Source organism: Rana temporaria, chromosome 1, assembly GCF_905171775.1.
Source record: "Rana temporaria chromosome 1, aRanTem1.1, whole genome shotgun sequence".
NCBI lineage: Eukaryota > Metazoa > Chordata > Amphibia > Anura > Ranidae > Rana > Rana temporaria.
Genome location: NC_053489.1, coordinates 7,705,263 through 7,777,351, shown reverse-complemented (window position 1 = coordinate 7,777,351; position 72,089 = coordinate 7,705,263). Strand labels below are relative to the sequence as shown.

General features: G+C 46.2%; 3 protein-coding genes across 3 annotated transcripts; all 3 read right to left on the bottom strand.

The window, feature by feature from the left end:
* Positions 1-16,100: 16,100 nt before the first annotated feature.
* Positions 16,101-21,758, bottom strand: LOC120924389. The gene is made up of 2 exons (XM_040335325.1): positions 21,339-21,758; positions 16,101-19,108 (listed from the first exon to the last, which is right to left on the bottom strand). The coding sequence occupies exon 2, from the start codon at positions 18,880-18,882 to the stop codon at positions 16,381-16,383; it is 2,502 nt and encodes an 833-aa protein (XP_040191259.1). The 5' UTR covers positions 18,883-19,108; positions 21,339-21,758; the 3' UTR covers positions 16,101-16,380.
* Positions 21,759-43,635: 21,877 nt separating this feature from the next.
* Positions 43,636-46,419, bottom strand: LOC120924382 (nuclear factor 7, ovary-like). Its single transcript, XM_040335314.1, has one exon. It carries the CDS (start codon positions 46,363-46,365, stop codon positions 44,788-44,790), a length of 1,578 nt encoding a protein of 525 aa, XP_040191248.1. The 5' UTR covers positions 46,366-46,419; the 3' UTR covers positions 43,636-44,787.
* Positions 46,420-69,608: 23,189 nt separating this feature from the next.
* Positions 69,609-71,726, bottom strand: LOC120924376 (E3 ubiquitin-protein ligase TRIM11-like). The gene has a single exon (XM_040335301.1). The coding sequence runs from the start codon at positions 71,494-71,496 to the stop codon at positions 69,919-69,921; it is 1,578 nt and encodes a 525-aa protein (XP_040191235.1). The 5' UTR covers positions 71,497-71,726; the 3' UTR covers positions 69,609-69,918.
* Between the last annotated feature and the right edge of the window lie 363 nt (positions 71,727-72,089).

Genomic DNA, 72,089 nt, shown 5'->3' with positions numbered 1-72,089 from the left:
TGTATAGTATGCAAATTGCATACTAACACCGATTCACAATGTTGCGCGAGCCCTGCGTACGCAATTTACGTCGTTTCCATACGGCGTGTTTAGCGTAAGGCTGCCCCTTCTAATAGCAGGGGCAGCCAATGCTAAAGTATACCCGTCGTTCCCGCGTCGCGATGTTCGAATTTTACGTCATTTGCGTAAGTGATTCGTGAATGGCGCTGGACGCCATTCACGTGCACTTTGAAGCAAATGACGTCCTTGCGACGTCATTTGCCGCAATGCACGTCAGGAAAGTTTCCCGACGGAGCATGCGCTCTACGCTCGGCGCGGGAGTGCGCCTAATTAAAATGATTCCCGCCCCCTACGGGATCATTTACATTAGGCGCCCTTACGCAGGGCAAGTTTACACAGCGCACACGCAATTTACGGAGCTACTGCTCCGTGAATCGCAGGTAGCACAGTAAATTTACGGGGGCGCAGGGCAAAAACGCTGCCCTGCGCCTCCGTAAATAAGGGGCAAATCTACCTGAATCCGGGCCATTGTTTGATGGGTTGGTGGGAAGGAACTCGGCTGTCCTGCACAGAGCCCTGGCCTCAACCCTACTGAACACCTTTGGAATGAAGTGGAATGCCGATTGTGAGGCAGGTTTACTCATCCTACATCAGTACACCTGGCCTCAAAAATGTTCTATTGGCTGAATGAGCATAAATTTCCGCAGACAAAGATCAAAATCTTGAGGAAAGCCTTCCCAGATGAGTGGAGGCTGTTATAGCTACAAAGGTACTGTAGGCCAGCTTCATATTAAAGTCCATCATGTTGGAATGAGTTGTCCAACAAGCCCATATAGCTGTAATGGTCAGGTGCCCACATATACAGTAGTGTAGACAATAATCACACTTGGGTACCAATCTCATCTGTAGAAGCTACACGTGCCACTGTACAACCATTAGAGCAGTGGTCTCCAAACTGCGGCCTGGGGGCCAGATGTGGCCCTTTGCTTGATTGTATCCGGCCCTTGGGGTGATTTTGTATTCATTGGCACTAGAGGTCGACCGATATGGGTTTTTCTCTGGCCGATGCCGATGCCGATATTTAGAAATCGGGGCAGCCGATGGCCGATATATGAGGCCGATTTTTGCGGCCGATATTTTGGGCCGATTTTTGGATTGGGATGCATTGTGGAGGAGGATGGATGGTGCTGGGCGTGGGTGGGAGATGCGTTGTGGAGGGGGAAAGATGGTGCTGGCTGTGCCTGGGGGATGCATTGTGGAAGGGGATGGCTGGATGTTGCTGGCCTTGGAGGGGGGATGCTTTGTGGAGGGGAAGAGATGGATGGTGCTGGCTGTGGATGGAGGGAGGGGGTGGATGGATGCAGCTGGCCGTGGGTGGGGGATGCATTGTGAAGGGGGATAGATGGATGGAGCGAGCTGGCCGTGGGTGGGGGATAAATTGTGAAGGGGGATGGATGGATGCAGCTGGCCGTGGGTGGGGGATGCATTGTGAAGGGGGGTGGATGGATGGAGCTGGCCATGGGTGGGGGATGTATTGTGAAGGGGGATGGATGGAGCTGGCCGTGGGTGGGGGATGTATTGTGAAGGGGGATGGATGGAGCTGGCCGTGGGTGGGGGATGCATTGTGAAGATGGATGGAGCTGGCCGTGGGTGAGGGATGCATTGTAGAGGGGGGATGGATGGATGCAGCTGGCCGTGGGTGGGGGATGCATTGTGAAAGGGGATGGATGGATGGAGCTGGCCGTTGGTGGGGGATGGATGGATGGAGCTGGCCGTGGGTGGGGGATGCATTGTGAAGGGGGATGGATGGATGGAGCGAGCTGGCCGTGGGTGGGGGATGTATTGTGAAGGGTGATGAATGGAGCTGGCTGTGGGTGGGGGATGTATTGTGAAGGGGGATGGATGGATGGAGCTGGCCGTGGGTGGGGGATGTATTGTGAAGATGGATGGAGCTGGCCGTGGGTGAGGGATGCATTGTAGAGGGGGGATGGATGGATGCAGCTGGCCGTGGGTGGGGGATGCATTGTGAAAGGGGATGGATGGATGGAGCTGGCCGTTGGTGGGGGATGGATGGATGGAGCTGGCCGTGGGTGGGGGATGCATTGTGAAGGGGGATGGATGGATGGAGCGAGCTGGCCGTGGGTGGGGGATGTATTGTGAAGGGTGATGAATGGAGCTGGCTGTGGGTGGGGGATGTATTGTGAAGGGGGATGGATGGATGGAGCTGGCCGTGGGTGGGGGATGTATTGTGAAGGGGGATGGATGGATGGAGCTGGCCGTGGGTGGGGGATGTATTGTGAAGGGGGATGGATGGATGGAGCTGGCCGTGGGTGGGGGATGTATTGTGAAGGGGGATGGATGGATGGAGCTGGCCGTGGGTGGGAGATGCTTTGTAGAGGGGGGTGGATGGATGGAGCTGGCCGTGGGTGGGGATGGATAAAATGAGTGTGTATACAGGAGAGGGGTGTGCTCTAACATGTACACACTGTTCCCTCCAGCACTGTCCATTGGATGACACCTGTGAGCTCCCACGTGAGTTGGAGTACAATCACTAGAGAGCCGAGGCACCTATCAGAGATGATAGGAATACTGTACATTACCCCAGTCTCCAGCAGCACGAGAAATGAATCCTTCAGCCACGCTGCTGGTAGCCTGCGCGCCGGCCCCGCCCCCCCTACCTCGACGGGCTGTAGCAGAAAGCAAACTTGTCACAAGCCCGAGCAGCTGCAGTAGTTGCTTGTCTGCGCGAAGAGATCACAAAAGCTTCCTGCATGCTGGGACGGTGGCGGGATTACTTAACATGGGCTCTAGGCTACGGCAGCCGTAGCCTAGAGCCCATGTTAAGTAATCCCGCCACCGTCCCAGCATGCAGGAAGCTTTTGTGATCTCTTCGCGCAGACAAGCAACTACTGCAGCTGCTCGGGCTTGTGACAAGTTTGCTTTCTGCTACAGCCCGTCGAGGTAGGGGGGGGAGGGGCCGGCGCGCAGGCTACCAGCAGCGTGGCTGAAGGATTCATTTCTCGTGGAGCGGGGTTTAGCGCGGCAGCCGAAAATCGGCCGATTTTTTTACAATAATCGGCCGATGCCGATTTCTTAAAAACTGCCAAATATCGGCCGATATATCGGCCGACCGATATATCGGTCGACCTCTAATTGGCACCAATGATGGGGCAGAATTCCTCCCAATGACCCCAATGATGGGGCAGAATTCCTCCCAATGATGGGGCAGAATTCCTCCCGATGATGGGGCAGAATGTCCTCCCAATGACACCAATGATAGGGCAGAATTCCTCACAATTACACCAATGATGGGGCAGAATTCCTCCCAATGATAGGGCAGAATTCCTCCCAATGACACCAATGATATGGCAGAATTCCTCCCAATGATAGGGCAGAATTTCTCCCAATGACACCAATGATGGGGCAGAATTCCTCCCAATGATAGGGCAGAATTCCTCCCAATGACACCAATGATGGGGCAAAATTCCTCCCAATGATAGGGCAGAATTCCTCCCAATGACACCAATGATGGGGCAGAATTCCTCCCAATGATGGGGCAGAATTCCTCCCAATGATGGGGCAGAATGTCCTCCCAATGATGGGGCAGAATTCTTCCCAATGATGGGGCAGAATTCTTCCCAATGATGGGGCAGAATTCTTCCCAATGATAGGGCAGAATTCCTCCCAATAATAGGGCAGAATTCCTCACAATTACACCAATGATGGGGCAGAATTCCTCCCAATGATAGGGCAGAATTCCTCCCAATGATAGGGCAGAATTCCTCCCAATGACACCAATGATAGGGCAGAATTCCTCCCAATGATAGGGCAGAATTTCTCCCAATGACACCAATGATAGGGCAGAATTCCTCCCAATGATAGGGCAGAATTCCTCCCAATGATAGGGCAGAATTCCTCCCAATAATAGGGCAGAATTCCTCACAATTACACCAATGATGGGGCAGAATTCCTCCCAATGATAGGGCAGAATTCCTCCCAATGATAGGGCAGAATTCCTCCCAATGACACCAATGATAGGGCAGAATTCCTCCCAATGATAGGGCAGAATTTCTCCCAATGACACCAATGATAGGGCAGAATTCCTCCCAATGATAGGGCAGAATTCCTCCCAATGATAGGGCAGAATTCCTCCCAATGACACCAATGATGGGGCAAAATTCCTCCCAATGACACCAATGATGGGGCAGAATTCCTCCCAATGATGGGGCAGAATTCCTCCCAATGATGGGGCAGAATTCCTCCCAATGATGGGGCAGAATTCCTCCCAATGATGGGGCAGAATTCCTCCCAATGATGGGGCAGAATTCCTCCCAATGATAGGGCAGAATTCCTCCAAATAACACCAATGATAGGGCAGAATTCCTCCCAATGATGGGGCAGAATTCCTCCCAATGATGGGGCAGAATTCCTCCCAATGATGGGGCAGAATTCCTCCCAATGATGGGGCAGAATTCTTCCCAATGATAGGGCAGAATTCCTCACAATGACACCAATGATTGGGCAGAATTCCTCCCAATGACACCAATGATGGGGCAGAATCCCTCCCAATGATGGGGCATAATTCCTCCCAATGACACCAATGATGGGGAAGAATTCCTCCCAATGATGGGGAAGAATTCCTCCCAATGATGGGGCAGAATGTCCTCCCAATGATGGGGCAGAATGTCCTCCCAATGATGGGGCAGAATGTCCTCCCAATGATGGGGCAGAATGTCCTCCCAATGATGGGGCAGAATTCTTCCCAATGATAGGGCAGAATTCCTCCCAATAATAGGGCAGAATTCCTCACAATGACACCAATGATGGGGCAGAATTCCTCCCAATGATAGGGCAGAATTCCTCCCAATGATAGGGCAGAATTCCTCCCAATGACACCAATGATAGGGCAGAATTCCTCCCAATGATAGGGCAGAATTCCTCCCAATGATAGGGCAGAATTCCTCCCAATGACACCAATGATGGGGCAAAATTCCTCCCAATGATAGGGCAGAATTCCTCCCAATGACACCAATGATAGGGCAGAATTCCTCCAAATAACACCAATGATAGGGCAGAATTCCTCCCAATGATAGGGCAGAATTCCTCCCAATGACACCAATGATGGGGCAAAATTCCTCCCAATGATAGGGCAGAATTCCTCCCAATGACACCAATGATAGGGCAGAATTCCTCCAAATAACACCAATGATAGGGCAGAATTCCTCCCAATGATGGGGCAGAATTCCTCCCAATGATGGGGCAGAATTCCTCCCAATGATGGGGCAGAATTCTTCCCAATGATGGGGCAGAATTCTTCCCAATGATAGGGCAGAATTCCTCACAATGACACCAATGATTGGGCAGAATTCCTCCCAATGACACCAATGATGGGGCAGAATCCCTCCCAATGATGGGGCATAATTCCTCCCAATGACACCAATGATGGGGAAGAATTCCTCCCAATGATGGGGAAGAATTCCTCCCAATGATGGGGCAGAATGTCCTCCCAATGATGGGGCAGAATGTCCTCCCAATGATGGGGCAGAATGTCCTCCCAATGATGGGGCAGAATTCTTCCCAATGATAGGGCAGAATTCCTCCCAATAATAGGGCAGAATTCCTCACAATGACACCAATGATGGGGCAGAATTCCTCCCAATGATAGGGCAGAATTCCTCCCAATGACACCAATGATAGGGCAGAATTCCTCCCAATGATAGGGCAGAATTCCTCCCAATGATAGGGCAGAATTCCTCCCAATGACACCAATGATGGGGCAAAATTCCTCCCAATGATAGGGCAGAATTCCTCCCAATGACACCAATGATAGGGCAGAATTCCTCCCAATGATAGGGCAGAATTCCTCCCAATGACACCAATGATGGGGCAGAATTCCTCCCAATGATGGGGCAGAATTCCTCCCAATGATCGGGCAGAATTCCTCCCAATGATTGGGCAGAATTCCTCCCAATGATTGGGCAGAATTCCTCCCAATGATTGGGCAGAATTCCTCCCAATGATTGGGCAGAATTCCTCCCAATGATTGGGCAGAATTCCTCCCAATGATTGGGCAGAATTCCTCCCAATGATTGGGCAGAATTCCTCCCAATGATAGGACAGAATTCCTCCCAATGATAGGACAGAATTCCTCCCAATGATAGGACAGAATTCCTCCCAATGATGGGGCAGAATTCCTCCCAATGATAGGGCAGAATTCCTCACAATGACACCAATGATGGGGCAGAATTCCTCCCAATGATAGGGCAGAATTCCTCCCAATGACACCAATGATAGGGCAGAATTCCTCACAATGACGCCAATGATGGGGCAAAATTCCTCCCAATGATAGGGCAGAATTCCTCCCAATGATATAGCAGAATTCCTCCCAATGACACCAATGATGGGCAGAATTCCTCCAAATAACACCAATGATAGGGCAGAATTCCTCCCAATGATGGGGCAAAATTCCTCCCAATGATGGGGCAGAATTCCTCCCAATGATGGGGCAGAATTCCTCCCAATGATGGGGCAGAATTCCTCCCAATGATGGGGCAGAATTCCTCCCAATAATGGGGCAGAATTCTTCCCAATAATAGGGCAGAATTCCTCCCAATGACACCAATGATGGGGCAGAATTCCTCCCAATGATAGGGCAGAATTCCTCCCAATGACACCAATGATAGGGCAGAATTATTCCCAATGATAGGGCAGAATTCCTCCAAATAACACCAATGATAGGGAAGAATTCCTCCCAATGATGGGGCAGAATTCCTCCCAATGATGGGGCAGAATTCCTCCCAATGATGGGGCAGAATTCTTCCCAATGATAGGGCAGAATTCCTCACAATGACACCAATGATTGGGCAGAATTCCTCCCAATGATTGGGCAGAATTCCTCCCAATGATTGGGCAGAATTCCTCCCAATGATGGGGCAGAATTCCTCCCAATGATTGGGCAGAATTCCTCCCAATGATAGGGCAGAATTCCTCACAATGACACCAATGATGGGGCAGAATTCCTCCCAATAACAGGGCAGAATTCCTCACAATGACACCAATGATTGGGCAGAATTCCTCCAAATGATAGGGCAGAATTCCTCCAAATGACACCAATGATGGGGCAGAATTCCTCCCAATGATGGGGCAGAATTCCTCCCAATGATGAGGCAGAATCCCTTCCAATGATGGGGCAGAATTCCTCCCAATGATGGGGCAGAATTCTTCCCAATGATAGGGCAGAATTCCTCCCAATAATAGGGCAGAATTCCTCCCAATGACACCAATGATAGGGCAGAATTCCTCCCAATGATTGGGCAGAATTCCTCCCAATGATAGGGCAGAATTCCTCACAATGACACCAATGATTGGGCAGAATTCCTCCAAATGATAGGGCAGAATTCCTCACAATGACACCAATGATTGGGCAGAATTCCTCCCAATGATAGGGCAGAATTCCTCACAATGACACCAATGATGGGGCAGAATTCCTCCCAATAACAGGGCAGAATTCCTCACAATGACACCAATGATGGGGCAGAATTCCTCCCAATAACAGGGCAGAATTCCTCACAATGACACCAATGATGGGGCAGAATTCCTCCCAATGATAGGGCAGAATTCCTCCCAATGACACCAATGATAGGGCAGAATTATTCCCAATGATAGGGCAGAATTCCTCCAAATAACACCAATGATAGGGAAGAATTCCTCCCAATGATGGGGCAGAATTCCTCCCAATGATGGGGCAGAATTCCTCCCAATGATGGGGCAGAATTCTTCCCAATGATAGGGCAGAATTCCTCACAATGACACCAATGATTGGGCAGAATTCCTCCCAATGATTGGGCAGAATTCCTCCCAATGATGGGGCAGAATTCCTCCCAATGATTGGGCAGAATTCCTCCCAATGATTGGGCAGAATTCCTCCCAATGATAGGGCAGAATTCCTCACAATGACACCAATGATGGGGCAGAATTCCTCCCAATAACAGGGCAGAATTCCTCACAATGACACCAATGATTGGGCAGAATTCCTCCAAATGATAGGGCAGAATTCCTCCAAATGACACCAATGATGGGGCAGAATTCCTCCCAATGATGGGGCAGAATTCCTCCCAATGATGAGGCAGAATCCCTTCCAATGATGGGGCAGAATTCCTCCCAATGATGGGGCAGAATTCTTCCCAATGATAGGGCAGAATTCCTCCCAATAATAGGGCAGAATTCCTCCCAATGACACCAATGATAGGGCAGAATTCCTCCCAATGATTGGGCAGAATTCCTCCCAATGATAGGGCAGAATTCCTCACAATGACACCAATGATTGGGCAGAATTCCTCCAAATGATAGGGCAGAATTCCTCACAATGACACCAATGATTGGGCAGAATTCCTCCCAATGATAGGGCAGAATTCCTCACAATGACACCAATGATGGGGCAGAATTCCTCCCAATAACAGGGCAGAATTCCTCACAATGACACCAATGATGGGGCAGAATTCCTCCCAATAACAGGGCAGAATTCCTCACAATGACACCAATGATTGGGCAGAATTCCTCCAAATGATAGGGCAGAATTCCTCACAATGACACCAATGATAGGGCAGAATTCCTCCCAATGATAGGGCAGAATTCCTCACAATGACACCAATGATAGGGCAGAATTCCTCCCAATGATAGGGCAGAATTCCTCACAATGACACCAATGATGGGGCAGAATTCCTCCCAATAACAGGGCAGAATTCCTCACAATGACACCAATGATTGGGCAGAATTCCTCCAAATGATAGGGCAGAATTCCTCCAAATGACACCAATGATAGGGCAAAATTCCTCCCAATGATGGGGAAGAATTTCTCCCTGTGATGGGGCAGAATTTCTCCAAATGACACCAATAATGGGGTCCGATGACACCAATGATGGGGGATTTTGTACTCCTGATGGCCACAGTCCGGCCCCCTCAAAGTCTGGAGGGCAGTAATCCGGCCCTTTGTGTAGAACGTTTGGAGACCCCTGCATTAGAGCAAAGTCTCCAAACTTTTCCCCTATGCACTTTATTTTCTCATTCTGACCACAGCTCGTTCTCTATAAACAAACAGTCATTTTCCTTGCTTACTTTTCTATTGCCCTCTCTTCCCCCGACTCCTAAGCTTTAGAAAAATATCAGTTCCTCCTGTTCGGATGTTGCTTTTTTATTTAGGAGGATTGTTTGGACGCCTTAAACATGCTGCCTTTTGTAAATAAGCAGTTTTGGGCTATGAGAAACATTTGCTTGGTGCTCCTTTGGGCTCACTTATACATAGATTACTCAATTTGGATGACCCCCAACCACTTGGGAGGGGCCCCCATTTTGTGGAGAGCTGTCAAACCCAAGCCACCAGGCTGAGCTAAGAACTTCTATGTGTATTGTTAGAGATTCCGCTCCAGCACCTTGCCTCTACCTCTTCTTCTTGGCTCTATATGGTCAGGGAATGCCTGAGCCAATCATTTAGTCAGCTATGCCAATCGTTTAATCGATCAATGGACAACACTGCCTCCAATACAAAAGTCATTTATAAGAATTAATTAAGCTGACTCAATTGTAATATGGGATATGCATAGATACTAAGATATTTGCATTGAAGTTAAATTAACTTTAAATTAAATTAAACTTAAATTGTCTGTTACTGTAGTATCTGTAAAGTGTATATCAAGGCTCAAAATTTCAAGTCCTGAGCTACTAGCCAGGCCACCAGTTGTCCCGCCCAACCTATACCATGTCCCGCCCCCTAATCCCGCCCCTAGACACGCCCTCATAAATCTCATAAATCTAGAGTCCCCCCCCCGCAATTTCAGCTAGAGTCCCCCCCCCCCGCAATTTCAGCTAGAGTCCCCCCCCCCCCCGCAATTTCAGCTAGAGTCCCCCCCCCCCCGCAATTTCAGCTAGAGTCTCCCCCCCCCACATTGCATTTCCTTCCTTATCCTTCAGAAGAGATGGGTCTTGAGTTTTTTTTCTGAAGGCCCGATGATTTTCTTCCGTTCGGATGTTAGTTGGTAGCGCGTTCCACAGCTGGGGTCCTTGGACTGCGAATCTTCGTTCTCCTTTAGACTTGTAGCAGGACTTGGGGATTTGAAGTCGATTTCGGTTGGTTGATCGAAGAACGCGATTGGGGTCGTGGTATTTTATTTTCTCGCATTAATATTGGGGGGCGATTCCTTGTGTGCATTTGTGAGTGAGGCAGAGGGCCTCGAATGTGACCCGATCCTTTATGGCTAGCCAATGAAGGGTCCTCAGGGACGGGGTGATTGATTCCCAGGGTTTTGTCCCTGTTACCAGTCTGGCTGCCGTGTTCTGGACGACTTGTAGACGAGAAATCTGGTATTTGGGGAGTCCGAGGTAGAGGGAGTTTGCATAGTCGAGCCTGGAGTTGACAATTGTTCCAACTACTACTGCTGTGTCCTCTTCCGGGATGAAGGGGATGAGTCTTCGTAGCAGGCGGAGAAGGTGGTGAGATCCGCTGACCACTGATCCTATTTGTGCGTCCATCAATATCTCCGAGTCAAAGGTGACTCCTAGACTTTTGACTTTGGTGCTTGGGGTGATGGTTTGTCCCAGAATAGGGGGTGGCGTCCATGTCGTCCTAGAATTTATCTTTCGGTTTGCGTGAAGCAGAAAAAGTTCTGTTTTGGATCCATTAAGTTTAAGGTGGCTCTCCGTCATCCAATTGTCTATCAATGTGAGGCATTGCTGTGAAACTAAAACTAAGACAGGGGGACTAGGGACAAAAAAACCTGACTCGGTATGCCGGCCCTGATACAACAGGTGTAATGCTAAAACTAGTCACGTGGTGAGACGAATACGCGTTGGGATAGGAGAACCAGAGCCGACACAGAACGACGGCGGTGACACGAGCCCGCTGCTCGTGTGGTTTTTGACTACTGTCCTGTCAGGAACGTTACTTACCGAGGCCGAGATGCCAAGGGCGGCTTACCTTTGCGACTCGATGCGATCCACCCGCTGGGGTTTGAGACAGAAGGAAGGACGCACCAAGAGGCACCGGGTCCAGTGGCAGGAGGGAATCCAAGGTGGACCGGGAACTGGATAGCCAAAGCTCACTGGAGGCTGTTCAGAAGCACACAGGAGATAGTCCAAACAGAAGGTGCTCAAACAGGAACAAGACTGAAGAATAATCCAGAGAACAAGCCGAGGTCGGGGGTTGGAGCAGGTAGGGTATCCGAAGTTCAAAGCCAAGGTCAGGGGTAGAGAAGTCAGACAGTCCAAAGTTCAAGCCGGGGTCACAGGGTTGAGGAGAGCAGCAATCCAGAGAGCAAGCCAAGGGTCAGATAAACAGGATATCCACAGATAAGGTTTCCAGCAGCAAACACTGACAACGAACCAGCAATTTGCAAGGAGGAAGGGGCTGGCTTAAATAGGCCGCTCAGGCCACTGATTGGTCCAAAGTAGCACAGGTTCAGAACCAGGCTCCAACAGACAGCAAGAAGAATAACAGTGAGCAGTGGCTCAGAGGCAAAGACCTGGACCAGCAATGGAGAGGTCCTGGGTTCGATTCCACCCAGAGCCAACTGGGGAATGTGACCGTGAAAGGTTAGTGCCCTGACATGTCCGCTTTTAAATGTGAGTTTTTACTTTTGCGCTACCCTTTTTCAATAAATTCCATACGGTACTGCTCTATGGGCCCCCCTCTTTTCTCTTTTATATCCTATACCTTCTGAGCATTTACTGACACCACGGGTCAAGCCAGGAAGTATTAGAGATAGAGGAAGTGTGTGTTCCCATAACATCCAGTGATTTCCCAATCAATATCACCAACAAGATCCGGATACGAACTCGGTGTTCGTGGAGATAGGTCCACTATCCACAACCCCCATGTGAGTGCGTGCATATGTGATACATCAAACTCCCTTCTCAATATTTTTCTACAGGATCATGCCATTATTCCTTTATTTTTGTTTACATGTTTTTTTGCACATCGGATGAGGAGCCTTTCCCTCTCAGTATTAATGAGGCTGTACGTTTGAAGATATATTTTGGTACTCTGAGCTATCCGTGCTATAGCTCCAAGGTGAGCATTTAGTACCACCTGAGGTGATCGCACCGAAGTCGGCCTAGCATCCCACACTGGATTTCTGGGTCACGTCTCTGTTATCACTCTCCATAGACTTTTTTGCACGTGTGCTGTTTATATGCGTTATGGTCTTTGACATTTTTATGTTTGTAATTTTTATTGCTTGATCTATTATATTGTTGTTTATTTGATCGGCACAATTGAGCACAGCTTTATATTGTATTCTATGTCACAAATAGGTAGATTCACAAAGAGTTAGGCCGGCTTATCAGTAGATAAGCCGGCCTAACTCCGAATCTACGCCACCGTATGTTTAGGCGTATGCTCAAACAGAGATACGCTTAAACAAAGCTAAGATAGGCCGGCTTGCGCCGTTCTATCTTAGCTTGCAATTTTTCGGATGGCCGCTAGGTGCCGCTTCCATTGCGGCCGGCATAGATTATGTAAATGAGGGGATACGCCGATTCCCGAACGTACGCGAGCCCGCCGCAGTCGAATTACGTTGTTTCCGTAAGGCCTTAGGCGGCCTAAAGTTATTCCACCTATGAGGTGGAATAACAATGTTAAAGTATGGCAGCCGTTGCCGCCGCGAGGTTCGAAATGTTTGCGTCGTTTGCGTAAGTCGTCCGCGAATCGGGAGTTACGTCATTTACGTCCACGTCAAAATCAATAGGCCCGTACGGCGTACTTAGCCGCAATGCGCACTGGGAAATGTAGTCGCCCGACGCATGCGCAGTGTCAAAAAAACGTAAAAAAACGTGAGGTCAAGCCTCATTTCCATACAACACGCCCCCCTCCAAGCAATTTGAATTAGGCGCCCTTACGCCTGCTCGTTTTAGGCTACGCCGCCGTAGATTAGCAGGTAAGTAGATTGAAAATCACTACTAGCCTAACTAATTTACAGCGGTGTAGCCTAAACAGGCTAGGCTAGGCCGTCCTAAAGATAAGCCTTTCTACGTGAATCTACCCAATAGAGTTTGTTTTATAATTTTCTCTTCTCTGTTTAATTGGTTTATATAGCCTGTTATATTTTGGCAAACCGAGTTGCTTTTGTATCATTCACCTCTTTCATTTTAGTTTTAGCATTACACCTGTCGTATCAGGGCCGGCATACCGAGTCAGGTTTTTTGTCCCTAGTCCCCCTGTCTTATGCCGCATACACACCATCACTTCATGTGATGGAAAAAAAACGACATTTTCTGTGAAGTAAAAAACGACGTTTTTGAAACTTCAATTTTCAAAGACGAAGTTGCCTACACACCATCGTTTTTCTCACAGTGCTCTAGCAAAGCGAGGTTACGTTCCACCACGTTTTTCCATTGAAGCTCGCTTCATAACTAGCTTCTGGGCATGCGCGGGTGTAAAAACGTCGTTTTAAACGTCGTTTTTTGCTACACACAGTCAATTTCTGTGAAGTAAAAAACGACGTTTTGAAAAACGGCACATAAAATTGTAGCATGCTTCAATTTTTTTTTTTCGTTTTTCACAAGACATAAAACGACGTTTTTCCCCCACACACGGTCATTTAAAGTGACGTTTTTAAAAACGTCGTTTTTTTTCATCACATAAAGTGATGGTGTGTACGCGGCATTAGTTTTAGTTTCACAGCGCTTCACCACCACTTTCCCACTTTTGTATTTTTTCTGTTTAAGGCAGACCTATAGGTGATTGCAGCAGTGCCCCCCAGCGTTTAGTGCGGATAGCGCAAGAGTTCCACTTTTCCAATGTGAGGCATTGTTCTAGTCCGTGATATTGCTCTTATAGGGAATGGTTTTCTCAATAAACGACACATCTTTACAAGGGGCAGATGTTTTTCTCAAAGGGGCCGATGTGTTATTGAGCCCCTTTGAGAAAAGCATGTGTAGTTTATTGAGAAAACCATTCCCCGTAACAGCACTGCTAATAAATCATCGGGAGCGAGCGGCATGTTGCTTGCGCATGCGCCGTCTACACCTGAAGGACAGCTGATCATCCTCGGAGACATCCGTCGGCTCCGTTTGCGCATTGCGCTGTTTAGCCTGAGCATTATTCCACGGGGGACCCATACCGACAGAACACCGGCTCTAACCCATCCCAGTTATTTCCAAACCTAGAAAAAGAGCTTCACCTTCACTTCAATTCTTGTATGAACCTGATTTGCTCTTCTCATATTTCCTGACAGGCAACTCCCCAATGAGATGGATCATCACAGCAGAAGAAGCCTATCTAGTGGCTGACTTTCTGTTTGTTCCCGTGTTATTCATAGAGGAAATTATTCTCATTTATCAAGGTGAGCCATGCCTATTAACCTCATCATATACAGTGGAACCTCGGTTTAAGAGCAACGTGGTTAACGCGCATTTTGAAAGACGAGCAACTTTTAAAGAAAAATTCTGACTCGGTTTGCGAGTGTAGTCTCGCAAGACGAGCAGGGCCTGCAGTACCGCATTTGGCCTCAGGTACAGGGGGCGCCGTTTCCGAGAAGAGCCGAACGACGCAGATAACAGCTGATCTGCGCCATTCGGCAATGCGTGGGAAGACACGGAAATACTCAGTTTTCATGCCTTTCCGAGGTTTGCCAAGGTCAGCCGAAGTGTCCTCGGGCCTTTCCTGCCGTTTCCAAGGCTCTCCGGTGCCCCCCCCCCCCATCTCTGGCCGCATGCGGTATTGCATGCCATTGAAGTCAATGTGGGAAAAAATATTTTCGTTTCCATTGACGTCAATGGGGAAACTCGCTTTGATATGCGAGTGGTTTGGATTACGAGCATTCTCCTGGAACGGATTATGCTCGCACTCCGAGGTTCCACTGTACTGTATTTATACACCTTACTTTGAGAAATGGACCAGTTCAAAGCTTTTTGGTGATCCGTGTGGCCCTGAGTGTGACGTTGAGGGCCACAATGTGAAATTTTGACTGACAGAAGATCCTCTGTGTTTCTGGTAGATGATGATCTCTGCGGGATGAAGACGAAGACAAGATGGAAGTGTCACTTCTACTCCGAGATAGCCATGGCGGCCATTTTCTTGGTTGTGTGCCTATTCAGGCTCTGTAAGTGGCAGTTATGTGTGTAGTTTGTATCATTTGTTGGTGTCACCTGAGAGTGTCATTCTATGTTACCCTAGAGAACGACCATGATGTGCCAAACTGCGCCCACCCCCCCAAAAAAATGCGGCGTCAGATTACATCTGATTACATACAGCGAGAATCTCCTGTTTACTCAGCGGCCTCTATCTATTATAGAAGATGGTCCAGGAGGTGGGACTTTGCTGTATGTAGTCCGACGGCGCTCATCCCACCCCCCTCCCTGAGATGGGCATTGATCAGGCTGCATTGGGGAGGCAATGGGGAGGCTGCAGATGGGCATTAATCAAGCTGCATTGAGGGGCAATTGTGAGGCTACAGATGGGAATGGATCAGGCTGCATTGATTGGCAATTTTCAGGCTGCAGATGGTGAAATAAAGTTGATAACTTGGCTTGTATTTAAATAGCACACTTACTGCTATTAAATCGATCGTGAGACAGATTCGTGAATAAAAAACGTGTGTTTAATGTACACACTTAACATAGTACAAAAACAGTTTCAATGTATAAAAATAGTTTCAAATAAGAGTTCAAAAAATAAGAATTCCAAATGAATGAGATGTGTGCTTCAAGACTTTTCTGTATGCTTGCAAGATGTCTGTCAATTGTGAGCTCCTTCTTCTTGGTGACTGAATAGAAAAAAGCTACCGAAGCCATCAGACCTATAGTTTATATATCAAAGACATTTCTTTGTCTGAATTTCGCGCTCAGAAAAATACCCTCCCAAAAGGGTGTGACTTATAATGAAAACCTGATACAACATCTGTTTTACATCTATCTCAACCTTTACATAGGAAATGTCTCCTGAGAACCTAGTCTAAATATTCTGTAGATCTCAAGAGGAAATGGCTTGTTTAGGTAAGAAAAGGTGAAAGGTCTGCAGACACAGCTAAAATCACAATCTAAACAGAATGTGGCCTAGCTAATCAATCACTGAGAAACAGCCATATGAATTACCTCAATAGGAGAACACATTCCAATCAAATACAATTCTTTACTTAAAACATTAAACATTTCAAATGAACATATATATATATTTCATATTCAAACTTATACGTTTTTGGAGTTTCAAATCTCGATTTCAGCGAATTACACAAGAAAATTAATAGCTCAAACAGTCTCACATTCATTCATATTAACAAGAATATATATATTCTTTATAAAATCCTTCCGGAAGGGATTTTAGAATATAACATTCCCCTCTGAAATATGAATAATGACCATATTTCCTAATCATTTATACACCCATTTATGTCACAAACACTCTGACTTTGATCTAATAACTCCAAATGCATTGTCACCTGTCATCGAGTTTGCAACTCCAAAACCTAATCTCCTTTTAAGCTTATTTTGCAACATATCGTCACCTTTCTTGATTTCATTTCTGATTTGCTTATACAGTTTTTTCATTCTAAACATTAAAAATAATTGATATATAATGCATAACATAATAATAATAAAAATAATAACTATAGGATGTGATAAAATATTTCCTGCTGCGGAAGTAATTGAAGTTTTTCCCCAAATAGATATACTATTTTTAAATTGATGCCACCAGCTAGAACCAGTTAAAGTAGACCATTGATGAACTACCTCTTGCAAATTCCCTTGCTCATGTTTAAACGATATCTCTGCATTCCTGAGTTCTTTAGCTAGAGCCATTAATAAACCTTGATCCTTTTGAATTACGTTAACCCATTCTCTCCATGGAAACTCATCTATTTGAGACAAATTATATAGTGTCGGACTAACACTAACATTTCTCAATGATAGATGAGATAAATTAGTTCTTATACCATTTACATTTATGGCCCTTAAATCACCTTCTGCACAATACAATCCCCGTTTTAGGTTTTCTGTGTTTGTGCAAGAGGAAAAGAAAGTCTGAACCCTTTCTGTATCTTTCATGATCTGAAAACAAACTTTCCTTTTATCTACAAGAGTAGTTAATTCAGAAGAAGCTTCAAATGTTTCTATTCTTGCAGAACATAATGTATGATTATGATAACAAGAATGAAATATACTTTTATCTTGATTAGGTAAACAAAGAACTTTAGACTGAAATTGTAAACATGATGACAAATCTAATTGTTCTAATTCCAAATTATCCTTGTTAAGCGCAAAATCTGTATACTGCAATTTATAAAATAATAATTGAGTATCACTAATTGGTAATCCCAAAACAGTAATTGGAACCAAAATTTGTTCTCTCCCTGCTATAGGAATCATAGAAGAACTGTAACATACATCCTGACTACATCCTAACCATTTATTTACCCATAAATCAGTATGATTTCTTGCATATGCATATTCTCTGGGTAAATTCTGCAATATACCAAGAGGGGTAACTCCACTCTGAAAAGCTTGTGCAATTATTTTAAAATTAGTGGAATATTCTGTTTGAATTTCTAAACATAATCTGGCAATATGTGAATGTTCTTCACTAGTCATTAAATTGAGAGTAATATTCTGAAGATGTAGTATGGATGGACCCATTACATTGGCTGTTTTAATAACCATATCTTCTAATATCTGATTTAAGTTTCTTTGGATCTTAAAACCTTTACTTCCCACTAAACCTGCTGACTCAAGATCAGATTTTAACGTGTTAATATCCATACTATTTGCAATGCTGCCAATTACACCTATGCCCCCTAGGACTCCTTCGACAATACCACGTCTATTTCTGTTATGACTATTGATTCCAAACCATCTTTCAATACCCAATTCCATATTAACCAAATGTCTTTGACATTGTGGAAACCTTGTAGAAATTTTCCATTCTGAAATATTAAAGTTCCACAATATAATGACGAATGTTCCTTCTCTCAATAGAGCTCTGGATTGTAAATGGTTAATCTGGAAGGGATTAGCAAAAACACTGTTTTTACCAACACATGGAGTTTTCCCTGGGGACATGACAATTATACTTGCATTAGCACATTTCAAGGGATAGCCTTCTATTAATATGCAGCACTCATATATACCAGTATCATTTAAAGATACACCTGATTGATGATAAATAAATTTATCATTGATCCAATTCACATTACCAAAAATTCCTTTGTGAATTATATTAGTTGTACTGTGGAAAAAACTACCCAAAAACTCACCATTCCTTTTCCAAGTTAACAATGAATTTTGAGGTAAATATATCTGAGTACTACACATCAAATTCAATCCATCTTCATCTTCAATGACTTTTAAAGACTGTGGTGACACTTTTATCTCTGGAACAATAATATCTACCACAGTAATGCTAATTTTGACTCGTAACTGAGTAGATTTTCTTATTACTCTAAAATCCCATTTTCTTACAATGTCTCCCTTTTTATCTCCAATTATTTTTAAATGTTTTGGATTTAATATTTGTACAAAACTTTGAAAAAGGTAATAATACTGGTCTACTGGAAAAAATATTTTCCCAGAGCTTACCACATCATTATTGACATCTCCAGACCAAATTGTTGAATCATTACCTTTTACAAATAATGTCCAAAAAGCTCTTTTCAGTATATTACATTCAAAAGTCTTGGTTATATTATTAAACCTATAAAATCCTTGCATTTTAACAAAACTTGTTTTCGACTCTATTTTAACTTCGATTTCCACCTCATTACTATGAATGAAATATAATTCCATACAATGCTCATACCCCTGTCCTACAGCTATATACCCAATCAAATCATCAGCTGTATTGACATTGGTATATCTAAACCTATCCAATTTGTTATCTACATTAATATCATTGTCCATATTTCTTTTGCTTCTTAATACTGTAATGTCTTTGAGAAAATTGTCAATCCTGTTAACCTCTACATGGCTGGAACAGTTTGTGATATATTTTACCACTGATAAAAATGTCAATAGAAAAAAAATGAATCCTGACGATGACGATGATGATCAACTTTCTTTCTTTAAGATTTTTCATCTCTTTTGTAGTCATCTTTCCTTCTTTGATCAATTTTTGTAAAAATCATTCCTAGAAAAAAGAAAAGCAGTATCATTTATCTCAAAATATAAATTTTTATCTCATAAAATAACATTATCATCTCATAATATACCATTTTCACTAATCAATGTATATCCATATTTTTGTTGTCTACGTGCATATTCCACTGAATTGAGAGGTCTTTGAACTTCCACCATTAATCATTATGTTTTCTCTATTGCCCCTCTGTGCATCGTAGACAAAAAAAAATTCATTGAAAAACCAAATGACATTTTCCTCCCTGTCATAAAATTCACAGTGTTGCAGAAGATGCTATATTTCTGACACTACTCAAAACAAACAAGATTAGATTACACTGTCTGCTGTGTATTCCATTTTGTCCCAATAAAACTTTACTATAAGAAAATCAAACAATTATTCTTTTACCAAAGTGACCTAAACTCTCATGAATGAATTTAGTGAATTCCCTGAAGGTGTTGAGGTATAACAAGACACAAAAACCCATTGAAAGTCATGACGCAACATCAACGTTCTCATGAACCATAGAAGATGTCGAATCAACCTGTAGAGGAACAAAAATTCCTTTTTCTGTTCTTCAGCAAATTAGGGTATCTGTGTGTTTGTTTTCCTTGCAACAATTATACCAATTCAGGTTGAATCACCATTTCACCATGTAAAACCTACTTCCTTTGCTAAAGTCTCTTAAATAGAAACCTCAAAATACTAATAAAAATAGTATAAATATATATATATTGTGCGTATGTGTATGTGTTTCAAACTGGATCAACTTCCTCGTGTGTGTGATTTTTCAAAAGTGTGTGTGTGATTCCTATCAGGCTGTCAGCACGTCTGCATGTCTCCCTTTGGCCCCCACCTTTTCTTACAAAGGAGAGCTTTGGAAGCAAAACCCCGCAAAATTTAAATCACAAGGATGTATGTCACTTACTCCAAAATTACTAAGGATGGACTGTGAAGAGCTGAGATAGGAATAATATATATTGTACTCAATGTTTGAAACAAATAACACTACATACATACACATATATAAATCCTTACTTATTAATTCGATTTCTTTTATCATTAAAATCAATTCCCTTCATATCTTAAAAAAAACTTCAATATGATCTGTTACATTTACTACACAATGCACATCCACTACACTATACAAGTAAAGAAACAATAAATTCTGTCTCTTTTCCTAAACCAATTAATATTCCTTAAAATTTCACTTCACTTTTCATGAGCTAGACGTTACATATATTCCACTTAAAATCTCTTCTTTCAGAATTGTCTGCAATTCTGCCAGAAAAATAAAATATTCAACTTTCTGATTCCCAACATGAAATCTGTCGAACTTACATCAAAACCTTATTCAATAATCCTTATGCAATACCAAAAATCATAGCCAAAAAGTCATAACCAAAAATCATAAATTCCATGCCGCTCACTAAGGAACATGCCTATTTTTTCCTCCCAGCGTAACATTAGAAGTAACAAATGGCTTATTGTACTTTAAATAATATTGTTCTTCTTGTCTAACTTGAAAATTATACCTCCTATGATTACTCCATCTTACAGAGTAAACTTCATAACGCCTTGGAGACGTTTTGAAATTATGTGACTTCCTGTCACTCACTGACCAACAAAATTTTGCCATATGACCTTTCCTGCGACATAAAGAACATTTGAAAACTTGCTTTCTCTGTGCATATGACGATGGATAAACACATTGCTTCTTAGAATGAACAAACGTAACACATTCCTTGTCTCTATTGCCTGAAATGCTTTCAAAAACATTCACTGTGTTTTTAGTAATGTCTGCTGCAATAATATTATCCTGTTTCCCTGCATGTGGTATCTCCTCCATTTTATCTGAGGACTGAGCAAATTCTGTTAATACCATATCTGACTGCGTTTTTTCACTCCGCTCAGCATAATTACATACAGTTCCACAATTTAAACAACTAGCTGCAGTAGATACATTCTCATGTGTTTGCATATTGCCTGCATTACCCGAAGTGTCCTCTGAATGTATTTCTGTTACCTCAGAAATCATTGAATTAAAATCTGTAACTAGTTTCATTACATTACTTAATTTCCTTTTAATTTTAGCTAACGAGAATCTCTCTGCATCAATAGCCAGATTAGATTCTAAACATTGCAAATATAACGACTTCCATAAAACAGAATAACAAATCTGTTTCGATAAACCTTGACATTCATCAGCTGAACATTTAAAACATTCCATGATTTTACTCACCGAATAAGAAGTCTTCCGTGTTCTACGAATCTCCAGGTCATTCACGATAAATCAATACTTCTAGGCTCTCGTCAAACTCTTTCCGTAGTTTCTCTCAGTACTAACATGTTCCCCCTTTCGATATAAGGGACAGTTGTAAAAAAACTGCGACAAAATGAGCGACTGACTGATTGTTGCCTTCTAGGTTCTCGTCAAACGTTTCAAAAATTACTCAATACTCTACTTCTCTCCGATAGCACTTTGAGAAAGTGGTATAAAATTTGAAAATCGTTCAAAGCCTGGCTGGCTTAGCCAATGAAATAAAGTTGATAACTTGGCTTGTATTTAAATAGCACACTTACTGCTATTAAATCGATCGTGAGACAGATTCGTGAATAAAAAACGTGTGTTTAATGTACACACTTAACATAAGTACAAAAACAGTTTCAATGTATAAAAATAGTTTCAAATAAGAGTTCAAAAAATAAGAATTCCAAATGAATGAGATGTGTGCTTCAAGACTTTTCTGTATGCTTGCAAGATGTCTGTCAATTGTGAGCTCCTTCTTCTTGGTGACTGAATAGAAAAAAGCTACCGAAGCCATCAGACCTATAGTTTATATATCAAAGACATTTCTTTGTCTGAATTTCGCGCTCAGAAAAATACCCTCCCAAAAGGGTGTGACTTATAATGAAAACCTGATACAACATCTGTTTTACATCTATCTCAACCTTTACATAGGAAATGTCTCCTGAGAACCTAGTCTAAATATTCTGTAGATCTCAAGAGGAAATGGCTTGTTTAGGTAAGAAAAGGTGAAAGGTCTGCAGACACAGCTAAAATCACAATCTAAACAGGATGTGGCCTAGCTAATCAATCACTGAGAAACAGCCATATGAATTACCTCAATAGGAGAACACATTCCAATCAAATACAATTCTTTACTTAAAACATTAAACATTTCAAATGAACATATATATATATTTCATATTCAAACTTATACGTTTTTGGAGTTTCAAATCTCGATTTCAGCGAATTACACAAGAAAATTAATAGCTCAAACAGTCTCACATTCATTCATATTAACAAGAATATATATATTCTTTATAAAATCCTTCCGGAAGGGATTTTAGAATATAACAGATGGGCATTGATCAAGCTGCATTGATGGGCAATTTTGAGGCTGCAGATGGTCATTAATCAAGCTGCATTAATGGGCAATTTTGAGGCTACAGGTGGGCATTGATCAGGCTGTATTGAGGGGCAATTGTGAGGCTACAGATGGGCATTGATCAAGTTGCATTGATGGGCAATGGGGAAGCTGCAGATGGGCATTGATCAGGCTGCATTGATGGGCAATTGTGAGGCTACAGATGGTCATTGATCAAGCTGCATTAATGGACAATTTTGAGGCTGCAGATGGGCATTGATCATGCTGCATTGATGGGAAATTCTGAGGCTGCAGATGGGCATTGATCAGGCTGCATTGATAGGCAATTCCGAGGCTGCAGATGGGCATTGATCAAGCTGCATTGATGGGCAAATTTGAGGCTGCAGATGGGCATTAATCAGGCTGCATTGATGGGCATTGACCCTTATTTTGCTTCAAAGTTCTTTATTTAAAATGTACATTTTCTTTCCTGAAATTTCCCTCTTAGGCCTCGTACACACGACCGGATCTGTCCGCTGAAACTGGTCCGCTGACCAGTTTCAGCAGACATGTTCGGTCTTGTGTACGTCCGACCGGACAATTTTCCGGCGGATCGGAAAGGTTTCCAGCGGACAAATGTTTCTTAGCATGCTAAGAAACATGTCCGCTGGAGGCCTGTCCGTCGGACATGTTCGGTCGTCTGTACAGACTCACCGGACATGTCCGCTCAGCCGAAAGCCCTCGCATGCGTGGAAGCATTGACCTAACAGGGTCGCGCACGTCGCCGCGTCATCATCATCGCGGCGACGGCGCGGCCACGTCACCGTGTATCCTGTCCGCGCGGATTTCGGTTTGATGGTGTGTACAGCCATCAAACCGAAATCTCCCAGCGGACATGTCCGATGAAAACGGTCCGGCGGACCGTTTTCATCGGACTGTCCCCTCGTGTGTACGAGGCCTTAGAATGAAGGTGCGTGTTATACGCCTGTGAGTGTTATATGCCGAAAAAAAACGTAACTTTCTCTCTCATAGCCCCCTAGATTTAGCATGCATTAGATCGTTACTAGAGATGAGCAAGGAGGCTACCAAAAGGCTAAAAAGACCAACAGACTGGAGCTCAGCTTTAACCACTTGTCCACCGCGCCTATTTTGGAACTTCTTTCCTTCATGTAAAAATCACCAATTTTTTGCTAGAAAATTAATCAGAACCCCCAAACATTATATATATATTTTTTTTAGCAGACACCCTAGGGAATAAAATGGCGGTCATTGCAACTTTTTTTCTCGCACAGTATTTGCGCAATCATTTTTCAAACGCCTTTTTTTTAAAACGGTTTCATGAATTAAAAAATAACAAAACAGTAAAGTTAGCCCAATTTTTTTGTATAATGTGAAAGATGATGTTACGCCGAGTAAAAAGATACCTAACATGTCACGCTTTAAAAATGCGCACACTCATGGAATGGCGCCAAACTTCGGTACTTAAAAATCTCCATAGGTGACGCTTTAACATTTTTTACAGGTTACTATTTTCGAGTTACAGAGGAGGTCCAGTGCTAGAATTGTTGCACGCGCTCTAACGCACGCGACAAAACCTCACATGTGGGGTTTAAACGGCGTTTACATATGTGGGCGGGACTTGCATGCGTGTTCGCTTCTGCGCGCGAGATAACGGGGACAGGGGCGTTTTGAAAAAAAAAAATTGTCATTTTATTTTTATTTTACTTAACTTATTTATTTTTACACTTTCTTTTACATTTTTTTTTTTATCACTTTTATTCCTATTACAAGGAATGTAAACATCCCTTGTAATAGGAATCAGTGTGACAGGTCCTCTTTATGGAGAGATGCTGGGGGAGGGGTCAATAAGACCTCACATCTCTCCTCCAGGCTTACAAGCATGAAATCGGTGAAAAAAAAATCACTGATCACATGCCGACAGCCGCGATTGCGGCTTTGTTTACTTCCGGGCGTAACGTCATAACGTCGCGCCCGGGCCTCGGACGGTCATAGAGATGACTGGTGACCATCTGGTCACCAGTCATCTCTATGCTTTCCAGGGAGCGCCGACCGGTTTGCTCTCCGGGCCCCCCGATGGCACGGGAGAGCCCGGAGAAGCACCAGATGGCGGCGGGAGGGTTTTGCGGCTTTGTTTACTTCCGGGTACCGGGCGTGACGTCATAACGTCGCGCCCGGGCCTCCAACAGTCACAGAGATGACTGGTGACCATCTGGTCAACAGTCATCTCTATTCTTTCCAGGCAGCGCCGACCGATTCGCTCTCTGGGCCCCCGATGGCACGGGAGAGCCCGGAGAAGCACCGGATGGCGGCGGGAGGGAGGGTGGGGGACGTCCCCTCCCGCTGCCTATAAGAACGATCAAGCGGCGGAACCGCCGCCTTGATCATTCTTATCGTACACAGAATCGCTGGCTGAAGACGGTGATATCTGAATGATGCCTGTAGCTGCCCCCATCATTCAGATATCACCGCACAAAGTGGAGGAAGTCATATGAAGTCCTCCCGTGGACAAGTGGTTAAGCCTCATAGGGTACTAACATATTCAACAAATAGTTCTTTCAGACCTGATGCTAAAAATAGACTGTACTATTAGTACCCGTCCCTGATCATGATTTATCTGATATATGTTCTATTCATAGGCAGAAACCCACACCCTACACCCTCAGCCCCGGTATCAATGTCGGGACCGTTACCAACAAAAGACCCTCTTGTAGGAACCCCGGACAATGATGGAGACACAGAGGACAACAATGAAGTCTTTGTAGGGCCAATGGGGAGGAATAAAGACTCATCTATGGACAACGGCCAGAGCAGAGAGAGTGAGGAGGAGAAGGAGGAAGAGGAGGAGGAGGAAGATGATGAGGAGGAGGAGGAGAACGGTGCGGGAAGAGAAGACTCAGGACTATCCAATGGCTGCCGAGACATTATGGAGGACAAAGATTGGATTTTCGATACTAAGAATGTGCAAGGCGACGAGTGGGAGGAAGGAATTGCTCTGCAGGCTCAGAGGTGTATAGAGTGACAATCCAGGTGTACTGTATATACTGTACATCATTTTAGATTTCACGATCATTTACAGTGCCTTGAAAAAGTATTCATACCCCGTGACATTTTCCACATTTTCTCATGTTACAACCAAAAACGTAAATGTCTTTTATTGGGATTTTATGTGAGAGACACAAAGTGGCACATCATTGTGAAGTGGAAGGAAAATGATAAATGATACAAATAAATATGTGAAAAGTGTGGGGGGAGGGGCATTTGTATGGCGCCCCCCCGGAGTCAATACTTTGTAGAACCCCCTTTCTCTACAAGTCTTTTTGGGGGTGTCTCTACCAGCTTTGCACATCTAGAGAGGGACATTTCTGCCCATTCTTCTTCTTTGTAAAATATCTCAAGCTCTGTCAGATTGGATGGAGAGCGTCTGTGATCAGCAATTTTCACGTTTTGCCACAGATTCTCAATGGGATTTAGGTCTGGACTGTGACTGGGTCATTCTAACACATTAATATTCTTTGCTCTAAACCAGGGGTAGGCAACCTCCGCCCTCCAGCTGTTTTGAAACTACAAGTCCCATGAGACATTGCAAGACTCTAACAATCACAGAGATGACTCCTAGACAGGGCCGCCATCAGGGGGGTACAGGCAGTACACCTGTAAGGGGCCCAGAGGCCCAAAGGGCCCCATATGGAAACTCCCCCTTTTTTTTATTAAAAAAAAATATATATTTTTTTATATATTTTTATTTTATTTTTTATTAAAGGGACAATTTTTTTAGGGGTACGGGGGTCCCGGAGATCCCCAGGGCCCCTAGTGACAACCCCTCTTTTTTTAATAAAAAATATATTTATTTTATTTAATATATATATATATATATATATATATATATATATATATATATATGTGTGTATATTTAGTATTATTATTATTATTAAAGGGTCCAGAGGTCCCCAGGGCCCCGGATGGCAACCCCCCTTTTTTATAAAAAAAAAAACGTTTTTTTATATATATATATTTTTTTTATATATATATATATATATATATATATATATATATATATATATATATATATTTTTTTTTTTTATTAAAGGGCACAGAGGTCCCCAGGGCCCTGGATGGCAACCCCCCTTTTTTTTATAAATGTTTATTTTTTTTTATATATATTTTTTTTATTAAAGGGCCCAGAGGTTTCTTTTTTTTAATTATTATTATTAAAGGGCCCAGAGGTCCCGGATGGCAACCCCCCTTTTTTGTAATTTTTTTTATTTCTTCTTTTTTTTGTAAAGGCCCCCCCCCCCGCTTCTCAATTCTCAGCAGCCCCCCCCCCACCCCGCTTCTCAATTTCAGGCGGCAGTACCCCCCCCCCCGCTTCTCTGCTCCAGGGGGCCCATGCCTGAAGCTGTGTAAGGGGCCCCATATTTCCTGATGGCTGCCCTGTTCCTAGAGGCAGAGGCATGATGGGATTTGTAGTTTCACCACAGCTGGAAGGCCGAGGTTGCTAGTTTTCCTCCACACATAGGGTCAGATCCACGTAGCGGATCGTAATTTTAGTCCGACATAGCGTATCCTAGTAACGCTACGCCGCCGCAACTTGGAGAGGCAAGTGCTGTATTCACAAAGCACTTGCCTCTAAAGTTACGGCAGCGTAGCGTAAATCTGCCGGCGTTAAGGGCGCAGAATTCAAATGTTAAAAGATGTGGGTGTGTTTTATGTTAATTTTACTTGACCCAACGTAAATGACGTTTTTTTTTAACGGCGCATGTGCCGTCCGTGGGGTTATCCCAGTGCTCATGCTCGAAATTAACCCGCAACAAGCCAATGTTTACGACGTGAACATCATTCTACGCAAAGCCCTATTAGCGAACGACTTACGCAAACGACGTGAAATTTTCAAAATTCGACGCGGGAACGACGTCCATACTTAACATAGGATACGCCTCATATAGCAGGGGTAACTATACGCTGAAAAAAGCCTTGCGAAAACTACGTAAAAAAAAGGGCCGGCCGGACGTACGTTCGTGGATCGCCGTATCTAGCTAATTTGCATACTCGACGCGGAAATCAACGGAAGCGCCACCTAGCGGCCAGCGTAAATATGCACCTAAGATCCGACTATCGTACGCCAGTGGGATCGAGCCCTCATTCAGTCGTATCTTGTTTTGTAGATAGAAAACAAAGATACGACGGGACATCGTAGAAATTACGTGGCGTATCAATAGATACGCCGGCGTAATTTCTTTGTGGATCTGGCCCATAGTGTTTTGTTTTTAGGCCAAAAAGTTGAATTTTAGGCCTCGTACACACGATAGGTTAACCAGAGGACAGCGGTCTGATGGACCGTTTTCATCGGACCAAACCGATCGTGTGTGGGCCCCATCGGTTATTTATCCATAGGTTAAAAAAAGCAATCTTGTTTTAAATTTAACCGATGGATACTTAACCGATAGGAAAAAAACGATCGTTAGTAGGCACGACCATCGGTTAAAAATCCACGCATGCTCAGAATCAAGTCGACGCATGCTTGGAAGCATTGAACTTTGTTTTTTTCAGCACGTCGTCGTGTTTTACGTCACCGCGTTCTGACACGATCGGTTTTTTAACCTATGGTGTGTGGGCGCGACGGACCATCAGTCAGCTTCATCGGTTAAGCGACGACAACGGTCCATCAGACCGTTCTCATTGGATGGACTGATCGTGTGTACGAGGCTTTAGTCTCATCTGACCAGAGCACCTTCTTCCACATGTTTTCTGTGTCCCCTCCCCCACATGGCTTCTCACAAACAGGACTTCTTATGTCTTTCTTTCCCCAATGTCTTTCTTCTTGTCACTCTTCCATAAAGGCCAGATTTGTGGAGAGACCACAAATAGTTGTCCTGTGGACAGATTCTCCCACCTGAGCTGTGCAACTCCTCCAGAGTTACCATGGGCCACTTGGCTGCTTCTCTGATGAATGCTCTCCTTGCCCGGCCCGGTCAGTTTAGGTGGACGGCCATGTCTTGGTAGGTTTGCAGTTGTGCCATACTCCTTCCATTTTCCGATGATGGATTGAACAGAAGCTCCGTGAGATCTTCAAAGCTTGGGAGATTTTTACTATAACCTAATCCTGCTTTATACTCCTCCACAACTTTATCCCTGACCTGTCCGGTGTGGTCCTCGGCCTTCATGATGCCGTTTGTTCACTAAGGTTCTCTAACAAACCTCTGAGGGCTTCACAGAACAGCTGTATTTATACTGAGATTAAATTACACACAGGTGGACTCTATTAATTAGGTGACTTCTGAAGGCAATTGGTTCCACCAGATTTTAGTGGGGGGGTATCAGAGTAAAGGGGGCTGAATACAAATGCAAGCCATACTTTTCCGATTTTTATTTGTAAACAATTTTGAAAACCATTTATCATTTTCCTTCCACTTCACAATTATGTGACACTTTGTGTTGGTCTATCACATAAAATCCCAATAAAATACATTTACGTTTTTGGTTGTAACATGACAAAATGTGGAGAATTCCAAGGGGTGTGAATACTTTTTCAAGGCACTGTATGGGGTTTCCACACCTTTTCTTTCAATATTTAATAAAAGTCAAAAAAAGTGTGGAAACTTATGTATATATTTCTCTCTGTATTTATCTATAAAACTTAACTAAAACACTTAGGGGCAGATTCACAGAGCAAGTACGCCGGCGTACTTTCAAATTTCCCGCGGCATATCTTTAGTCTGAATCCTCAAACCAAGATACGACGGCATCTGGGTAAGATCCGACAGGCGTACGGCTTCGTACGCCTTCGGATCGCAGATGCAATACTTCGTCGTCCGCTGGGTGGAGTTTGCGTCGTTTTCCGCGTCGGGTATGCAAATGAGCTTTTTCCGACGATCCACGAAGGTACGCGCGGCCGTCGCATTCTCTTACGTCGTCGCCAGTCGGCTTTTTCCGGCGTATAGTTAAAGCTGCTAAATTGCGGCGTATAGATAGACTTGCCATGTTAAAGTATGGCCGTCGTTCCCGCGTCGAAATTTGAATTTATTTATTTTTTGCGTAAGTCGTCCGTGAATAGGGATGGACGTAAGGCACGTCTAAGTTAAAAACATGACGTCGTTGCGACGTCATTTCGCGCAAAGCACGGCGGGAAATTTCTGGACGACGCATTCACAGTTCAATCGGCGCGGGGACGCGCTTCATTTAAATGAATCACGCCACCTACCCGCCGATTTGAATTACGCGCCAAGAGATACACTACGCCGCCGTAACTTACGGCGCAAAATCTTCCCGGATTCGACTTAGAGCCAGGTAAGATACGGCGGCGTAGCGTATCTCTGATACGCTGCGCCTGTCCAATTGTATGCGAGTCTGGCCCCTACTACATTTTATATAGGAACTTTTTAGAGAGAGGGGCGCCGCCGACATTTTATCAGGTCACAGCTCGCATTTCTTAAGGCCTTGAGAGGGGCGGGGCTGTGACTCACCAAAGCGTTCCCTTGATATCTTCCTCTTCATTCTTCTATAGAAGACCTTTGTGTGATTATTATACCTCTTTTGTATTATCCTTTATATGTTGAGGACTAAGGAATTTGCATTGGATGGGGTGCTGATAATAAATCCTGTATATTCTGTATACTGATTGCTATCATTACATGGATTTACCAATTATCAGGATACGCTTTTTTTTTGTGATAGTGAAGATTTATATATAGTACAGCTGAACTCTGGGCAGAAAACCTTTTCACAAAGGTGTGCCTTTACCACTTCAGCCCCGGAAGGATTTACCCCCTTAATGACCAGGCCTTTTTTTGCAATTCGCCACTGCGTCACTTTAACTGACAATTGCGCAGTCGTGCGGCGTTGTACCCAAACAAACTCAAGGTCCTTTTTTTCCCCACAGATAGAGCTTTCTTTTGGTGGTATTTGATCACCTCTGCGGTTTTTATATTTTTGCGCTATTTTGAAAAAAAAAAGCAATATTTTTTACTTTTTCCGACAATTTTGAAAAAAAAAAAGCAATATTTTTTACTTTTTGCTATAATAAATATCCCCAAATAAAAAAACAAAACAAAAACAAATTTAGGGCCAATATGTATTCTTCTACATATTTCTGGTAAAAGAAAATCGCAAAAAGCGTATATTGATTGGTTTGCGCAAACGTTACAGCGTCTTCCAACTCTAGGATATATTTGTAATTTTGTTTAACCACTTAACCCCCGGACCATATTGCTGGTCAAAGACCAGAGCACTTTTTGCGATTTGGCACTGCGTCGGTTTAACTGACAGTTGCGCGGTCGTGCGATGTGGCTCCCAAACAAAATTGGCGTCCTTTTTTTCCCCACAAATAGAGCTTTCTTTTGGTGGTATTTGATCACCTCTGCGGTTTTTATTTTTGTGCGCTATAAACAAAAGTAGAGCGACAATTTTGACAAAAATTCAATATTTTTTACTTTTTGCTATAATAAATATCCCCCAAAAATATATAAAAAAAGTTTTTTTCCTCAGTTTAGGCCGATACGTATTTTTCTACCTATTTTTGGTAAAAAAAATCGCAATAATCGTTTATCGATTGGTTTGCGCAAATTTTTTAGCGTTTACAAAATAGGGGAAAGTTTTATTGCATTTTTATAAAAAAAATTGTTTTTACTACTAATGGCGGCGATCAGCGACATTATGGCGGACACTTCGGACAATTTTGACACATTTTTGGGACCATTGTCATTTTCACAGCAAAAAATGCATTTAAAATGCACTGTTTACTATGAAAATGACAATTGCAGTTTGGGAGTTAACCACAAGGGGGCGCTGAATGGGGTATGACCTAATATGTGTTTCAAACTGTAGGGGGGTGTGGCTGTAGGTGTGACGTCATCGATTGTGTATCCCTATAAAAGGGATCACACGATCGATGACGGAGCCACAGTGAAGAACAGGGAAGCTGTGTTTACACACAGCTCTCCCCGTTCTTCAGCTCCGGGGACCGATCGCGGGACTCCATCGGCGATCAGGTCCGTGGGTCCCGCGGCAGGCGCCCGCGACCCACGGCTGGGCACTAGCAGAGGACCTACCAGCCGTGCCATTCTGCCGACGTAAATGTGCAGGAGGCGGTCCTTAAGTGGTTAAACAAAAATAGAGCGACAATTCAGAAAAAAAATATTACTTTTTGCTATAATAAATATCCCCAAATAAAACAAAAACAAAACAAAAACAAATTTCTTCATCGATTTAGGCCGATACGTATTCTTTTACATTATTCTGGTAAAAAAAAAAATGCAATAAGCATATATTGATTGTAGACGCTATAACGTTTGCGCAAACCAAACTATAGGATATATTTATGTAATTTTTGTTAATTAATTATTTTTTACTAGTAATGGCGGGACCAGTGATTTTTAGCGGGGCTGCGACATTGTGGTGGACACATCGCACAAATTTTTGGGACCATTGACATTTATACAGCGATCAGTGCTATAAAAATGCACTGATTACTGTGTAAATGTCACTGGCAGGGAAGGAGTTAAAGGGGTTGTAAATCTTCGTGTTTTTTTACCTTAATGCATCCTATGCATGAAGGTGAAAAAACACCTTGAACTCTTTGCCCCCCCCCCCCCTCCCGAGCCCTCTTTTTACTTACCTGAGCCCGAATCTCCGTGGGCGCGATCCCGCGTTGCTTTCCCCCAGCTCTTGTGGGCTCTTCATTGGATGATTGATAGCAGCGCAGCCATTGGCTCCCGCTGCTGTCCATCAAATCAATGACGCGGCACTCCGGGGGGTGGGGCCGAGTGATACACTGGGCGGCTATGGCCACCGAGTGTATCACACGGGAGTGCGCCTGCAAGCTAACCCCCTTTGGAAAAGAGCTTCCCAGAGGGGGTTTGCTCTTGGAGCCCAGACAGCCGCTGAGGCCCCGTACACACGACCAAACATGTATGCTGAAACTGGTCTGCGGGCCAGTTTCAGCATACATGTTTGGTCGTGTGTAGGCGCGAGCGGGCCGAATTCCAGCAGACATTTGCCCGCCGGGCCTTTTCCCAGCGGGCAAATATTCCTGGACGTGTTTTAAAACCGTCCGCTGGAATCCTGCCAGCTCGGACATGTACGGTCGTCAGTACAGACCTACCGTACATGTCCGAGCGCCCGCCGTCCCTCGCATGCGTCGAATGATGTTTACGCGCGGGCTTCTGTACGATGGTTAGTACAACCATCGTACAGAAGCCCTCTGGCAGGCATGTACGGTGAAAACGGTCCGACGGACCGCTTTCATCGTACATGTTTGCTCGTGTGTACCGGGCCTGAGGGACCCCAGAAGATGAGGATTGGGGCCACCCTGTGCAAAACTAACTGCACAATGGAGGTAAGTATGACATGTGTGTTATTTAAAAAAAAAAAAAAAAACTTTTACCACCCCTTTAATTGTTCCCTAGGGAGGTGTTTCTAACTGTGGTAGGCATAAGACTGACTGAAGGAGGAGAGAGATCGCTAATCCTGATTACTAGAAACAGGCGATCTCTCTCTCTCTACTCCCCTGTCAGAATGGGATCTGTTTGTTTACATGGACAGATCCCATTCTGTCTCTCTGTGGAGCAATCACGGGTGACCGGCAGACATCACGGTCGCCGGCCACGCACACCGGCTCCGGCGACATGCTGCGTGTACACTCTTCTATAGCCATTGAAGGGACTGACGTAAACCTAGGCCATTCGCACATTCGAGCCAACCTGCCACAGGTGGTTCTAAAGGCAGAAGGTTTTTTACCTTAATGCCTCATCTTGATCCAGCGATGTGCATGAGAGTAGGGGGCGGAGACAAGACCAGTCACCCCGCACAAGGAGAGAGGGCAGCAGTGAGCGGTCTTTATTACAGGAAGTCTCACACTGGATTACTGCACAGATCTGGAAGAAATACACAAAGCACACCGAGATTCAAGAAGAAGACACATGAGGAATGGATTTAGACCTTATTTTGGAGTTCAGCTTTATTTGGTAGCCCAAGCAGTAAGATTTGAGATGTAATGTTTGTTAGAGTAGGCTATATACATAATTGTTTTATTGATAGTGATCATTATTATATGATAATTACAGCTTTGTAAAATATTTCTTCCTCTACCAATCAATAAACTACCAACAGAATGTATACAGTATATGTGTATAATGCAGTCACCTTTTCAGTTATATATCAGGACTCATCGGGAACCAGTGGCGTCACTGGGGGGCAGGGGGTGCGGCCTGCACCTGGTGACACCCGCCAGAGGGGTGACACCTGTGGGCAGCGGCACCACTAACGCTGCACGGTCCTCACCCCTACACTGATCTCTCGTGTCTCACACAGCGGAGCAGACCAAAGTACAGGAGGGGGAGGTGGCTTAGGACTGCTCCGCTGTGTGAGAGGGAGTTCAAGGGACACACTGCTGTATTCCATGCTGTTCTGATGTCTGTAAAGTTTAATATAATGCAAATGGACATGTGTTGGGGGGTGCTATGGGAGGGGAGAGGGGGTTCTGCACTGATGGAGGGGGGTCGGCACTAAGGGGGATCTGCACTGATGGAGGGGGCTCTGCATTGATGGAGGGGGGTCGTCACTAATGGGGCATCTGCACTGATGGAGGGGGGTCTGAACTGATGGAGGGGGTCAGCACTGAGGGGGTCTGCACTGATGGAGGGGGGGCTGCACTGATGGAGGGGGTGGTCTGCACTGATGGAGGGGGGTGGTCTGCACTGAGGGGGTCTATACTGATGGAGGGGTCTGTACCTGGTGGGGGGGGGTCTGTACTGCGGAAGCTGGTCTCTATACTGCGGGAGGGGGGTCTGCACTGATGGAGGGGGAAGTCACGACTGAGGGGGGTCTCCACTGATGGAGGGGGATCTGCACTGATAGAGGGGGGTCTGCACTAAGGGGGGTCTATACTGATGGAGGGGGTCTGTACTTGGTGAGGGGGGGTCTATACTGCGAAAGCTGGGATCTATACTGCGGGAGGGGAGTCTGTACTTAGTGGGGGGATCTGCACTGAGGGAGTCTATACTGATGGAGGGGGGGTCTGTACTTGTTGAGGGGGGTCTGTCCTGAGGGAAGGGGATCTATACTGCGGGAGGGGGGACTGTACTTAGTGGGAGGGTCTATACTGAGAGAGGGGGGTCTGTAATTAATGGAGGGGGGTCTGTAGTTAGTGTAGGGGGGTTTATACTGAGAAGGGAGTGTAGTTAGTGGAGGGTGGCATCAATTTTTTCCCCACCGGGTGACACCAACCCTAGTGACGCCACTATCGGGAACCCCTAAACCCAGAGGACTCCAACATGAGGTCAGTACTGAGCCATCAGCACTTGGCCCCACACCCTCCCTTATCCATTATCTTACTATTAGTCCTATGAGGATGTCCAACACTTTGCTAGAGGTTCCTATAGCAAAATATTATAATGATGGTACTTCACATTTTTCTTACGTGCAAATTTCTGTCTCGGTTTCTGATTTACTCAAGATTTTTACATTTGTAAGAATTTTGCAAAACGAAAAATGTTACAAAACATATATTGTAGTTCAAACCTAATATTGTCACTAACACCAACAACATACACTATATTGTCAAAAGTATCGGGACACCTGCCTTTACACACACATGAACTTTAATGGCAGGCCAGTCAAGCTCCCCCATCCAAACTCGCTCATCCATGTCTTTATGGACTTTGCTTTGTGCACTGGTCCAAATCATTTGGTGGCAGCAGTGGGATTTTCCCTTCTACTCTCCTTTACACCCGGATTCCAAGAAGACACTGAAAGAACTACTGGAAGTTCGTGGAAGGATTGCTAGCAACAAAACCAAGCGGGTCATCATAGCAGAATTAATGGAGCTAGACCAGGAGAACTTGGTTGCAGCAACGCCAGCAGTACAAGAGATGGAGACACCAGTGATTCAGGAAGAGGAATCACCAGCCAACAAAGTAATGAGAGAGAAGCTAGCATGGTTCGGTCCGAACCCAACGGCGGATGTGGTGCTGAACGTGATGAACCTGTTAGCAGAGGAGGCTAAACAAATAAGAGACGCAGAGCTACAGGAGGCGAAACAAATAAGAGACGCAGAGCTACAGGAGGCTAAACAAATAAGAGACGCAGAGCTACAGGAGGCTAAACAAATAAGAGACGCAGAGCTACAGGAGGCTAAACAAATAAGAGACGCAGAACTACAGTTAAAACTGGCAGCAGTCCAACAAGCAGCCGCACATTCTCCAAACAGTGAGTACAGCACAGCAGACACAAGGAAGATTCCGTTTAGCGCTTTTAAAGCTTTTGATGAAAAAGACTGTGAAATTGATAACTACCTGGCAGATTTTGAGAGACAATGTAACCTGCACCGAATAGCTAGAGGAGAGTGGGTTTCAATATTGTCAGGCAAACTGTTAGGCAAAGCTTCTGATGCTTTCCGGACCGTGCCAGAGCAGGAGATCCATAGCTACGCCAGGGTTAAAGAAGTGCTCCTGGCTCATTATGCAGTAACCCCAGAGTCCCACCGACAGAAGTTCAGGGACTCACGCAAAACCACAAAAGACTCTTACGTGGAATGGGCATGCCAGTTATCCCTGTCGGCCTCTAACAGCAGCCAGGCCACCACCGCAGAGGACATTTTGCAACTAATGCTCCTGGAGCAATTTTACAATCACATCCAGACGGATGTCAAAGACTGGGTGAGAGATCGCAGGCCCATGACTCTACCATAGGCCGCTAAGTTGGCGGATGAATATGCGGATACTCGCAAGATGAACCAGGTCACACCATGGGTACAACCTCCATGACCAACGGCGCCCTCACACCCACCAGCCGCTAGATACCAATCTCCTAACAGACCGGTGAGAGCTAGCCCTCGCTATCCACGCCAGGAGGACAACGAACAACGCTGCTTCCGGTGCAAACAGCTGGGTCACTTCAAGCAGAATTGCCCCATGAACGACAACACCAGGTCAAATTGGTCTCAACCTGGGTACCGCCCACCAGCAGCAGCCCATTGTGTAGACTCGGCTTGGGATCCCCAGGAGCTGGGTGAGGAAGAACCATTGGGCACCCCTTACGAAGCCCTCATGGTACAATCCGTTATTACGGACAACAGGAAACACCATTGTCAGCTGGTCATGGGTAACGGAAAAACCGCCCGGGGATTAAAAGACAGCCGGGTGGGCGACAGCCGTGAGCCGGAGGGGCCCTGGAGGGAGCTGGGCAAAAAGAGGCACCGCCGGCTACCCTCCAAGAAGAAGAGGTCCTGGAAGCCGTATAACAAGCTGACCTGGGAGGAGAAGAAGCGACTGGAGGAGAGGGAGTCGCAGCGGGCGTCCCAGATGCGGGCTGAGATGTTCGCCAAGGGCCCACCGGTGGCCCCTTACACCACCACCCAGTTCCTGATGATGAAGTACCACGTGGAGAGCCTGCAGGACATGAGCAAGCAGGAGCTGATCCGTTAGTACATGGAGCTGGAGAAGTGCATAAGCCGCATGAAGGAGGAGAACAACCGCCTGAGGTCACAGCAGGCCGACCCCCCCAGGCTCCATGAACTGGAGATGGAGCTGGAGAAGCTCAAAGAGGAGAACCGGTGGCTGCGGAGGGAGCAGGGGGTGGCTGACCCTATGGGGCACTGATCCAACCCCCCCCCCGGACTCTGAGCACCAGTGCTACAGCATTTCAACAAATATCAATTTTTCTTTTTATGAATCTCCTGTGATTGTCACTTCAGAGCCATAACCTGCCCCCTCCCATAGCGGGACACCTAGACGGCGGCGCACAGACCCATTCGCCGTCTTCACACTGACTTCTGGTGACTCTGCAGATCGCACAAAGACTTGGGGACTGACCGGCGTGTGATCTGACGACCCGCTGGCATACCTGAGTCGGAAGCTGTTGCCAAGGGAGGTCAGTTACGCCACCATTGAAAAAGAGTGTTTGGCCTTGGTATGGGCACTCAAAAAACTCACACCTTACCTTTATGGCCGGGCTTTCACTCTCATCACCGATCACAACCCCTTGGTGTGGCTTAACCGTGTTTCAGGGGACAACGCCCGTTTGCTACGCTGGAGCTTGGCCTTACAGCCCTATGACTTTATGATTCATTATCGCCCAGGCAAGCAAAACGGGAATGCCGATGAATTGTCACGCCAAACGGAGTTAACCTCGGACTAAAAGCTCTGAACCCGTCAACCCTACTGGACCAGGAAAGGTCCAACCGAGTTGCCGGAGCAGGGAGAAAAAGGGGGGCCATTGTGAAGGACTTTTTGCCTATATGCTTCAGTTTAATTCTCTTCTAATTTTAGAGGTAAAAGGTGATTTCATGTGTGACTCATTCCTCTGCCTAACAGACTGTTGAAATGTTAATGTCCCATCACCAGCCAGCTCTCTATTTTAAAGGGTAATTGATCTATTGTGTGTGTGAAGAAGACCTGTGTTTACCCTTAAGAAATATGTCTACAGGGTCGGCTCCAAAGTGTCTACCTATAATCTGTATGGGAGACCCCACTGTGTGAGGGGGGCGGAGATTGTCATTGTAACAGTTTGTAACTACATATAAGCTAGGTGTTGTACCATTAAAGTGTCTCTTGTTCCAGCAGTAAGCTTGGCTCATGTGTGGATTATTGGGCGATCCCAGGAATATTCCTCCTCGTGGAATATTGGGTGATTTTCTTTTATGGGAAGAAGGGAATGTTTGACGGGGATATCATTCTACTACCGTCACAGGGGGGAATTATGGTGTGGGGTTGTTTTTCAGGGGTTGGGATTGGCCCCTTAGTTCCAGTGAAGGGAACTCTTACGGTGTCAGCACACCCAGACATTTTGGACAATTTCATGCTCCCAACTTTGTGGGAAGAGTTTGGGGACGGCCCCTTCCTGTTCCAACATGACTGCCCACCAGTGCACAAAGCGAGGTCCATAAAGACATGGATGAGCGAGTTTGGGGTGGAGGAATGTCACTGGCCTGCACCTCAACCCGATAAAACCTTTTTTAGGATGAATTAGAGCTGAAACCTCGTACACACGACCAATTTTCCTGTCAGGAAAACTGACATGAGAGCTTCTGGCCGGCATCACAGTTTTCTCAACAGGAACCAGCTCTCTTTTTTCCCGCCGGTTTTTAACCCGGCAGTTTTCCTGTGGGAAACACTGCGATGGATCATACACACGGCCAAAGCTCTCAGCGCAGTTTTCCCAAAAGGAAAACCTCTTGTGTGTACAGGGGGAAAGTTACAGAGCAGGTTCTCCCCTCGGGATTCCCGGCAGAGTTTTTACTTCCGGGAATCCCGTACGTGTGTACTAGGCATTAGACTGTGAGCCGGGCCTTCTTGTTCAACATCAGTGCCTGACCTCACAAATGCTCTTCTGGAAGAATGGTCAAATATTCCCATAGACACCCTCCTAACCCTTGTGGACAGCCTTCCCAGAAGAGTTGAAGCTGCTATTCCTGCTGTTGGAGGGCAACTTGAGTTAATATAATATTTTTTGCAGGTTACATATCTGTCTCCTATTCCCAAAGATCCTTTAGGCTGATGTTTTAAAAGGTACAGAGGAATTCGGCCCCAAGTTGTAAGGACATTCAAAGTTTTGAAACATATCAGAATCTGCATAGCAAGAGGGCTTGGCTCCAGCCCACCTGGTGTGATGCAAGCTTCAAAGAGAGCAATGATTGATGACAAAGATGGCCCGGGGGCATGGAGATGATATGGGCAATACTGCCCCCAGAGGCCAAGTACGGCAGGACAGTCAGTAATATAATCTATTGAGGAGGATTGACTTGTGAACACTCTGATTGGTCCAAAAGCAAATGGGGCTGGCAATGAGGGGGGAGGGGTTTGGATGAATCTGTGACTTAGTTTTGTAAAAGGGGCTGTTTCAAAAGAGTTCAGTCTCTTTTTCGCTGCAGACTTTTGCCATGAGGCTGTCTCTCTGTCATCTTGTGACTTTTTCTCTGACTGCTGGTTGGGCCTAAGTCATGCAGCCCACAGCTCTCTCTCTTTAACATCTGAGCTCAGCCAACAAGGATTCTACCTAGAGCATATATTAAGTATATGTACTGTTTTTTGTCGTTATAGGCTCTATAGATATCTGCTGTTAGTGTGTGATATTCCTATTTCCTTGGGAAATAAATAAGATATTGTTTGCTAGCATATGTGTCTGTCTTCATAGCTAACATTATATCATTAGGCCTAGCATACTCTGATAGACTAGCTAATTATAGGGATTTACGAATTAATACATATATGCAATAGTTATACAGGGTACAATAGAGTGTATAGCATTGCAATTTTGACTTCACCTGCAAAGGGTGGGGCCGACTCAATATTGAACCCTACGGACTAAGACTGGGATGCCATTAAAGGTCATGTGTGTGTAAAGGCAGGCGTCCCAATATTAAATCCCAAGGTTAAATCCCAATACTGTCACCAACACAATTCCACATAAAATATATTTATATATACAGTGATATATATTAGTTCAAACATAATATTGTCACCAACACCATCCCACATATGATATATATACTGTATATTGCAGTTTAAATTTTAGGATGAGCTTAGTATTCGGTCAGAACATTAAGTAGGCCATTTAGACGGAAGGTTTAGGCTGTTCAGCGTGGATGAATGTGACAGCTTACAGCTGTTAGTTGTTTCTAAGCTGCCACTTTCTTACCAACCACTGACATAGTTGTATAGTTACATAGTTAGTCAGGTTGAAAAAAGACACAAGTCCATCCAGTTCAACCAAAAGAACACACAAACCTTTACCCACAGTTGTTCCAGAGGAAGGCAAAAAAAAAAACAATAAAGCACGATCCAATTTGCTCCAACGGGGGAAAAAAATCCTTCCCGATCCCCCAACAGGCAATCTAATATTCCCTGGATCAACTTTACCTCTAAATATTAGTCCTCAGGTGTATTATGTGCATTTAGGAAAGAATCCAAGCCTAATCTACTGAGCTGGCCAGAACCAGCTGGACATCACCCGGCCCATTCACATACATGGCTGATAATTCCCGGACACGTAAGCAAATGGCAGGGAATGGGGTGGGTTACATCACTGCTTTAAATATGCCGTTATTCGGGCAACGATGTCACTGCTTCCCCCCAGCCCTGCTTTTATATAGCTGGTGACAGCTCGGGAAGCTATCATTTAGCAATCGTCTCCGCCGTGGATTGGTGAAATTGTGCTGAGTAGAAAGGTTCGGTGGGGTTTTTATTCCAGCAAAGGCAGTGGCATCATAATTGATGATGGAATTACAATGAAGGACATTTTTTGGGACTACTTAATCAAGGGGGAGTGTCTGTGGGCCCCCTTATTATTGAAGGGGGGGGGGCTTCCTGATTCTGATAAGCTCACCACCCGTAGACCATCACCACCACTGAGCTGGGGGGAAGATGGCATGGCCTCATCACCATGGGAATAAGGGGCTTTGCTAGGGGCAAGGCAACCCCACCTATATCGGGGGCATGTGGCCAGCCATGGATTCAACTAGCTGGTATGCATTTTAGGGGGACCTCACACATTTTTTTTTTTTTTTGCATTGAGTCCCCAATAAAGTCTGTGCCCGATCTGAAAGGTCTGGTCAGGATTTCCTAGGGGACTTCACACATTTTTTATATATTTTTTGCATTGAGTCCCCAATAAAGTCTGTGCCCGATCTGAAAGGTCTGGTATGGATTTCCTAGGGGACTTCACACATTTTTTATATATTTTTTGCATTGAGTCCCCAATAAAGTCTGTGCCCGATCTTAAAGGTCTGGTATGGATTTCCTAGGGGATCTCACACATTTTTTATATATTTTTTGCATTGAGTCCCCAATAAAGTCTGTGCCAGATCTGAAAGGTCTGGTACAGATTTCCTAGGAGACCTCACACATTTTTTTTGCATCGAGTCCCCAAAAAAGTCTGTGCCAGATCTGAAGGGTCTGGAATGGATTTCCTAGGGGACCTCACACATTTATTTTTTGCATCGAGTCCCCAATAAATTCTGTACCAGATCTAAAAGGTCTAGTACGGACTTCACACATTTTTTAAAAATGTTTTGCATGAGATATGCCCTTAAAATCCCTTTAAAATCCATATCAGAATTAAATGGTCTGGTATGTATTTTTGAGGGGGGGCTCTATGCAATTTTTTTTTAAAATCTTGCTATAGGATGTGCTAGAGCAAAAGTGACATATACAAAGTAAAAAAATTATGCAGCTTAAATTGTTGCATTGGTGCGTGCTCCCCAGGGCAGTGACCACCCCACATAATAATTTTTGACACCCCCTTGCCCAGTAGCCCGGAAAATGGGTATTCTTAGGGTTTTGGTTCCCACTGATGTCAGCGTAGTTCAGCTTTGGCCTCCCAAGTTCTTTGAAGTTTGGTGAGCAACTGCCGAAACCCATAGGCAATTTGGCACATCACTATTCAAATGTAATATAATCACCAGCACCATTCCACCTGATACATATGATATTGTCCAAACCTAATATTGTCACCAACACCGCCCTATATATTACATTACATTTTTCTATATTTGTTTCCAGATCAGTGGATAAGTGGAAACTAAAGATGTCTGGTTGTTATGGGTAAACCATTCCACTCTTCCTCCAATTTCTCATAACCCAGCGAGCGATGCATACTGGGAGTTGTAGTATAGCCTTCTTATTACAGAAAAAGGAAATTCTCTGCAGGAAGAGTTTTGCCTCCCTCCAACCTATGACCAAGAGTAAGGCTGGCAATACATTATAACATTTACTTTTTACATTTACAATTTAAGATTTTTAGATTTACCAAAACCATATAATATGAGGTCAAACCCAAACACTTTTAATTTGTAATTTAATTTGTGAACGCCAGGGCCCGGTCATGAGTGCAACCTTTGCGGCCTTGGTAGTTCTGCCACTGCAATGGTCCCCCTATACGGAGTTCCCTGGTGTGCTGGTGACATATCTCTTACTTTCTGCCATTTTTAAAATGAAATCCGGGGACATATATTACTTTTTTTACTAGTAATAGCCTGTTAAGTCTCACTCTCCAGGCCCCGGCTACTACTGGGTGGGGAGCGGAGGAAGATCACTTTGCCAGGGAAAGCAAGGAGATAGGCAGGCAGGCACCTGGCCGAGACTTGAGCCAAGGCAGAAGAACATGCAAGCAGAGCTGGATGGGCATGCCCCCGAAACTGAAGAAATATTCACTCCAACCAGCACATGATCATCAGAAAGGGGCACAGATAATGGAAAAAAAAGACATCCCTCTAAGCTAGTAGGAGCGGTGGTATATAATTAAGAATTTTTATTTTTAATTCTGCACTGACTGTCTTTGAAATTGCCCCAGCCCCTGTTCAAATCCAATCCGGGGACAAAACCGGGGACAGACATGGTCCGGGGACAGTGTCCTCAATCCGGGGACTGTCCCCGGAAACCGGGGACGTCTGGTCACCCTAATCTAAAGGAAATTTATTAGGAAAATGATATAATGTATGGCCAGCTTAAGACAAGTAGCTGTGAGTGGATTAATCGAATGATTATTGAAGTCATTTAACATAATCAGTAAGGGGTAGAGGAAGAAATCCTAAGTGCACATCTAATTGATCATGTAGAATTAGAAGCTCTTATCTACTGTCTTGTCCTATAGGCTAAATATGTTTCCAATGAGATCCCTCTGCTTTGTGATGTTTTGCCACTCAAATAATTTCACATATTGGAAATAACACCTCTACAGTTCTTATGGAGCACATTTTAGAGGCGTTTTGCATGTATTACCAGTCATTCAAATGTAAAGTGTAAGTTGGAAACCTCACCAAAGATGCGGCCATTGGGAGTTTGAATGTAGCCTATGTAGCGCTACCCCCGAAGGAGCCGCTGGTTGATTTGGGATCTACTCTCTTTTGGCTCAGCTTACTCCTATTAACTAACTCAAACCCTCCCTTGACACATCAGAAACTTGGTGGTTGAGATATTGTGACCTCTGTTGGGCTGGGGTCACAATAGCAGCAATAATATAACAATAGAATTACCTGCTGTTAGGGACGGTTCCTCCAGGCAAGAAAATACACTCTACACTAAGGTGACCAGATTTTTTAAATGAAATCCGGGGACATTTTTTTTTACTGGTAATGGTGGCCGCCACCACCACCCAACTCACAGCCTGTCAAGTCGTACTCTCCGGGCCCCGGCTACTACTGGGTGGGGAGCAGAGGAAGATCACTCTACCAGGGAAGGCAAGAAGATAGGCAGGTGCCTGGCCGGGACTTGAGCCAACGCAGAAGCGGGGAGGGTGTAATTCTGATGCCCCAGATCCTGTTAAAATCCAATTCGGGGACAAAACCGGGGACAGACTTGATCTTTATGAAAACTTGAGGGAACAAGCATAGGTTTGAATTATGAACACAACTGGTAAGCAATGACTCACTATGATTCGCAAGGGCCCTTGCATGAATCAACAATTAATGACAGTAGGAAAAACCTAACTGAGAAATGATACCACTCATTTAAGATAGGCAGTCTATGCTTGCGAGCGCCCTCTAGCGGGCAGTTCTGCAGAACAGTTAATGTCCACGTCGCGGCCGGTTGGTGCACGTGAAAAATTGTAATCCAAGGTGGCAATCAATGAGGGAACTTAAACAACGAAATGTCAGGGACAGCAACGTTTGTGAACTAACACTCGTCAGTGTCAGTCACTTCTATGAACACTCAAACAGTTAACTGGGCCTCTAAGTTTCGGTTTGAGGCCGAAAACGTGTCTCTGGCCTGTGAGGTGGCTCTAGGTGTCTGTGCAAAACGGAGAGTCAGAAGTTGAGCATGTGCTCTCTCACCCGACAAGCCGATCCGCCTGAGTTCTCCTCAGAAGGCGCGCTGGTAAATCACCGCTCCACAGCACAAGGATCCCGGACGAGGGTGCTCCACTGTTTCAGTTGTCAGCTGGGTTGCCTCTACGATCTTCGGGTACACGGGCTGGGTGCTGGAGTCTTGCTTCCTTCCGGACGGCTAGTCTCTCAATGGATTTAGGCCCAGGCTTCTGGCCTAGTAGCACGGCTGTACTCTGTCAGCAGCTCTGCAGAGGAGAGAAGTGCAGGTCCCGAGAGAGCGAGAGTAACCCCTCCCTTTCCTTAAATAGCCCCTCCTATCCTTCTGAGTGGCTGAGCAGAATTGTCACGCGTTCCAATGGTGAAGAGCATTGCGGGAAGTGTAGTCTGTTCCCTCCTAAGAGTCAATGGAGTCCATCTCTCCTGCTACTCGCAGTCCCGCAATGCATAATTTTATAACAATGTCCAACATATTTACAAATGTGGATAAAGTTCCAGCGGGGATGACCTGTCGTAGGTCTTTGACAGGATGACCCCGCTACACCTATTTACTGCTTCCCCCCACAAATCCTAACATAACCCTCCCACACTCCCAACACAGCATAGAGGGGCTCGGTAAAGGCGGCACTGAAGGTGTGGAGGTGTCTGGTTGTACCACACACAGAATAGAAGGAAATCTGTCCACCTTCGTAATCCAGAAAGATCCTGACTCTATGACTGGAGGCATTGTCAGGTAAAGGTATCACTTTCCAGTTATGTACCACTCCATACCTATTTTTATATCTGTAAAATCCCCAGGACTTATTATTAATTCCTATCTGTGACTGATCCGTCTTATTCCTCTCCATACTGGGGTAACACATTCCAACCCTCCAGTTACTCGATTCCCCGACATCCACTTCCCAATAATGTTGCCCCGAGGAAAATTTCTGACTGCTCAACACGAGAGCAAAACGCTGAAATCTCTCCGGTCTTTCCGGGTGTCTCTGGCTTGTTTTTGACCAGGATGCTGTTTTCTTATCATCGGATATAAGTAGATTATTATTAGCTGTGTTCACGTCCAGTAATATGTCTGTGGCTTCCTGTACATAGAAGCATCCATTGATCCCTTTTATTTCATCCAATAAAGTGTTAGATATGTGGTTAATCCAAGCCACGTCCAGAAGCCCTCCATCACGGAGCTGTGTGTCGTGTCTCTTTGGATTCTCATTATCTCCATCCTCACACAAGTCACCTATGTCGGCTCTCTGTAGGATAGTAACTGGATCCTTCGTTTTACACAGCTCCTCGATGATGCCCATCTTCCTGGACAACTCGACCTTCTTCATTTCCAACTTCTGGATTTGATCCGACATGTTAAGTAAGGCTTGCTCTGCCCGGCCAGAGATGTCACTCAGGACTCGCTTTTCCAAGTCTTCCAGTTGTCTCCTAAGGTCTCTAAACAAGGCAATGGCCCTCTCTGTGCCACCAGCTACTTCTTCTTGCACTTTTCTCTGATGTTCCTGCAGACTCTGGACATTTTTCTCGGCCTCGTCTCTCCTTGTAGCCAGTTTATAAAGAACATTTGCCAGGAAATTCTTCTTTGTTTCAGAGGCCTCGTCCAGTGACTCCATCTGGTGACCTTTGTGCTCCCCGATCAGACAATAGACGCAGACACAGGTAGAGTCTTCCTTGCAGTAATACTCCAGGCTTTTTTTATGAAGGGAACATTTCCTGTTCTCCGGAGAAGCGGCGGGATCAGTTATAACGTGTTCTGGTGACTTGCTGTGGACTCTCAGATGATTATCACACAGAAAAGCTTCACACAGCTGACAGGATCTAACAGCAGATACAGGAGTGTGAATGCAATAAGTACAGAAGACCCCGGACTCCTTCTGATCGGGCTGAGTAGACTGGAAATTCTCCAATATCTTCCGTAGTGTTATGTTCCTGTGCAGTGCAGGACGCTCCTGGAACTCCCCTCTACATTCAGGACAGGAGTAAATTCCAGACCCCCCCTGTGTGTCCAGCACGAGATCGATACACTCCCGGCAGTAGTCATGTCCACATTTCAGCATTACAGGATCCGTATAAATGCTCAGACAGATGGAACATTCCAGCTCCTTCATTAGATCAGCAGACGCCATCTCTGTAAGCAAAATGAGAAATGAAACTGAAAGTCTCAGACGTTTAGAAAGAATGCGGAAATACAGGCTTTGTAATATGAAGGTGGGGCATGGAAAAAATATATAAGAATATCGCACGCTAAAAATGTATCTGTGGGGGTTAACCACTTCCATCCCGGGCTTTTATACCCACCTCCATACCAGGCCTATTCTGGCACTTCTCTCCTACATGTACAAATCATAATTTTTTGGCTAGAAAATTATGCAGTACCCCCAAACATTATATATGTTTTTTTTAGCAGACACCCTAGGGAATAAAACGACGGTCATTTCAACGTTTTATCTGTTACGGTATTTGCGCAATTATTTTTCAAACGCCTTTTTTGGGGAAAAAATTGTTTCATGAATTAAAAAATAACAAAACAGTAAAGGTAGCCCAATTTTTTTGTAAAATATGAAAGATTAGGTTACACCGAGTAAATAGATACCTAACATGTCACGCTTTAAAATTGCGCACACTCATGGAATGGCGCCAAACTTCGGTACTTAAAAATCTCCATAGGCAACGCTTTGAATTTTTTTACTGGTTACCAGTTTAGATTTACAGAGGAGATCTAGTGCTAGAATTGTTGCTGCCACTCTAACGCACGCGGCAATACCTCACATATGTGGTTTAAACGGCGTTTACATATGTCGGCGGGACTTGCGTGTGCGTTCGCTTCTGCGCGCGAGCTACCGGGGACAGGGGCGTTTTACATTTTTTTTATTATTATTATTTATTTATTTTACATATTTATTTATTTTTGTACACTGTTTTTATTTATTTTTTATTTTTTTATTACTTTTATTACTATTACAAGGAATGTTAACATCCCTTGTAATAGGAATGTGTGTGACAGGTCCTCTTTATGGAGAGATGCGGGGTCAATAAGACCTTCCCCTCCCCCCACATCTCTCCTCCAGGCTGGAAACCATGAGATCGGTGAAAAAAATTCACTGATCTCATGAATAATGTGGCTTAAAGCCGCAATCGCGGCTTTGTTTACTTACGGGACCCGGGCGTGACGTCATCACATCGCGCCCGGTCCTCCGACGGTCATAGAGATGACTGGTGACCATCTGGTCACCAGTCATCTCTATACTTCCTGCCAGCGCCGGACGATTCTTTCTCCGGGCCCCCGATGGCACCGGATGGCGGCGGGAGGGGGGGGATGTCCCCTCCCGCCGCCTGTAAGAACGATCTAGCGGCGGAACCGCGATGATCGTTCTTATGTTGTGCAGAATCGCCGGCACAAGAGAAGGATATCTGAATGATGCCTCTAGCTGCCCCCATCATTTAGATATCCCCCCTTCAAAGTCCAGGACGTCATATGACGTCCACTTTGGATGGTAGAGCCACTTTGTGGACGTCATATGACGGTGGCTGGTATTGAAGTGGTTAAACTATGGTTAACATCCCTCCCTGATTCCTGGTGTAGCATTACCCCCGGAGGAGCTGCTGGATGTTTTGGGTGTCACATTTACCTCATGGCTCCTACGTTTCTAAATATTAAACAATACATTCATGATACAAAACATATTGTGAGGAATGCAGGAATATATAAATAAAGTAAAAAAAATGTATAAATATATATGTGAAAAGGCGTCCACATAGAAAATCCAAAGTGATAATATTCCAGGTGAAAACAATTAAAGTGTCCAAAGGAAAACAAAACTTCAAGAAATCTTCTTAACCTCTTTCCCACCGCGCTATAGACAAAAGACGTCTACAGCGCGGTGGAGTTATTCTGGGAGGACGTCCTCCCAGAATCCTTCACTCGCGCGCCCCCTGGGGCGCGCTCCCAGAATTATCTGTGAGCGCCGGGTCTAGAAGAAAATGTCATGACGCCGGTTCCTCACTCTCCTCTCTGTACCGATCGGTACAGTGTGAGAGGAGAGGGGGGAGAGCGGAGGCAGCAGCAGCTTCTGTGGCTGGATCTGTGACAAATGCCGTCACAGATCCATCCCTCCCTCCCTGTGCAATACTCTGCAATAACACCCATACTCTGCAATAACCCCCCCATACTCTGCAATAACCCCCCCATACTCTGCAATAACCCCCCCATACTCTGCAATAACCCCCTATACTCTGCAATAACCCCCCCATACTGTGCAATAACCCCCCCATACTCTGCAATAACCCCCCCCATACTCTGCAATAACCCCCCCATACTGTGCAATAACCCCCCATACTGTGCAATAACCCCCCCCCCCATACTGTGCAATAACCCCCCCCCCCCCCATACTCTGCAATAACCCCCCAATACTCTGCAATAACCCCCCAATACTCTGCAATAACCCCCTATACTCTGCAATAACCCCCCCATACTGTGCAATAACCCCCCATACTCTGCAATAACCCCCCCATACTGTGCAATAACCCCCCCCCCCCCATACTCTGCAATAACCCCCTATACTCTGCAATAACCCCCCCATACTGTGCAATAACCCCCCATACTCTGCAATAACCCCCCCATACTGTGCAATAACCCCCCCCCCATACTCTGCAATAACCCCCCAATACTCTGCAATAACCCCAATACTCTGCAATACCCCCAATACTCCGCAATACCCCGCAATACCTGCTAATATGACAGAGACAAGATATATATATATATATTTTTTTTTACAGAATTTTCAGTGTTTTTACTTTTATAGCGCAAAAAATAAAAAACCCAGAGGTGATCAAATACCACCAAAAGAAAGCTCTATTTGTGGGGGAAAAAAGGACAAAAATTTCAGATGGGCACAATGTTGTATGACTGAGTAATTGTCATTCAAATTGTGAGAGCACCGAAAGCTGAAAATTGATCTGGTTAGGAAGGGGGTTTAAGTGCCCAGTGGTCAAGAGGTTAATTTGAGACCTTTCACCACACCAAAGTGCTCAGTGACTCCACACCCATAAGAATTGCGCTTACCAATACCATATGCCTTGCATTCTCATGCTTGGCACAAACAGCAAAATATTTCTCCACACGAACTGACCAATTCCACCAGTGATTCTCACAAGCCGAATCGTTGTTCCACATGAAAAGTAAAGTGACTTCAATGGTGAAGTATATCAAACTTGTTTATTAAAACCAGGAAACAGCTTCACACATTGCACTCACATATGATACAGCAAATCAAGGCACTTCAATATTAGTGAACTAAGCAGCGGGTTCCTCACAGGTGATTATCTTGTTGCATTATGGTCACAGCGGACCTAAATAAAAACCGTCAGCCTCACGCCCTGCTCCGTTCGTCTCACTCGTCACTTCAAAAACACACTACACATGCGATGGTCCTCGGACGCTTCCTTGGTGTGCCGTGTAACTTCCCCTAGACTAGTTTCGTCCCTCAATATTTGTTTATGTAGCTCTACCCCCAAAGGAGCCGCTGGTTAAAGCGGGAGTTCCGCGGGAAAACGTTTTTTTTTAAAGACGTTTTTGTAAAACTGATGGTACAACGAAAATTGTACTCACCAGTCTCCTAGTCGCAGCCGCCACCAGGACGATTTCCCCCAAATGTAGATTTTATAAAATCTGATGATGGACATTGCCATCTTAACTGCTGGCACCGTGAATCCCTCCTGTATTATCTTCCGGGATGCAGTGTCTCCTGAGAATCCCAGGAGACGCGCCGTGTTTGAAATCTCGCGATATCTCGCGGGTCACGTGACTAGTCACAGCGGGGAGTGTCCTTTTCAGGATGCTGCCGGCTGTTGTCCTAGCAACTATGCAGTGTGACGGCGAGCCGCGCCGTCAACACTGCATAGTTGCTAGGACAACGGCCGGCAGCGTCCTGAAAAGGACACTCCCCGCTGTGACTAGCCAGACTAGTCACGTGACCCGCGGGATTTCAAACACAGCGCGTCTCCTGGGATTCTCAGGACTTGCTCCCAGGAGACATAGCGCTGATCGGGGATTTTTCTAAACCACGCCCACTCCCGCGGGGAAATGTGAGTGACAGCTCACAAAAGGCCCTCATTCCAAGGTAAGGAGGCCTATTAAAAAAATAAAAAAAACGGATAGATACAGTACAATGGCTGCTGGTTTTAACAAGCAAAACTTGACAATTAGGGTGAACCACCGCTTTAATTTGGGATCGGCCTGCTAAGTCACCCTGGCAATGTCTAAGGGTGCAATTTGTGAGAGTAACAAGAGTGAGTGGAGGTCCAGACATCCAATAGGGGGATTTCAATGCTTTATTGCCCAGGCCAAACACGGCCAACATTTAACACAATTCAGGAAGGTCAAAGTTGATGAAGGAAGAAAAGAGGAACACGCGGTATCAGGCCTGGATATAGAACTGAGCAATACTCTGCTCTGCATTGAACCAATTGTATAACACGTCGCCACTCTGCTCAAAGTGGATCTAATGCCACCGGACAGACCCCCTATGATAGGCCTGGCAGCCGGAGCGTCACTCTGAGTACTACTGGGAGAAGCAGGTCTCTCACACAGACCCATAGGCGTGCGCACAGGGTGTGCCTGGTGTGCCCAGGCACACCCTAATCACCCCATGTGCATTAGTGTTATCGCTCTGTGTAGCAACAGGAGCATGGAAAAGATTTCCTTCTTACCAGTTTTGCCATAAGAGAAGTGTTTATGCTCTTCTCTTTCACTGTGCCAGCAGGGAGATCAATGTGCCAGGGGCATGTATATGTAGATACATACACATGCATGTGTGTTTGAGCTTAGGGGTGCACACCCTAAAGCATTAGGCTGCGCACACCTATGCACAGACCTGTCTCTAGGGCCCCTGCCACAGGCCAATTTCAATAGAGAACTTAAATGAATGAAGAAGAAATAAAAGAATACTCCCAGCAAACTGTTCTATAGATGGTCCCCGGATGACAGTAAGCATACCTGTCAGCGGCCCGGACACCCGATCCCAGACAGGGATCCCGTCAATAAGTCTTGAAACCCAGCGGAACGCTGAGGTTCTCCCTCTCTACAGGATGAGGTTCACTGCAAGGTTCAGTTCTGGCCAGGTGGGCCATGCTGGCGGGGTCCATGGATGCGCTGAAGGTGGGTACCGCACCTGGAACGGGGACCCCGCGGGAAAAAGCACACCGAGCACATGACCTCCCTCACGGATATACCCTCTCCCAGCATGCCCCGCGAGGGAAAACATCCTCTGATGGGAGAAGAACTGCTCCGCCAGAACCCCCCTGGCGCCAGCTGCCGGCCAAAGGTGACATTGCACTCCCTGACCACAGACTGACCCAGTGGTCTTCCGAAATGACAGAGGTCCAAATTTAAACAAACATTTAGAAGGGAGCAAGGTAACTCTCCCTTCCCCACTAAATTTAGGCGTCGTGCCCATGCTGAAAGCAAGGGGGGCGCTACATTTAGAAGTAAAGGAATGTCCGCAACAGGTGCTCTTTGCTGTGCTCTTTATTACCCAGCCGGGTAAAAACAATGGCCCAGATTCTGGTATAATTGCGCTATATTTGCGCGGGCACAGGGATTTTGCCCTGCGCCCACGCAAATATTTTGCGCTGCCCTCGATTCACGGAGCAGTAGCTCCGTGAATTGCGAGGGCGCGCCGGCAAAATTGCCCGGCGTAAGCGCGCGCAATGTAAATGATCCCGCCAGGGGGCGGGAATCGTTTAAATTAGGCGCCCTCCCTCGCCGAGCGTACAGCGCATGCTCCGTCGGGAAACTTTCCCGACGTGCATTGCGGCAAATGACGTCGCAAGGACGTCATTTGCTTCAAAGTGAACGTGAATGGCGTCCAGCGCCATTCACGAATCACTTACGCAAACGCCGTGAAATTCAAATTTCACGGCGCGGGAGCGGCGGCTATACTTTAGCATTGGCTGCCCCTGCTATTAGAAAGGGCAGCCTTGCGCTAAAGTTGCCGTACGGAAACTCCGTACCTGGCTTGCGCGGGGCCCGCGCAAGTTTGTGAATCAGTTGGTAGTATGCAATTTGCATACTACACGCTGATCACAATGGGAGCGCCCCCTAGCGGCACACGCAAGAATGCAGCCTAAAATCTGCGAGGCATAAGAGCCTTATGCCGCGCAGATTTTAGGCTGCAGTCGGTGTAACGAGGTTCCTGAATCAGGAGCACTCGTTACACCGGAGCAAGTAAGCAATTGCGCCGTGTAACTTATGGTTACACGGGCGCAATTGCTTCTTGAATCTGGGCCCTTAAGCTTAAACTTGTAGTGAGGAAAGTAAAGTTGAAGAAGAAAGATGAACAGCAGGCTCAGGCGTAATGATAGGAAACAGTCCTGCTCCCAAGCGTAACACTCTCTTTGCGCCACTTTGCCCACTATGTGAGTGGGTTTAGTGTACCCGGACAGGCCTCTCTCACTGACCTGGCAGCCGGATTATCACTCGAACAATTGTAGGATAAAGTCTCTGCCACAGACCCTCCTTGGTGAACTTCAGAGAGACGCCCCTGCCACAGGCCCTCTCTGATTTGTAGTTACAGAGATAATTCTCCTTAGATAAAGTACGCCTGAATCTCCTTCAACTTGTCGCCCAGGTACCGATTGACAGGGGGATCAATCCTTCAGTGTCCGGTTACCTCGATCCCCCCCGGTGGTTTGTCGAGGCCTTTTTGGATCGCCAGCCTTTCAATGGCGCTCCTCAGACGGACTCCCCACCGAACAGCAGTACAGCTTGGGATCCTCAAAAGGTGGGAACCCAGTCACTCGCTGGGTCCCCGTCGCTGCTCAGATGCTCCGGACCAACATGGTCCCGGAACAAGGAACACCGCGTGGCACGCACGCCCCGGCCAGGTAGGCCATAACGCCGGGGCGCCGTGATGTGGTCACCCTAAAGGTGGGTGCCACACTGGACGAAGGAGAACCCAGAACCCATGGCGTCTGCCCCGTAAATGCCCTTCCCCAGCATGCACAGTGAGGCCAAACCCTCCTGATTGGCTGCTGGGAAAGAGCACCCAAACCTTGACTCCACTGCTGCCACCTGCAGCACCGGGGCTGGAAGAACACCCCAGTGCAACATAATAAGACTACAGCACAGCCAAGCTGAGACAGAGACCCTATTTTACACATAACAATTTGGATCAGAGTTTAACTACACTCTAATCTCCCTCTAAATTTAACTAGAACCGGTACCTAAAGTACACAGGTGCTACACTGGGGACAGTCCCCATTGTGAGGTGTCTGTACCCATAAAACAAGGATCCCTGCTGCAGCTAATTGGATCATGCTCTGCTGGGGTTCTTTGCCTTTCTCTGGATCAACTGTGGGTATGGAGTTGGGTGTATAGGATTTTACTGTGTTTTTTATTTTGTTTGTTTATTTGTTTATTTTTTGTGGTTGAACTGGATGGACTCGTGTCTTTTTTCAACCTGACTAACTATGTAACTATGGTGGAGACATGGGCCCCGGTAGTCAGACTGGGTCTACGCTTGTAGAATGGTCCTCCTGTGCTGTTCGTCCTGAGGGAGGAAGCCTCTCGATGAAGAACCTGTCTTGGAGAGCACAGAGCATGAGGCGGGTATCTCAGGAGAGGCCTTGAACTTCATCGAAGGACCCACTATTACTGAAAGGCTGAGTGATGGTCGCCTGTCCGTTCTAAGTTCACAAGAAGTTAATCGGGAGAGAACCGGGTGCTTAATCCTGTGCTGAGAGGATTCTGGACCGAATATACCTCCATCCGAAGGAAGGTCTGTGGCAGAGACTTTACCAGTGGCGGCTGGTGCTCAACATTTTTGGGGGGGCGCAAACTAACGAAAAAAAAAAGAGACAATTGTAGCCTCACTGTGCCCATCAAAGGCAGCCACTGTGCCATGCCATCAATTGTTGCCACTGTGCCATCAATTGTCGCCACTGTGCCATCAATTGTCGCCACTGTGCCATTAATTATCACCACTGTGCCATGCCAAACGCAGCCACTGTGCCATCAAACGCAGCCACTGTGCCATTAATTGTCGCCACTGTGCCATGCCAAATGCAACCACTGTGCCATCAAATGCAGCCACTGTGCCATGCCATCAATTGTTGCCACTGTGCCATCTATTGTCGCCACTGTGCCATCAATTGTCGCCACTGTGCCATCAAATGTCACCACTGTGCCATTAATTGTCACCACTGTGCCATGCCAAACGCAGCCACTGTGCCATCAAACGCAGCCACTGTGCCATCAATTGTCGCCACTGTGCCATGCCAAACGCAACCACTGTGCCATCAAATGCAGCCACTGTGCATGCCATCAATTGTTACCACTGTGCCATCAATTGTCACCACTGTGCCCACATCAATTGTCACCACTGTGCCCACATCAATTGTCACCGCTGTGCCCTCATCAATTGTCGCCACTGTGCCCACATCAATTGTTGCCACTATGCCCTGTAAAATGCTGCCAGTCAGATTCCCCCCCCCCGCCCGGCACATACCTTTCTGGGGTCAGCCTGTCTCCTTCCTCAGTCCTTCGATTTCTTCTCCCGCCCTCGATGATGCTTCAGCCAATCAGGTTACCGGTAACCAGAACCGGTGAACCCGATTGGCTCAGACGCCTGTCAGTCTTATCCAAGGAACGCACCCCCCTTGCGTCCCCTGGTTAACTATTTGGAAGCCGATTACAGCCTGAGGGCTGTAATCGGAAAGCCTATCAGAGCCGCTGGCCCTGATAGACACTTCCAAAGCCCACCAGCTGCCGTTATTCAGATGGCCGGCGCTCACCAGGGGGCCGGCCATCTGAATAGTGGGCGGCAGCAACAATACACAGATTCATGCAATGCATGAATCTGTGTATTGTATTCAGTGGCAGTGCAGGAGAGAGAGGGGGCGGCGCTCCGGCGCCCTCTATGGATGCACCGCCACTGGACTTTACCATATTTCCGTGTGACATCCTGGCTGCTAGGCTACCGAGCCTTAGGCTCTGTCTTCCACTATTGCAACCACAAAGTCCCGCGATTTTACAGCGATTTTTTGATGCGACTTGAAGCAATGCCTGTGTATTCTTGAGGTCCTGGACCTCAAGTCGCATCAAAGTGGGACCAAAGTAGTGCAGGGACTATGTTAAAAACCGCACAGATACCAATGGTACTGATCGGAAATCATGGGGTATGACTCGTCATGCGACTTTGCAGTCCCCAGTCGCAGGACAAGTCGCACAAGTGTGAAAGGGGCCTTCTGCTGGCTACCTGATCATTGATTTAGGGCCAGTTCACACCACATTCAGTCCAAGTGCGTTTTGTTTTTGGAAAGTAGGTTATATGCAGTTCCAGTTCCAGAAAAAAAAGTAGAACATGCTGCATTTTACCCGCACTGGACTGTACTGGAACGCTGGAAAACGCATCAAAAACGCACTGGAACGCACCTAAATGCACCAAAAACGCACTGGAACACACTTGTCCTTACCTAAGGTTAATAAAAAAAGAGGGGTGAAAAAAAAAGCACTGGACTGCATTAAAAAAACGTACCAAAAACGCACCGGAACGCGTCAAAAACGCGCATGCAAAAAAGCACCTGGAACGCATCGGGATTGCGTTTCTATGGTGTGAACTGGCCCTTAGTGTATTGTTCTACTGGTGGTGACTCGCGATTCTTTCAGTGAACTGTGTTATAACAACACATATGATTCTTTAGCTCAGTAACTCGTATATTATTCTAGGACTCGGTGACTCGTATGATTCTTTAACTCGGTGTACTGTATACTTCTGACTCAGAACTGTGTGCTGTGATTGGGCTGATTGGTTGCAGGGGGGGGCTGAGCTCTCTCACTCTAGGATCATATTACCAGGCCTGCTCTGCTATTCTATTGTTTCAAACGGATCAGTTCAGTCAGTTCACTTAAAAGAGTCGATTCAAAAGAACGATTCGTTCATGAACTGGACATCACTATCAGGGCCGCCATCAGAGGGGTACAGGCAGTACACCTGTAAGGGGCCCGGAGGTCCACAGGGGCCCGGATGGCAACCCCCCTTTTTTTTGTAAGGGGCCCGGATGGCAACCCCCCCTTTTTTTCCTGTACTTGTACCCACGGCTGGGTACAAGTACAGGACGTATATATGCGTGCTTGTGCCCAGCCGTGCCATTCTGCCGACATATATGTGCAGGAGGCGGTCCTTAAGTGGCTAAGAAATGTCATTTAAAATGATGGTGTGTGGGCTTCACATAATTCTTCGGGTTCTGAAAAACGACAATTTTTTTTCCGAACATGCTGCGTTTTTTAACGTCGTTTTAAACAATGTCGTTTTTCGGGTTGTAAAAAATGATCGTGTGTGGGCTAAAACGACGTTAAAAAACCTGCGCTTTGCTAGAGCATTTTTTAAAAACCATATAGGTAGATTCAGGTAGAGTTAGGCCGGCTTATCAGTAGATAAGCCGACCTAACTCTGAATCTACGCCGGCGTTTGTTTAAGCGTATGCTCAAACACAGATACGCTTAAACATATCTAAGATACGACGGCTTGCGCCGTCCTATCTTAGATTGCAATTTTTCGGATGGCCGCTAGGTGGCGCTTCCATTGCGGTCGGCGTAGAATATGTAAATGTATTTTTAAGCCGATTCACGAACGTACGCCCGGCCGCCGCAGTCGATTTACGCCGTTTCCGTAAGGCCTTAGTAGGCCTAAAGTTATTCCACCTATTAGGTGGAATAACAATGTTAAAGTATGGCCTCCATTCCCGCCGCGAGATTTGCACTTTTTACGTCGTTTGCGGAAGTCGTCCGCGAATCGGGATTTACGTCGTTTACGTCCACATCAAAATCAATAGGCCCGTACAGCGTACTTAGCCGCAATGCGCCCTGGGAAATGTAGGCGCCCGGTGCATGCGCAGTAACCAAAGAGCGTCAAAAACGTGAGGTCAAGCCTCATTGCCATTAAACACGCCCCCCTCCAACCCATTTGAATTAGGCGCCCTTACGCCCGCCGGATTTACGCTACGCCACCCTAAGTAAGGAGGCAAGTACTTTGAGAATACGATAGGCTACGCCGGCTTAATATTGCGCGCCCGTACCTGAATCTACCTAATGGTGTGTAGGCAAGGATGTTTTAATGATGAAGTTGGAAAAACTTTGGGCCATATTCTGAGTAAAGTTACGATGGAGTAACTCAGGATACTCCATCGTAACTCCCTTTTTTGGCCAGTGTATCTATGCTCCTGATTCTCAGAATCATTTTTGCATAGATACACTTAAGATCCGCCATCTGTAAGTCACTTACACTGGCGGATCTTAAATGCAATGACGCCGGCCGCCGCTAGATGGCATTTAAGTGAAGGAGTCATTTGCGTATGCAAATGATCCTTCTACGCCGATTCACGAACGAGTTCGCGTCGCGTAACCATCGCTAACGTCGTTTGCGTAAGCGGAAACTTACCCCTGCTATATGAGGGGTAAGTTTCCGCAAGTCTCGCGTAGGCCATGTTACGGATGGCGTCGGGTCCCCGTCGTGTTTTTTCGTCGGATACGTCGTTTACGTAAGTCGTTCTTGAATACGACTTTACGTCAATGACGCACACGTCGGCGTCATTGACGTTTTCCGCCGAGAACTGGAGCATGCGCACTGGGCTTTTTGCAGCCCGGCGCATGCCCAGTTCTTTTGTATCGGGGGCGCGCTTCATTTGAATAGAAGCCGCCCCCTTGGAGATCCGCCAGGCTACGCCGGGACACTTACACTCCGCCGTCCCAACTTACGGAGCAAGTGTTTGGGGAATACAACACTTGCTCCTGTAAGTTGGGACAGCGGAGTGTAAGTGCCCTAAGCGAAGCAGGCGGATATTTACTCAGAATATGGCCCTTTGTTTTTTCTACATGCCGAAAAATGATCGTGTGTACGCAGCATAACACTTACCGTATTTATCGGCGTATACCGCGCACTTTTTTGCCCTGAAAATCAGGGCAAAATCGTGGGTGCGCGGTATACGCCGATACCCGCTTTCCCGCGCCGAGTTTTGAATACTGCGCCGACATATACCGAGCGCAGTACACTCGGGTATAGTCGGCCAGTCTCGGCTCTTTCGCGCTCACGTCCTGGACGTACAGGACGTGAGCGCGAGTGTTGCCGAGCCTGCCCGACAATACACAAGTGTACTGCGCTCTGTATATGTCGGCGTAGTATTCAAACTTGGCGCGGGAAACGAGCGGGGAGGACGCGAGGACGGCGCAGAAGGACCCTGGACCCGACGTAGAGGACACCCGAAGCCCGCAGACGGACCCCGGACCCGACGAAGAGGACACCCGAAGCCGCAGAAGGACGCCGGACCCGACGAAGAGGACACCCGAAGCCCGCAGACGGACCCCGGACCCGACGAAGAGGACACCCGAAGCCCACAGACGGACCCCGGACCCGACGAAGAGGACACCCGAAGCCCGCAGACGGACCCCGGACCCGACGAAGAGGACACCCGAAGCCCGCAGACGGACGCCGGACCCGACGAAGAGGACACCCGAAGTCGCAGACGGACGCCGGACCCGACGAGGCCGCCGATGGACGCCGCGCAAGACACCAAAACTGTAAGTACAAAAAAACTTTTTTTCCACAGGATTCGGGGCCACTTTAGGGGTGCGCGGTATACGCGGGAGCGCGTTATACCGCGATAAATACGGTAACTAAAACACTTACATTTTATATAGGAACTTTTTAGAGAGAGGGGCGCAGCCGACATTTTATCAGGTCACAGCTCGCATTTCTTAAGGCCTTGAGAGGGGCGGGGCTGTGACTCACCAAAGTGTTCCCTTGATATCTTCCTCTTCATTTTCTATAGAAGACCTTTGTGTGATTATTATACCTCTTTTATATTATCCTTTATATGTTGAGGACTAAGGCTCCTTTCAAACTCTGGGGTGTTTTTCGAGCGTTATTCGAGCGTTTTTCGAGTGTTGGGAGTGAGCCTGCTCAAGTGCCTCCATTTTAAGAGGCTTGCTATTGGGGGCACTCGGTAGGGGGAAGACCCAGGACCACCAATGGGGGACCCAAAAAGAAGAGGATCAGGGCAGCTCTGTGCAAAACCATTACACAGAGCAGGTAATTCATGTTTGTTTTTTTAAAAAGACAACCTTTATAATCACTTTAAATGCTATTTGTAGACCCAGATACTTCCTTGTAAAAGTGGCAGTGACAACATCACTGTACTGTGTGCAGAGAGCAGAGCTGTGGGAGGGACCTATCAGGCTCCACCCACTACAGGCTGCCTGTACAGGAGGGGGGCGGAGACAAGACCAGTCACCCCGCACAAGGAGAGAGGGCAGCAGGGGGCGGTCTTTATTACAGGAAGTCTCACACTGGATTACTGCACAGATCTGGAAGAAATACACAAAGCTCACCGAGATTCAAGAAGAAGACACATGAGGAATGGATTTAGACCTTATTTTCTGGAGTTCAGCTTTATTTGGTAGCCCAAGCAGTAAGATTTGAGATGTAATGTTTGTTAGAGTAGGCTATATACATAATTGTTTTATTGATAGTGATCATTATTATATGATAATTACAGCTTTGTAAAATATTTCTTCCTCTACCAATCAATAAACTACCAACAGAATGTATACAGTATATGTGTATAATGCAGTCACCTCTTCAGTTATATATCAGGACTCATTGGGAACAAGTGGCGTCACTGGGGGGGCAGGGGGTGCGGGCAGCACATGGTGACACCCACCAGAGGGGTGACACCTGTTGGTAGTGGCACTATTAACGCTGCACGGTCCTCACCCCTACACTGATCTCTCGTGTCTTGTGGGCTGTCTTAGGCTGGGTTCACACTACGGTTTTCCCGTCCGTCAGCCGCATACGATTTATATGAAAAACCGTATGCGGCTGAAACGGACGGGAACGTATGGAACCGCACATATGTGCGTTTTCCATTGACATTAATGTTAAAGGAAAACGTATGCGTTTGCCATACTGTTTTAAAAACGACCGCAAAACCGTGGTTGAACACGGTTTTGCGTACGTTTAAAAAACGTTTTGCCAGCAAATCGTACGCACCCGGATGCATACGATTTGCAATGCATTGTCTATCTATACGTTTTCCCGTCCGGGCCCGTACGTTTTCAATACTGAAATCGTATGCGGCTGACGGACGGGAAAACCGTAGTGTGAACCCAGCCTCACACAGCGGAGCGGACCACAGTACAGGAGGGGGAGGCGGCTTAGGTCTGCTCCGCTGTGTGAGAGGGAGTTCAAGGGACACACCGCTGTATTCCATGCTGTTCTGAGGTCTGTAATGTTTAATATAATGCAAATGTACATGTGTTGGGGGGTGCTATGGGAGGGGAGAGGGGGTTCTGCACTGATGGAGGGGGGTCTGCACTAAGGGGGATCTGCACAGATGGACGGGGGGTCAGCACTAAGGGGGATCTGCACTGATGGAGGGGGGTCTGCACTGATGGAGGGGGGGTCGGCACTAATGGGGGGTCTGCACTGATGGAGGGGGGTCTGCACTGATGGAGGGGGTCGGCACTGAGGGGGGTCTGCACTGATGGGGGGGAGTCTGCACAGAGGGGGGTCTGCACTGCTAGAGGGGGGTCTGCACTGATGGAGGGGGGTGGCCTGCACTGATGGAGGGGGTGGTCTGCACTGAGGGGGTCTATACTGATGGAGGGGTCTGTACTTGGTGGGGGGTCTGTACTGCGGAAGCTGGTCTCTATACTGCGGGAGGGGGGTCTGCACTGATGGAGGGGGAAGTCACGACTGAGGGGGGTCTGCACTGATGGAGGGGGATCTGCACTGATGGAGGGGGGTCTGCACTAAGGGGGGTCTATACTGATGGAGGGGGTCTGTACTTGGTGAGGGGGGTCTATACTGCGGAAGCTGGGATCTATACTGTAGGAGGGGGGTCTGCACTGAGGGAGTCTATACTGATGGAGGGGGGTCTGTACTTAGTGGGGGGTCTGCACTGAGGGAGTCTATACTGATGGAGGGGGGGTCTGTACTTGTTGAGGGGGGTCTGTCCTGAGGGAAGGGGATCTATACTGCGGGAGGGGGACTGTACTTAGTGGGAGGGTCTATACTGAGAGAGGGAGGCTGTACTTAGTGTAGGGGGGCTTATACTGAGGGGGGACTGTAGTTAGTGGAGGGTGACACCATTTTTTTCCCCACCGGGTGAAACCGACCCTAGTGACGCCACCGTCGGGAACCCCTAAACCCAGAGGACTCCAACATGAGGTCAGTACTGAGCCATCAGCACTTGGCCCCACACCCTCCCTTATCCATTATCTTACTATTAGTCCTATGAGGATGTCCAACACTTTGCTAGAGGTTCCGATAGCAAAATATTATAATGATGGTACTTCACATTTTTCTTACGTGCAAATTTCTGTCTCGGTTTCTGATTTACTCAAGATTTTTACATTTGTAAGAATTTTGCAAAACGAAAAATGTTACAAAACATATATTATAGTTCAAACCTAATATTGTCACTAACACCAACAACATACACTATATTGTCAAAAGTATCGGGACACCTGCCTTTACACACACATGAACTTTAATGGCAGGCCAGTCAAGCTCCCCCATCCAAACTCGCTCACCCATGTCTTTATGGATCTTGCTTTGTGCACTGGTCCAAACCATTTGGTGGAGGGGGATTATGGTGTGCAGGGTTGTTTTTCAGGGGTTGGGTTTGGCCCCTTAGTTCCAGTGAAGGGAACTCTTACGGCGTCGGCATAACAAGACATTTTGGACAATTTTATGCTCCTAACTTTGTGGGAACAGTTTGGGGACGGCCCCTTCCTGTTCCAACATGACTGCCCACCAGTGCACAAAGCGAGGTCCATAAAGACATGGATGAGAGAGTTTGGGGTGGAGGAATGTGACTGGCCTGCACCTCAACCCGATAAAACCTTTTTTAGCATGCATTAGAGCTGAAACCTCGTACACACGACCAATTTTCCCGTCGGGAAAACTGACATGAGAGCTTCTGACCGGCATCACAGTTTTCTAAACAGGAACCAGCTCTCTTTTTTCCGGCGGTTTTTAACCCGGCAGTTTTCCTGTGGGAAACACTGCGATGGATCATACACACGGCCAAAGCTCTCAGCGCAGTTTTCCCAACAGGAAAACCTCTTGTGTGTACAGGGGGAAAGATACAGAGCAGGTTCTCCCCTCGGGATTCCCGGCAGACTTTTTACCGCCGAGAATCCTGTACGTGTGTACTAGGCATCAGACTGTGAGCCAGGCCTTCTTGTTCAACATCAGTGCCTGACCTCACAAATGCTCTTCTGGAAGAATGGTCAAACATTCCCATTGACACACTCCTAAACCTTGTGGACGGCCTTCCCAGAAGAGTTGAAGCTGTCATACCTGCTGTTGGGAGGCAACGTGAGTTAATATAATATTTTTTGGAGGTTCTACATATCTGTCTCCTATTCCCAAAGATCCCTTAGGCTGATGTTTTAAAAGGTACAGAGGAATTTGGCCCCAAGTTGTAAGGACATTCGAAGCTTTGAAACATATCAGCATCTGCATAGCAAGAGGCTTTGCTCCAGCCCACCTGGTGTGATGCAAGCTTCGAAGAGAGCAATGATTGATGACAAAGACGGCCCAGGGGGCATGGAGGTGATATGGGCAATACTGCCCCCCAGAGGCCAAGTACAGCAGGACAGCCAGTAATATAATCTATTGAGGAGGATTGACTTGTGAACACTCTGATTGGTCCAAAAGCAAATGGGGCTGGCAATGAGGGGGGAGGGGTTTGGACGTACACACGATCGATTTTCAGCATGTAAAAAAAGATGTTTTCAGCCTCTAGAAAAAACAAGTTTTTTTCCAACTTCGTCATTAAAACAACATTACCCACGCACGATCGTTAAAAAAAATGTTCTAGCAAAGCGCGGTGACGTACAACACGTACGACGGCACTATAAAGGGGAAGTTCCATTCAGATGACGTCACCCTTTGGGCTGCTTTAGCTGATTTTGTGTTAGTAAAAGACGATTTGCGCTTTTCAGTCTGTTACAGCGTGATGAATGTGCTTACTCCATTGCGAATGCTAGTTTTACCAGAACAAGTGCTCCCATCTCATAACTTGCTTCTGAGCATGCGCTGGTTTTTCACGTCGTTTAAGCCCACACACGATCATTTTTTACAACCCGAAAAACGACATTGTTTAAAGTGTCGTTAAAAAATGCAGCACGTTCAAAAAAAAAAAATTTAGTTTTTTAGAACCCGAAAACTGATGTGAAGCCCACACACGATCGTTTTAAATTACATTTTTTAAAAACTTAGCTTTTTACATGCCGAAAAACGATTGTGTGTACGCGGCATGATTAGTCCAAAAGCAAAAGGGGCTATGAGGGGGAAGGGATTTGGATGAATCTGTGACTCAGTTTTGTAAAAAGGGCTGTTTCCAAAGAGGTCAGTCTCTTTTTTGCTGCAGGTTTTTGCCATGAGGCTGTATCTCTCCCATCTTGGGACTTTACTCTGACTGCTGGTTGGGCCTAATTTATGCGGCCCACAGCTCTCTCTCTCTCTCTCTTTAACATATGAGCTCAGCCAACAAGGATTCTACCTAGAGCAGGGATAAGCAATTAGCGGACCTCCAGATGTTGCCAAACTACAAGTCCCATGAGGCATAGCGAGACTCTGACAGCATCAAGCATGACTCCCAGAGGCAGAGGCATGATGGGACTTGTAGTTTGGAAACAGCTGGAGGTCCGCTAATTGCTTATCCCTGACCTAGAGGATGTGTTAAAGCGGAGGTTCACCCTAAAAACATGTATATAACATTACATTCTGCATACTTCCGACATGTACAGTATGCTGTTTGTTTTTTGTTTTTTACTGTACATACCGTATTATTGCTATTTTCCACCCGGCTTCCGGGTGCTCACTCCCGCGGGAGTAGGCGTTCCTATGCAGAGGCGCAGTGTCATGTGGGACTTCGCCCAGATGATTGACGTCTTAAGAAAAACTTCCCCCCCCGGCAGATAAGGCGCGTCACGAGTTTCCGAAAGTAGCCGAACTGCGAGTCGGCTCTATACGGCGCTATACGGCGCCTGGGCACCGACTAGGAGCCGTGTAGAGCTGACTGCGCAGGCGCCGTATAGAGCCGGCTCGCAGTTCGTCTACTTTCCGAAACTCGTGACACGCCTTATAAGTTTTTCTCAAGACGTCAATCATCTGGGCGAAGTCCCACATGACACTGCGCCTCTGCATAGGAACGCCTACTCCCGCGGGAGTGTGCACCTGGAAGCCGGGTGGAAAATAGCAATAATACGGTATGTACAGCAACAAAAAAAACAAACAGCATACTGTAAATGTTCTGTAAGTATGCATAATGTAATATACATGTTTTTAGGGTGAACCTCCGCTTTAAGTATCTGTACTGTTTTATTGTTGTTATAGGCTCTATAGATATCTGCTGTTAGTGTGTGATATTCCTATTTTCTTGGGAAATAAATAAGATATTGTTTGCTAGCATATGTTATATGGATTTACGAATTAATACATATATGCAATAGTTGTATAGGCTACAATAGAGTGTATAGCATTGCAATATTGACTTCACCTGAAAAGGGTGGGGCCGACTCAATCTCGAACCCTATGGACTAAGACTGGGATGCCAATAAAGGTCATGTGTGTGTAAAGGCAAGCGTCCCAATACTTTTGGCAACATAGTGTATTTTAAAGGTTAAAGCGTGGTTCCAACCACAATTAGCATTTTTTAAATGTATGTCCTTTCATCATGCGTTTTTATAATATAAATCCGGCCACTTACTATTTTACAATCTGCCGCATAGTTATTCAAAAAAGATAGTTTATAAAACTATGTCCACACCGTTGTCATTTTGCTTGTGGTCACTGTGAAGCCCACAAGCACTTACTTCCTGGAAGTCTTGAATGGGAAGTTATAATGGGGAAGCGCACTGCATCCTGGGAAATCATGACACACATTTCCCAGGAGCATTAGCGTGCTGAGGAGCCGAGGGAGATGATGTCAGAATCCTAGGTGATTCCGAAGGCAGATTTAGTGGGACCGCATAGCAACAGCCATTTTCAGGTGAGTAAAAAAAATGTTTTTTTGTTTAGTTTTTTAGGTCTAATGAGCACAATAATGAAAAAAAAAAAATTTGGGATGGAAACTCCACTTTAAATCCCAATACTGTCACCAACACAATTCCACGTAAAATATATTTATATATACAGTGATATATATTAGTTCAAACATAATATTGTCACCAACACCATCCCACATATGATATATATACTGTATATTGCAGTTTACATTTTAGGATGAGCTGAGTTGTTTTCTAAGCTGCCACGTTCTTACCAACCACTGACATAGTTGTATAGTTACATAGTTAGTCAGGTTGAAAAAAGACACAAGTCCATCCAGTTCAACCAAAAAGAACACACAAACCTATACCCACAGTTGTTCCAGAGGAAGGCAAAAAAAACAATAAAGCACGATCCAATTTGCTCCAACGGGGGAAGAAAATCCTTCCCGATCCCCCAACAGGCAATCTAAAATTCCCTGGATCGACTTTACCTATAAATATTAGTCCACGGGTGTATTATGTGCATTTAGGAATGAATCCAAGCCTAATCTACTGAGCTGGCCAGAACCAGCTGGACATCACCCGGCCCATTCACATACATGGCTGAGAATTCCCGGACACGTAAGCAAGCGGCAGGGAATGGGGTGGGTTACATCACTGCGTTAAATATGGCGTTATTCGGGCAATGATGTCACTGCTACCCCCAGCCCTGCTTTTATATAGCTGGTGACAGCTCCGGAAGCTATCATTTAGCAATCATCTCCGCCAGGGATTGGTGAAATGCGCTGGGAAGAAAGGTTTGGTGGGGTTTTTTTCTGGCAAAGGCAGTGGCATCATGAATGATGATGGAATTACAATGAAGGACATTTTTTGGGACTACTTTTTCAAGGGGGAGTATCTGTGGGCCCCCTTATTATTGAAGGGGGGGGGCTTCCTGATTCTGATAAGCTCACCACCCGCAGACCTTCACCACCACTGAGCTGGGGGGAAGATGGCATGGCCTCATCACCATGGGAATAAGGGGCTTTGCTAGGGGCAAGGCAACCCCACCTATATCAGGGGCATGTGGCCAGCCATGGATTCAACTAGCTGGTATGCATTTTTAGGGGGACCTCATACATTTTTTTTTTTTGCATTGAGTCCCCAATAAAGTCTGTGCCCGATCTGAAAGGTCTGGTATGGATTTCCTAGGGGACTTCACACATTTTTTATATATTTTTTGCATTGAGTCCCCAATAAAGTCTGTGCCCGATCTGAAAGGTCTGGTATGGATTTCCTAGGGGACTTCACACATTTTTTATATATTTTTTGCACTGAGTCCCCAATAAAGTCTGTGCCAGATCTGAAAGGTCTGGTATGGATTTCCTAGGGGATCTCAAACATGTTTTATTTATTTTTTGCATTGAGTCCCCAATAAAGTCTATGCCCGATCTTAAAGGTCTGGTATGGATTTCCTAGGGGATCTCACACATTTTTTATATATTTTTTGCATTGAGTCCCCAATAAAGTCTGTGCCCGATCTGAAAGGTCTGGTATGGATTTCCTAGGGGACTTCACACATTTTTTATATATTTTTTGCATTGAGTCCCCAATACCGTCTGTGCCAGATCTGAAGGGTCTGGTATGGATTTCCTAGGGGACCTCACACATTTTTTATATATTTTTTGCATTGAGTCCCCAATACCGTCTGTGCCAGATCTAAAGGGTCTGGTGTGGATTTCCTAGGGGACCTCACACATTTTTTATATATTTTTTGCATTGAGTCCCCAATAAAGTCTGTGCCCGATCTGAAAGGTCTGGTATGGATTTCCTAGGGGACCTCACACATTTTTTATATATTTTTTGCATTGAGTCCCCAATAAAGTCTGTGCCCGATCTGAAAGGTCTGGTATGGATTTCCTAGGGGATCTCAAACCATGTTTTATTTATTTTTTGCATTGAGTCCCCAATACAGTCTGTGCCCGATCTGAAAGGTCTGGTGTGGATTTCCTAGAGGACTTCACACATTTTTTATATATTTTTTGCATTGAGTCCCCAATAAAGTCTGTGCCCGATCTGAAAGGTCTGGTATGGATTTCCTAGGGGACTTCACACATTTTTTATATATTTTTTTGCATTGAGTCCCCAATACAGTCTGTGCCCGATCTGAAAGGTCTGGTATGGATTTCCTAGGGGACTTCACACATTTTTAATATATTTTTTTGCATTGAGTCCCCAATACAGTCTGTGCCCGATCTGAAAGGTCTGGAATGGATTTCCTAGGGGACTTCACACATTTTTTATATGCCTGCTACACATTCCTATCTGTATCAGTGATGAGCCCCCATCTACCAGTCTCAGCCTCCCCGGTAAGTGAGCTCTGCTCTGTAATCACTGACGTGAACTGTCCCTATCTCTCTCCCTTCTCTCACCCGTCTGTCTCCCTCCCCCTCTCAGTTCTTCCAATCGCTTCTCAAACTTCCCTTCTTAGCGCATAGGCAGCCCATACATTGATCGCAGAAAGATTCCCCGCTGAGCAGGCAGATCCGCTGGACAGGGTCTGCCCATCTGAAAGGGGTCTTAGGTTGAAAAAAAAGATTAAATTCCCCTATATACACATTCCAGGTGGATAGGGGAATCCTCCCACTGTGGACTAGTGGCAGATCTACCAGGGTTAGAAAGGTCGCACTTGCGAACGGGTCCTGGTGTTCCACCATCATTTGGGTTCCCAGCCTCCTCTTGCTGTCCTGTCCCTGCTATTGACAGCGCTGGTCTCTGTCTCTATGGCAGCGGCAGCAGTGCATTAGGGCCCAGTTCTGGCTACTTTATAGGGCTCAAAGGCACATGTGCAGGAGGGCCAGCACAGCTGAGTCTCCCACAGTTTGCCTAGCAATGGTTGTGCTACGTAGCCTTCTCTGTTGACATTCCGATTGGGATGCGATCCAGGTGATGCTCCCAGTCAGATCTAATATTAAATATGATAATGGTTTTATTGATCAGAGCCCCCCCACCTTACTGGCCTGGAGCTAGGGTTGCCACCTCATCCCTTTAAAAATGAACACATACTAATTACTCAGGTTCTGTGGCTGATTAAGGTGGTAATTAAACTCGCTTGTACCTTATCTGCATTATATTAGCCTCAGAACCTGTGTAATTCATATGTGTTCGGGTTTAAAGGGATGAGGTGGCAACCCTACCTGCAGCCCACATGGCTCTGAACATATGGTTGATATAAATGTACTTTTGATTCTAATAAATACTGTGTTTAATCAGATTCTATTTGGAGCATCACCTGGATCACATCCCGACCAGCATATCAACAGAGAAGGCTATGCAACATTACCGCTGCTAGGTGACCGGCCGGAGGGGGAGGGTCAGCTGTCTACAACAATAGTGCCAGCTCTCCCCCCACATGTACCCGGTACTGGGTCCTAATAGACTGCCACCGCTGCCATAGAGACAGAGACGCCAGACATGCAATGTCAATAACAGGGGCAGGACAGCAAGAGTAGGTTGGGGAACCTTACGGTGGCGGAACGCCAGGGTCCGGTCACGAGTGTAACCTTTGCAGCCCTGGTAGTTCTGCCACTGTTATGGTCTCCCTATATGGAGTTCCCTGGTGTGCTGGTGACACATCTCTTGCTTTCTGCCACCGTGGGGGGGCCCCAACACAGTAGGGAGGGGGCCCATAGCAGAACAGATCAGTGTGGAGGCCCGGGGGACCGATCGAGGGGTCTTGGGGGGGCCCTTCAAGGTTTCCTGCACCAGGGCCCTGGAGGTTATAGTTAAGCCCCTGGCCCTTGCACTACATAGGTGAAGGTGAATCTAAATGAAATTAAATAGGAAGATCATATAATGTATGGCCAGCTTAAGACATGTGGCTGTGAGTCCATTAATAGAATGATTGTTGCAGTCATTTAACATAATCAGTAAGCGGTAGAGGAAGAAATCCTAAGTGCACATCTAATTGATCATGTAGAAGTAGAAGCTCTTATCTACTGTCTTGTCCTATAGGCCAGTGGTCATCAACCCTGTCCTCAGGGCCCACTAACAGGCCAGGTTTTATGTATTACCTTGGGGAGATGTAGACTAGAAGACTGCAATCACTGAGCAGCAAATGATATCACCTGTGATGTTTTTCAGTTATCTTGCAAACCTGGCCTGTTAGTGGGTCCCTGAGGACAGGGTTCATGACCACTGCTATAGGCTAAGGGCCCTTTCACACGGACGTGTCCGTGTGCGGGCTCCGCTTTGCTCATCGGGGGATCACTCCGTTGATCCCTGCTGAGCAGGCAGATGACAGGTCGGTCACTGTGATGGAACCGACCTGTCAGAGCGCCACTCTCCTCTATGGGAGATCGGATGACGACAGTCCGTAGAGTCCGTTGTCATCCAATCCGATCCACCAGACAGATGGAAAAGTAGGGTTTTCCTCTGTCATATCACCGCTGACATCCGTGGCTCCATAGAGGTGCACGGAGGGTCCATTCAGGTCCGCCTAAAAAACTGACAGGCGGACCTAAATGGTCTTATACAGCACATTTTTGAGGCGTTTTGCATGTACTACCAGTCATTCACATGGAAAGTGCGTTTCTTTGGAAACCTCACCAAAGATGCGGCCATTGGGAGTTTGAATGTAGCCCATTTACTGCTTCCCGCCACAAATCCTAACATAACCCTCCCACACTCCCAACACAGCATAGAGGGGCTCGGTAAAGGCGGCACTGAAGGTGTGGAGGTGTCTCATTGTACCACACACAGAATAGAAGGAAATCTGTCCACCTTCGTAATCCAGAAAGATCCTGACTCTATCGCCGGAGGCGTTGTCAGGTAAAGGTATCACTTTACAGTTATGTATCACGGCGTAGCCATTTTCATTCCTGAAAAATCCCCAGGACTTATTATTACTTCCGATCCGTGACTGATCCGTCCTCTTCCTCTCCATACTGGGGTAACACATTCCGACCCTCCAGCTACTCGATTCCCCGACATCCACTTCCCAATAATGTTGCCCGGAGGAAAATTTCTGACTGCTCAACACGAGAGGAAAACGCTGAAATCTCGCTGGTGTTTCTGGATGTCTCTGGCTTAGATTCGACTGGGATGCTGTTTTCTTATCATCGGATATAAGTAGATTATTATGGGCTGTGTTCACGTCCAGTAATATGTCTGCGGCTTCCTGTACATAGAAGCATCCATTGATCCCTTTTATTGCATCCAATAAAGTGTTGGATATGTGGTTAATCCAAGCCACGTCCAGAAGCCCTCCATCCCGGAGCTGTGTGTCGTGTCTTTTTCGGTCCTCGTTATCTTTATCCTCACACAAGTCGCCTATGTTGGATCTCTGTAGGATAGCCACCGGATCCTTTATTTTACACAGCTCCTCGATGAAACACATCTTCCTGGACAACTCGACCTTCTTTATTTCCAGCTTCTCAATCAGATCCCACACCGAGCCTAAGACCCCTTCTGCCTTCTCGGAGATGTCACTTAGGATCCTCCTCTCCAGGTCTTCCAGCCGTCTCTTGAGGTCTCTAAACAGGGCGGTGATTACCTCCGTGTCACCAGCCGCCTTTTCCTTGACTTTTCTCTGGTGTTCCTGCAGACTCTGGACGTTTTTCTCGGCCTCCTCTCTCCTTGTAGCCAGTTTATGAACCACGTTTCCCAGCCAATTCTTCTTCGTTTCGAAGGCCTCGTCCAGTGACTCCATCTGGTGACTTTTGTGCTCGCCGATCAGACAATAGACGCAGACACAGGTAGAGTCTTCCTTGCAGTAATACTCCAGGCTTTTTTTATGAAGGGAACATTTCCTGTTCTCCGGAGAAGCGGCGGGATCAGTTATAACGTGTTCTGGTGACTTGCTGTGAACTCTCAGATGATTATCACACAGAAAAGCTTCACAATGCGAACATGATTTCACAGCAGATACAGGAGTGTGAATGCAGTAAGTACAGAAGACCCCGGGCTCCTTCTGATCGGGCTGAGTAGACTGGAAATCCTCCAATATCTTCCATAGTGTTATGTTCCTGTGCAGTGCAGGACGCTCCTGGAATTTCTTTCCGCATTCGGGACAGGAGTAAATTCCAGACTCCCCCTGTGTGTCCAGCACGCGATCGATACACTCCCGGCAGAAGTTGTGTCCACATTCCAGGATTACGGGATCCGTATAAATGTTCAGACAGATGGAACATTCCAGCTCCTTCATCAGCTCAGCAGACGCCATCTCTGACAGCAGAAAGGAGAGACACAGAACTGAAGGTCTCAGGCGCTCATCCTGTAATTGCAGGTTATGTAATATGAAGGTGGGGCACGGAGGATTATATAATAATCTCACGTGGCAAAAACGTGTCTGTCTTGGGAAAAGTGAAGGTTAAACAAAGGTTACAATTAGGAATGAGCTTTGGTTTGTTTGCACACTCCACGTGCAGAGCCCGCCAGGAAGTAGGCGCTGTGCTGCGCTATTCACAGGCAGTGAGACATTTCCCGATCTCTGCAGCTGCACATCGGGACAATGGCTGGGGTAAGGTGACCAGATTTTTAAAATGAAATCCGGGGACATATTTTTTGTTTACTAGTAATGGCAGCAATCAGTGACTCTCTGCCCGTCGCCGCCCGCCTCACAGCCTCTCAAGTCTTACTCTTCGGGCCCCCGGCTACTACTGGATGGGGAGCGGAGGAAGATCACTCCGCCAGGGAAGGCAAGGAGATAGGCAGGTGGCTGGCCAGGATTCGAGCCAAGGCAGAAGAACATGCGAGCGAAGCTGAATGGGCATGCGCCCGAAACTGAAGAAATATTCCCAGCACATGATCATCAGA

What these genes read in the sequence shown, in the direction of transcription:
- LOC120924389 (XM_040335325.1), bottom strand. Translation starts at nt 18,882, where the DNA reads ATGGACAATGATATTAATGTAGATAACAAATTGGATAGGTTTAGATAT.
- LOC120924382 (XM_040335314.1), bottom strand. Translation starts at nt 46,365, where the DNA reads ATGGCGTCTGCTGATCTAATGAAGGAGCTGGAATGTTCCATCTGTCTG.
- LOC120924376 (XM_040335301.1), bottom strand. Translation starts at nt 71,496, where the DNA reads ATGGCGTCTGCTGAGCTGATGAAGGAGCTGGAATGTTCCATCTGTCTG.